Here is a 60,948-nt window from a genome sequence, read left to right as displayed (position 1 = left end):
GAATCAGTAATTTACACAATTTTGAACACATATATTCAGGGAAGTGAGAAGGGTCACAAAGATCAATCAATAGATACGGAGAGGTGTAACTTTTAAGAAGCAATAATACCTTTTGTTTGATGTCTTTTAAATTTAATTCCTGCACTGGACAGCATGCCATGGGCAGGGTATGTGTTACTGCACATGTGCCATGCTTTGCTTCTGGTGTGTCAGTGGTCAAACTCTTTCTCCCACTTCAGCAAGTCCTCTGTGCATTCATTTGCTTTCTCCACACACCTGTCATATACCCATAGGGCTTCAAGAGAACTGTTTTAATAATGTGAACAAGCAAGTTCACTGCAAGCTCAATTATTCTCCCTTTTGAGAAGAGGAAGGGAAGGAATCAGTCTGCAGAGCACGTTGCTGGCAAATGCTGTTATTCCTCTGCCTTAGCTCTTTATCTTCAAATACCTTCAAAACTTCAGTCCAGTAGGTCTGCCTCTCTTTCAGCAGATTTGCACTGCTACCTGCATCCATGGCTTCTCCTGGAAACAGGCGGAGCTCTTTGGAAAGCCTATTCATGTGCAGACAGTGGGAAGTAAAAGATACTACCTCACTGAAAAGCGAGAAACACTAGGGACAAATGCTACACTTAGAAGAGGCAAATAATGTTTATTCTGCACTGTGTTATACCATTTGCATAGGAAGTCATGGATAAAACACATCGCCTGTCCCCAATACCATAGTCGAGGCTAATGTGAAATGCAGCTTCGCGAACCAAACCCTAAAACTTTAAAGGCAGCTGATGTCTTTGAGCAGGATCTATTCAGACCCCGCAGCTGACTGACAGGAATACACTCTCCTCACCTCCAAGTCCCTCGCTCCCCGTCACCCTGCATTTCAAAGCGGGTAAGATGCTGGAAGACGGGTTTCCCTCCCGACGGGGCGGACAGCTCTCCGGTTTGCCGGGCAGCGCCTCTGCGGGGGCTGCTTGCGGAGGGCAGCGGCGGGGGCAGAGGCTCCCCCTCGCCCCCCCCCCCAAGCCGTCCCCATCGCGCTCAGGGGCTGGGACCCGGCGGCTCCGGGATGCGCGCCGATCCTCCGCGCCAGACCCCCCTCGGCGTCTCGGGGCTGGGGCGAGGGCACAAGCGCTCGCAGGCAGGAGGAGAGGCGGGGCGGCTCCTCCCAGCACCAGGTATAAACCGGGGCTGCGGAGTAAGGAGCGGGCTCTCTCGGCGCCTCGCCGCCGGCTCCGGCTCCGGCTCCGGCTCCGCCGCCCGCAGCCCCGGGCGAGCAGCACCGGCGCCGCTGGACAGCGCCGGCGGCCGCGCGGCAGCGCGGCCCCGGGCCCGCGGCGACCGCGGCGGGCAGGGGGGCGGCCGGACCGCGCCTCCGCGGCGGCGGCGGAGCCCCGAGGGCGGTCCCGGGGCCGAGGGCAGGCTGCCGTCCTGATGGCGGTCGCTGCCCACGGGGCTCCGGATCTCGCCCGCCTGCCCAGCCGGGAGAGGGCTCGTCCGAAGAGCCGAAAGGGAGCGGCGCGGGCTTTGCCTTGTCTCCCGCCCCGCGCTGCGCCGACGGGCCGCGCTTCCTCTGCATTTCTGAGGGGAGAGGACTCGGCAGAGCAAAAGGGGCAAGAAGGGGGGGAAAGTTGGTTGACTGGCAGAGGGGTGAAGCTTTCCAGCGGCCCCCACCGCGCTTCGCACTAGAGACCGTCAGTGTGCCCGAAGCCGGAGGATGGAGACCGAGCTGCCGCCCGAGCTCTCGGCGGTGCCCCTCGGCGGGAACGGGAGCGCCCACCCGGTGCCAGACACAGCCCCGCTGCCCTCGGGGCGGGGCACGGCCATGTTCACCGTCCGCTGCGTGATCCCTTCGCTTTACCTGCTCATCATCACTGTGGGCCTGCTGGGCAACATCACCCTCGTGAAGATCTTCATCTCCAACAGTGCCATGAGGAGTGTGCCCAACATCTTCATCTCCAGCCTCGCTGCCGGTGATCTGCTGCTGCTAGTGACCTGTGTGCCTGTGGATGCCTCCCGGTATTTCTCCGAGGAGTGGCTTTTCGGGGAGGTGGGCTGCAAGCTCATCCCTGCCATCCAGCTCACGTCCGTCGGTGTTTCTGTCTTCACCCTCACTGCCCTCAGTGCCGACAGGTAGGAAAGCTGGGCTGCCCCTTCTCGGCTCTCTGCAGCTCGGGCTAAGGCTAGCCGGAGCTGGCACGAAAGGTAAAGCACCTCTGTGATATGGTATCCCTGGTTTGCAATCCTCTCGTTCCAACTTGTGAGGTGCCTGTGCTTCTCCTTCCCTCACTGACTGATGGCACGTTGTGCTCACTTAAGTAAGAGGGTTTCTGGAAACGGGTGCGCCTGGGCCTCCAGCTTCCAGGGTGCTGGCTGCAAGAACTGGGTTTAGTCCTGTCTTCTGTACCTCTGGAATGGTCCTGTAACAGCCCATTTACTGAAGTCCTATTCATTAGAGGAAGGTTTTAGATGCTAAATATGATCCGTGCCAAGCCACAGTGGTATGTCAACAGGCAATGAGCAGCTTAAAGCAAGTCAAGCACAGAGGTATTTTTAATTGATTTGTTTCTTTCTGCCAAGAAAGTGTGTGTGTGTGTGTGTGTTCGTGCCTTAGTAGAAGAGCAGGTTACAAGAGGTGACTGTCAGAACTAGTTCAGCCTCTGGGAATTTGGAGGCACCAAACTGTTCTATTGTAATTGTCAGTTTTAAACTTTTGTTCAAACTATTCGTTTTGGCTTCTTCCGAACCTATAGAAAAGAAAAAAAAAAAAAAAAAAGGAAAAAATAGAAAATCCCCCAAACAAACTAGGAAGTAACAATTCCATCTCCATTACTTGTCAAATTAGGAAGAAACAAAGAGCTGGACCCCAAGTTTTTCCTCCCAATTACTATAAATGGGTGCTTAAGGGATTTATAGCAACTGGGTGGCTGTTGGACTGTGCTTCAGGCTCTGAAAGACAAAATCTTGCAGTGTAATTGGCAACCTTAAATTAAATGAAATTATCTTTCTTCCCTTATCTAAGCAATTTATTTTTTTTTTTATTTTTAGCCAGAAATGAATGTGTTTAATTCCTTCTCCATAGGAATTAGCCCATTGTCCTTTGCTGGAGTTTAAGCCAATCCAATGCATCACATCATTGGTGCATGATGTAAAGGCTTGAGTTTAGTAATGTATCTTCATACTTAGAGTAATGCTTCTTTAAAACTATTAATCTTTTTTTTATAGAGTATAAGTGTAATTTATTTCTTTTTTTTTTTTTTTTTAGGCAATTTAGTAAATAGTTTGATTCCACTTGAGGGTAGTCTTCAGCGGCCATCAGCTTCAGTGGTGTTTGAATCAGGACCTAAAATACATGTGTATAAAAACTTTGTAACTTATGAAAATGGATTATATTTTTGAAGAAGAGCTCACAAAGCATACCTTAAAGTGAACACCTCTAGCTCGCTGATTACCTCAGTTAAAAACTATGTCAAACCTGTCCTTGGAGAGCCAAGCAAACCTTGCAGTTTTCTTTCTGCTCTATTTCCACTGTTTAGAGGTATGATTGTGGTATCCTATTTGAAAAGGGAAGAAGTTATTTGCAGAGGAGGTCATGTCTCTAGTGAAATATAATGTGAGGGAATGCTGGTGGTTTAATGTTTAAGGATTCATTCATTTACTTTTTATATAGCTTTGGAGCATTCATTTTTTTCTTTTTCCATATAATTTTATATCCTTTTAATATCAGTAAAGATTCAAGAAGTAATAATGCTGAATCTGTTTACACTGAATGCATTTAGAATTACACATCCTAGAAAACAGCTACAGATGTTGTGCTGTGACCATATAAGCTTGTAAAAAATACATTCCTCCAGCATTTTGGAGTCCACAGTATATGCAAATATCAGAATGGTAATACTAAGAATTTAGCATCTCTGTTCCTTTAACCTCTGCAGATACATTTTCAGTAACTGAGAACAAACCCCATTTCTTTTTCAGTCAGAAGAGCAGCCACTGACTTCAGAGACCAGTGTCTTTTCTGCTAGGGTCCAAGTCATCTTTGGGTGAAGCTGGCTGGACTCTCAGTGGAGTCTGGGCTGGACTCAGGTCTACTCTTTTGTACGACACTTGTGTTGAACTAAAGGGGAGGCACTGGTGTGGAAGGGGTTTTGTCACACTAATTTGTAGCCAGATCCTAATGTGTATCATCTTAACTAGATCAGTTGTGGGTAATTATGTTGGCAGGTCAGGAGTGGTGGCAGCATCCTGCACCTAAGAGGTGCTGAGGAGGCGAGGCCTGGCTGAGGGAAGTGTTTACTCCAGGTAAGCAAATCCTGCATCGGCTGTTAGCAGTTTGGAAGCAGTGGTGTCACTAAAAAGGCTCCATTATAATCTGGTACGTATTTGGTCTGGTATACAATGTCTTTTCAGTGACCCCTTCTTTCACAGATAATGCTCAAAATACATTTTAATATATGATCATTAAAGCCTTTCCTGCTTTTTACTCCCTGTTAGCACAAGGCTGTATAGAACTCCAGACATTGATCACACTAAGGAACAGGTTTAGAAATATTTAGAGCTCTTTACAGTGTGCCTGTGTGAATTAGGATAAGGGAGGTCATCTTGGTTTCCGCAGTATAATTAGCACTTATATATGTGGAAATTCTGCATGGCAAATTACATGTATGTGATACACTTGACAACAACGGCTATAAAAGCAATAAACTCTGAATGATTATTACCTACAAACTGAAACTATAAGGAAGAAAAAGTAGTATTCATTGCATATGTATCTTTTCTAAAGTTGCTTTATTTCATAATGCTTTTTGTCACAGAAGTCCGTCTCAGCATCGCTAGTGCTTTCAGTCTGACAGACATGCACCTTCTATCTGCAAGCTCATTATTTAGTACTGAGATTATTTGTGGTTTGGAGTTTTTTTTTGGTTGGTTGGTTTTTTTGTTGGTTTTTTTGTTTGTTTGTTTTGTTTCGTTTTTTGTGTGTGTACAAATACGATGTGTAATTTGTAACAGTGCTTCCCAGACTTCCCTGGAGCACACTTGCAGATTGAAATTGGCAGCACACAGCAGATCTGCCCAAGGTTGCCTATCCCCATTCCAGGAGTAGCAGCTGGTCCCGCTAAATAGCCCTTCTCGCCCTTGGGCTCTGGCTGCCAGGTGTGGGTGGTGGTGCCCTGCTCCGGACCCACACGGTTTGGGCCAGAGGGGGGTGGGAGGTCAGCAACAGCGGTGGGGCTGGTGGCAGCAGAGGCAATGCGGTGGTGGCACTGGTGGTGCGGCATGTTGGCATCAGAGGAGGGTGCGATCTCCCGCTCCTCTGGGGTGCAGAAGGCAGCACAGGAGCAGCGCTGCTGAGGCAGCCATCCCCTCTCACTGCCATGCAGGAGGTGTGTGGGGACAGCACCCCTGCCCCTCATGGCCACTGCTCCTATTGATTTTCCTCTGTTGCAGAGGAACCAGATGACCTCTAGAAATTGTAATATTTCTCTGGTTTAAAAAAACCAAGAAAAAAACAGAGGGTGGATTACAGAAAGAGAAAACCTAATAATTACAGTGGGTGACAAATGAGAAAAGGAAGGGGTCTGAGGGATGAAATTGTACAAAACAAAAAAAAAAACAGAGGGAACTAAGGGGGCCATAGGGCAGAACAGCCCCAATAGCACTCGGCACACCCTGAAAGTGCCCACAGAGCTGGTAAGTAATGGCCAGGAGTGGCCACTTCCTAGAGGTGTAGTGGGACAAGGAATTAAAAATGGGTTCCCTGTTGAGCTTGCGTCTACAGGGGCCATGGACTACAGTTTTGGCCAGAGCTAATGGATGTCGATGAGAAAGTCCCAGGACTTGGTGTCGTCTTGGATAAAGGGGGTAAAAATAAAGAGGTGAGAGGAGAAGAGTTGCCAGAGGGACTGTGGCATGGCACACATGAAGAAAAGGTGTGCCCGCGTCTCCTCACTGCAAAAAGGACAGAAGCCAGGGATGAACCTGGCTTGAACTATGCCTGACTTGAACCATTCCATGAACTTGTTCACTGCTTCAGGGAGTGTTTTTCCAATTTATGTCCATGGTGGGCCATGCAGTTAGCTCAGAATGCAAACTGGGCCCACACAGCTCCTCACCCTCTTCTTAGGGTGAGACATCTTGCCATTTTGTGCCCGGGAAGCAATCTAGGGTAAGGAAGTGGAGCGCAAGTATGGAAAGGTGTTTCCAAGATGCTTTTCAGAGCTAGAGATCTGGATGATGCATAAACCTTGGTGTGGAGAGGTGGCTGGAAAAGCTCAGGGGGCAGCAGATTGAGTGCTACAGTGTGCATCTCTGGCCATCACTGCATTACTGTGTATGCTGATGAAAAGCAATTGTACCCACAAGATGCCAAGAGACCTGGGGTAAATAGACTTCAAAGGAATAAATATCAGCCCCTTAAAACAGCTATAGATTTGTCCCACGTAGTCTTTCCTTTTCTCTTTGGCTGTCATTTATGCCTCATTGTTTATGTGCTCTGTAAAAATAGGATTAAATTTAATTCCGCTACTTTTTCTACATTGAATTTTCTTTCTAATGAAGGGTTTAAATGTGTTAGCTCAAACACAGTCCTGCTGCACTCTAATGAAGACAGTGAAGCTGAACAGTGGAGCAACTCGCCCTACTGAAATTGAAATAGCATCTTCTTTGTATTCTTCCTAAAAAGTGTGACAGAAGGACACCTCTGATGAGACAAATACTTGATTAACCAGGTAACAGAGTTATTTTTCATCACTACCATGACTCCTTTCCTATATATTAGTAACAAAGGAGTTTGAAAATTTAAATTCATATTTAAATAACTAAATACTGTGCCTGACTGAGGTGCTTAAAATGCGTTCTATGGATTTGCATAGCTAAACTATTTGATCCTTTTTTTGTTTGTTTGTTTATGTCTTTATTTATTTGCTTTAAATTTGGAAGATTGCAATCTGTATTTTTAAAAGTGTAAAAAGACTCAAAAATGTTTTGTGCAAGTTTAATATCTCTGTGCTGACTTCTGACTACAACTGATAACAAGAACCATTCTGGCTCAGTTTGCACATCTACCATCTCCTACTTTTGGGGGGACTCAGGAAAACTTTTGAAGACTTTCACAAGTGTGAAAAGGTGCCCTAGTAACTACTTTAGGATTTTTCATTAGTAAAATCACCCTTAATAAATTTTTTTTTTTTTTTTTACTCTTCTTCAGAATTTATTTGGAGTTTCTTCTTTTGTTATGTCAGGTGCTGATTCAGGCTGAAATATAGTGATTGGAGACCTCTAAAATCCTCATTTCTTATTACATGTAGTGGAGCAGGTGAAGCAGGAAAGTGGACATGATTTCCTTTTGAGCTCTAATAGCTAATCTTCAGGGACTAGAGAGCCTTTACAAGGAAAGTAGTATTAAATAACATCTTGAAAATTACTTATAATTAACCAAAGAATAAAGAAAAAATAATCAAAGGTAAAACAAAACATTATCTGTATAAGAGAAAAACAATGCCTTGACTGTATATAGTAGATGGGAAAATAAAATCATATGGACCCAGTAGAACTATGAAATCTATAAGTATATATCTTAGAAAGCCTAAAACGTGAGGTAAATGTATTGAATGAATGACTTACTGAAGTACATTAAAAGAAATGATGGTCCAGATGTCTCCCTCACTGTAGGGTGTAGCAGTATGGCTATAATTATGCAATAACAGGCAAAGCAAAAAAATTTAAGAGAGGTTGGGCAAGCTTTGTCTCTCACATTTTTTTCAGCTCACCCTTTAGTTTATATGTGCAAACTTGACTCAAAATAAAGCTTGCCAGAACACCTTTGATGAAACTCTGATGTATTTTGTCAAGTTAAACAGTGAAGCCTGTCCTCACCTGTACCCACCCCAAAATGTTCTAGTTAATTTTTATCCATTCCATACAGCTAAAAGGAATATGATGGAAAATATTCCAGAAAGAAAAAAAGGATGGCAACCCTTCCCCTTCCCCTTCCTCTTCCCTTTCCCCTTCCCCTTCCCCTTCCCCTTCCCCTTCCCCTTCCCCTTCCCCTTCCCCTTCCCCCTTCCCCTTCCCCCTTCCCCCTTCCCTTCCCCTTCCCCTTCCTTCCCCCCCCCCAAAAAAAAAGCAGAGGGTATTTTATATCTGGAGTAGATTAAGGAGCTACCTACTCTGGCGTAAGTTTGTCCAAGTCAGGCAATTCAAATCAGCTGTTGAAAATGATTTCTCAGCAAATTATATTTTCCTCCCAAGTTAGGGAATTTTTTCCTCAAACTTCATGCAGACACATGCATCCGTTAAACTCCTACCTTTGTGCATGTCCTGTGTGTGCTCTTCGACTCATACAGAAACAGCTTAGTCCTGAGGATGGCAAAGTGAGAGACGACCGTGGTGTTTATCCGAGTCAGTGATCAATGCACCACCTGTGTTATGCATTGCACAATCAAAGGCGGCTTTGCTTTGATTAATGCAAATGCCAGGGTCTGATAACATTGTGTAGGCTGCAACCTAAAACTGGAGGAACTGTTACAAAACCATTCCTCCTGTTTCCTATTTCTTTGATCGGTTGGGTAAAAGCCTGTGCCTGTGACAGACAAAACAGCTGCTAAACAGCAGATCCAGCTGAACTCTTACCAAGCGGGCCTGAACATAAATCTCCATACATTTATTTTATTTGTTTGCCTCTCCCCATAACATGGTACACAATTCCCTTATATATTACATTGCAACAGGTTTATCCAAATTGGACTGTTGGAATCCTCAAGTCTGCATTTAGCAGGTCCTCAGAAATGATGTTAAAGATCAAATATGCTATACCAATGCTTTCTCTAGGGAAAAAATTTCACATGTTTTCTGTGATGATAAATTTGTTAGAGAATAAATAATAAATATCTTCTATATATGGGCAGAGTGATGAAACTCTCAAATATCCTTCCCGAAAGGGTTAACTTCATTGAATCCTCATTTTAAATAGTTTGATTATAGAAGAACTGGTGTATTTCTCATATGGGTTTTGCTGCAGAACCATTCTTCCAGACTATATATTCCTGGTGCTAAATTCTTTTTTTGTGTTTTTACATGTACTAATGAACAAAGCATATGCAGTCACAATCCCTAGGTCTAAACATGTACCTCCACTAGTAACTTCTAAATCCATGCTGAGATTCAACCCAATTTGACAATGTAATTACAAATAGCAAGTAAGTTGTTACAAGTTCACAAAATTTGTGGAAGGTAAGAGGAAACTTAATTTGGTGTCCATTGAAAAGAAGTGTGTTTTGGAATTAACTTGGCACAACTTCTCAGATATCAGACAAAATAACCAAGAGACAAACAATCCATACGAGCCTTGGCATAATTACATCTGCTGCATGTAGATTTAATCGTGTATTTCCAGCTTTGTATGAGCATATGTACAAACAAAATTGTGGTGTGTGTATGAACATGAGAGAAATGGATTATTCTGGTTTGTTGTCATTCTCTTTCATATGATTCTATTTTGTCCTTCATGTGACTATCCCAAATATTGTTTCATTTTTTTCCAACTACTTTTCACAATATTTTTTTAAACGTAGTGCCATGTTTGTGCTTTGGCTCCAAGTTGGTTTGATTTGTTATATTTTAAGGATTGCTACATTAAGTTTTTCCTCTGTGATTTTTTAATGTTCCTTTTTTTTTACCATGGTGTGTGTTTGTTTTTCCCATCTAGACTGATTTCAATGCAAACTAAGAACAGAAGTTGCAAATGAAATTGAACTGGAAACAAGTTTAAAAGTGATGGAGTGGAGCCTTCTAGGTGATAATACTGGAGCAAATAAATGAAGTTATGGGTTTTTGGATTTAGAAATTAGAGATTTGGGGTCTAGATTCTCAAATGGTAAAATCTAAGACTGTTCCAGATACATTGGTTATTTAATTCTTCCTGGTTTGTAACATTTCTAAAAATCATCTGACCATGTAATGTTCTCAGTAGTTATGTTATCTGCCATGGCATGTACTATTGCTAATTCATCAAGGAAATGGGAGGAATTGTTCTGCAACAGCTACAATTTTATAAAGGTAAACTGGCACTCAGCATATTTTACACTTGGGATTTCTGCTTCCAGGCACTTTAGTTCCTGTAACTGACATTTTTATTGACCTTCTGCTCCAGCACTGATGATTTTATGAGATCTTCTTCATTCAAGTATGTTTGGATATAATTGCTGGGAGATATGCAGTAAACATATGGTGGATATGCAGAGAAACACGCACCTCTGTCTCAGCGATCTAAGGGCAGGGATATCAACAGGATGCGGATCAAGCCCATTTGGGGAAATGTTTCTCTTTCCTCAAACTCCTTGGACCCTTCAAGATTCAGAATATAAACTTTGAAAGAATAGGATATGGTTAGGTGTGTTTTTCTAAGATTTTTTTTCTTACAACAGGATTGTAGTGAGGAAGAAGTAATATGACTAAATGGAGAGCCGAGCACTGGGGGACAAAGCCAAACAGTACATAAACTTGTCTAGGCTACACATCGCATTGCCTAACCTCTAACCTAGGTTAGACTTTCACTTTCTCCTTTCACCTTTCAACTTTCACCTTCTCCTTTCCATCTCTCCTGACCAGAATCCAAAATCCAGAATTCCAAATTAGTGTTGGAATGAGGGAAATTCTCCAGCAAGGCAATAAAAGCCAAAAGAATACACGTGCTCATCTCCCTTGTAATTCCCAGTGGGAGATGTTACACCCAGGGGTTTGTATGATGCAGCCTGCTAAGAATAAGGTTCTCTCCTCATTAATGAAATGTTAATTTTGAGCCACTGTCTAGCAGACCTGGGCCATGACTCCTGGACAACCTGGCTGAATGAATGCTCCGTTTTGTTCTTGGAGAAGCAGGTACTGGAGCTGCCTTTGCCTGGCTGTTTTGTGAAGGCTGATGACTTCAGTGTGCTCCAGCCATTACTTAAATACAACTTTGAGATCAGGCTCCTCAGCTTTGCTGTGCTTAGTTTCAGGGTCCTAATGAAGCTTAGATGCAAACTGAGTAGGTCTGATCAGGGGAGCTCCCAGCATGCACAGCGGGGGAAATAATACAGCTACTTGCTTAATTTAAAAGCCAGGAAAGAAGGGACACAGCAGGGTGAGGTAGGCCAGCCATTGCATGAGGCTTCTGGTGTTCTTGTGACCAGGCACCTGAAAGTGTGTGGTTTTTTTGCTATGTACATAATGTTCATATGCCCATATATATGTGTATATATTTTTTTAAAAAAATATATATATGTGCACAAAAACATATTAAACAGTGCCAAAACATAGGCCTGAGCACTGAAAGTCAACCACTTGTCAAACTGTTGTTAGAGCAGTCCATGGTGTGGTTTTGACCTGGGTCAATCAATATTCTCCTGAACAATTTCTAGGCATGATTCAGGGTTAAACAGAAGCCCAGGGGCCATTACCAACAGAAGTGTAAACTGCCTATTTTGTTTGGAAATGGTGGTCTTGTATTAGGACACGAAAGAGTTTAATGGAATGGTCATGGGTGTCTAGGCAATGCTACTTTGCCTCCAGGCTGAAGAATGGAATAGAGAAGTAGAACTTAAAAGCCAGATTGCAGGCAGTTAACTAGCATTGCAAGATTTGTATGAGCTTGTAGGAATTATAGTTAGCTAATGTGAGGTGAATGGTGAGAGAAAGAAGCAGCAAGAGAAGAAAAAATGAAGAGGAAAGAGAAAATTTCTTCTCTGAAACACTGGGTGTACAGGACAGGTAATGTATTTCATGCGGGGAAAAAAACATCCTGAGAAACTTATGTTTTGATTCTTTTTGTGGTGGAGAAATCATCATTCAAAAGACCAGATCAGACTTTTTTGTTGAAGCATTATTGATAGTTGTTGGCTCAATGGAGCATATTTCTATAGAGTGGAAAACTTTTTCCACTTAGGAGAATCTGAGGATTTTTCTCCCTGAGGAACACAGAACACATGCCATTGACATTCATTTTAATTGTGTTTACACATGGTCTGCTAGGCTTCATTTCAAATACTGTTCATTATGTTCAGCTATCAGACCTCTGAGACGCTCATTCCTGGTGAATGCAATTCTCCGCATGTAAGAGAGAAGAACAGCACAAAAATATTGGGACTAACTATTAAAAAAAAATCAAGAAATCTACTTTAAATTGCAAGAATTTATAAGAATGAAATAGAATAAATGTGAATTTCAGACTGTTTGTGTGTTGTGAAAGAAATTCCCGCAACACTGGACATCAGATAATTCCACATTGTTCTCAGCTAGATAAATTGTTCTTTTAATGATTCAACTGGAATTGAGTCAACAGAACTGCCCATACAAGGAAAAGGGATTTGGTCCCATCCAGAATGTCATTCTACTTTAGTAGAGTGGAACACAACTGGACATGATAATTAGTATTTTTAACAAATACTGACCATGTTTCCTATTCAGGTGTAGTTATATGCTATCTTTTTGTCTTTGAAATCTTCATGCAATGGCACAGTAAAATGCTAACATATAAATGTTTTTGATAAATGGCTCTAGTTTTCAGGAAATGCAGTGCTATGACACAGCAACATCACTTAAAACAGAAGCTTTATAATAAGGCCAATGATACCAATCCTTCCATCTCCAGGATTAAAATGCAAATTACATCAAAGTAGTATGGATCTGCCCTGCCTGAATTAGGTCTCTGCTTGGTTTATGACACTTCATTATTATATTTATTTATTTATTTGCATTATGATGGCATGCAGGAAACTAGGTGATAAATTAGGGTCCTATTTGTGGTAGATGCTATATGAGCTGGAACAAGAAGAAAGTCCTTGACCTGACGGGTTTTTAATAGAGACAACAGAAGACACAGAAACAAGAGGGCAGGGAGATATTGAGGCAATTCTGGTTAGAATGGTAGGCTGTAATCATAGTCCAGTGGCTGCCTAAGTATTGTCTTGTTGTTTTTGTTTTTCTTTTTAACTTGTTTTTGACGGTCATCACAACAAAGTACTCTTGAAAAAGAGGTAGCACTGCAATGGAGGGACAGCTTACGACTAATCATGGAGCAGCTTCTTTTGAAGTCAAGTGTGTGGGAGGGGAATAGCATTTTGGATGCAGCAGAGACAGGTATAGAGCTTTCCATTCTAATTGAGAGCTGAGAAACACCTTTACGAAGGCCTATGAAAACAAAGATGGCCAGAAGTAGAGAAACTATACTGGAGTTCAGAAGGTAGCAACATGTTATAACTCTGGAGGAAGAAGATATTCCTTTTTTTCATCATTTTTTTGGGTTGTGTAGAAGGGAAGAGATTGTTTTATAATGAAAATACACAAATAAACAAAACCAATCTGCAGAATGGACAAGTTTGTCCTTGTGTCTGTTGGCAGAAACCACAGCTCCAAAAAAAAAAGAAAACTTATAAACTATTTCCTGAGTTGGGGTGCCTTTGTCAGCAGTGATAATTACAGAGGATGTGGGAAGACAGAATTTACATGAAGACTTTTAATTAAGAGCAAATGCATATTTGTAATTATTTCCCGAACTTTTTTCATCCGTGAAGTAAAGGAAAAGATGGATTTGGCTTACTAATTTGACTAAATAATTTGCACCCTTCCTCTGATTTACCAGTGTTGTTTTATTGATAGAAAATATGCACTTTGTATTTTGAATGGCTGGGGGTATGTTTTAGCCTTACACTGGTTTTATAGAAAGGAAGAGGCTGGGTGTTCATTTTGGGAACACTTCTAATTTCACTCAGTTCACATTCGATTTTTTCTGTGACCTGTCTCTTTCTTCTCTATATCTTTTCAGAGATATAAACAAGATGACAGATTTCGTAAAGCACTTAGTGCCTTTTACTTCCCATTGACACTGAGTACCGTGCAGGGCTGAGTCCTAGGAAGAAGAGTGCCATCTTGTAGTCAGCTAAGGAGCAAGTAGAATTTTGATAGGATTAAAGAAGAAGTTTTCTTGGCTGAATCCAGCTGTTTTTGTGAAAAAAGGCATTCTGCTCCAGTGCCTTCCAAGTCAGTCATAGCTCAGGGGAAAGCATGGTATATGCCAAGGCACAAATATATGCCACATCTTCTGCTAATGTAAAGGCTTCTGAAAAGTTCTCCTATTTAGATATTAACCAGATGAAATGCTGCTAAAACAATTGATTGTGACATGGTCATTGTCTTAGGTAATAGGTCTGTGGTCAGAAGAGTTTGAAGCACTGCAATGTGAAAAGAGAGGGGAAAAAAATATCTGTAGTACAAAACATGATTTTTATCCAGTGTCATCCCTAACTCTCCTAGTCTCCAAACCAGCTCTTCCCCAGCAATGTAAAGTTTTAAAGAAATGAGCAGATGCAAGGACTTGATGTCACCTCAGTTGAATGAATGAAATAGGTCTGTCTTTATGTAATGAAATCAAGGCAGACAGCAATAAGAAGCAAATTATTGAATAATAAGCTCACAGTTTGTGCTGGGGAGCATTCACGCTTTGTGCAGAAGCTTCTATCCTTCCTATGGCAGTATAAAGGATTTCTTTACACCTTGGTGTCCAGGAATTTTCTCACTGTTTGTTAGAAGAAATGGTAAATATAAGTTAACAAAGAAAGTTTACCAAGTTTTATTTTCCACTCCATGATATGGGTGAAGACACAGTAAAAATCCACTCTCTGAATTCAGAGAAGATATGAACATAAATAGCCATTATTTTTAATTGTTTAGTGATAAGACAATTTATCACAGTCCTGAGAAAGAAGACTTCAAGGCACATTTTGACTCAAATATTCTCTGAAGGAAAACTTTGCTAGGGTACCAAGACAGTGCTCTGCTCCAGACATTTTCATGGCATAGCCAATTGCACTGTTGGTTGCCAGCAAACTCACAAGTTGCTGCATGGGGGTATAGCTTTTACCCGCAGTTCCTCAAACATCTGCTCAAGGTGTTGAGGCGCTCTGAAGTACCTGCCAGGACCTCCAAATCAGCCATAAAAGGTATTTGGGATTACAACTCCATTTCTCAGCATTCCCTTCAGCAGCTGTGTTATCTTTAGCCAAAACCTAGCCCTTGGTATGTATTTAGACACCTGTTCATACCCATACATGTTTATATTTGTATATGCATGTATATGTATCTACATGCATGGATCAGGAGTTTTATCAGCAAGTAGACATCTAGATTACAGTTCTTTTCACTCTCAGCTCATTGTATAGCTAACAGAGAAAAATAAGCACCTCAGAGGGTGATTTAATACACCTAAAAGCTGAATCACTCTTTGAAAGTACATTTCCACTGACCAGAAAGACCTTAAGATGAATAAAATTATGTACCTGGAGTATGACTCCTGACTTCCTTCTTCCTGTTAAACTTTTCTTTAGATATTAAACAAAAATAATTTTTCCATTTCTCAAAACTTGTGCAATTTCAGAAAAAAACCCCATCCCAAATCAAATCAAAACTAGAAACAAAAAAATTGAATCCACACAAAAGCCCCCAACCTTCCAAATTATCACAGCTTAGGCAAACTGAAATGCTTTGTTTAATGTTCAGTTTTTAATAAAAACATCAAAATACAATTTACTTACATTTTGAAAAAGACCCTTTTCAAAATAAGTTAAAAATCTAAACAAAACATTATGGTATCCTTGAAATATTTTTCTCAAAGTATATTTGGCCTTTTAAAACTGACCTTTTATTGTGGAAAGTTTCACTTTTTTTCACCTCCTGCAACATTTTTTTTTTTTAATAAAAGAATTCCTGACCAGAGTTTACATTTATTAATTTATTTTACTTTGCTGTAGTGTGATATTTGCATTCTCTGCAAGGCTTCCTGTTCTCATTGTAATGTTTATGAAATTATCAATTCTGCAAAGGTTTATATGTAATCATATATTATGAGACAGTTTCCCAAAACGCGGTATAGAGCAGCAGCTTCCAACTGTCGATGTGGAAATGTCTACTTTATTTAAGAGTTTAATACTTCTGCACAGGCCATTGGGAGACATTCCTGCCTGACTTAATGAAGATGTGTATATTCCAGGCGTTACAGTCGGGACAGTATAGCTGTGTGTGGAAAGGTGCTGGGGTGGAAAGGCAAGAGCCACCACAGCAGCGGTTGTTGCTGGTCTGGCAAGAGGTGGTTAATGCTGATTATTGCCCTGTGCTCCCGGGGGGGCTGGTGGAGTCTGAGACTGGGAAAGCCGTGGTGGTGGTGGGCAGGGGGGAGTCCTGGGCTGCGGGAGCCGAGGAAGGGAGCAAACTCTAGTGTGCACGAGTTGGTACGAGAGTGAGGTGGAAGTATGGAGGTAGGATGTGTATCTGGGGATTTGCTGCGGGGGTTTGGAGAAAGAAAGAGTAGAGCCACGGCTGCTTCTCTGCTTTCACCAGGCTGGCACCTACAGCCACAGGTTGTACCCAGGGCTCCTTTTGCCACCTCTAATGGCTATATATACAGATGAAGCTAGAGATTTAGAGAATAGAAGTTTAAGAAAGGTTACAAACCCCTTGACATTTCAAATAAGAACAAAATACGACATTATTTCAATCAAAGGTATGAAGTTGCCTTATGCATCCCATATTGAATTTGAAAAGATACCTTTTGATTTGCATCTGCATTTTGATCAATTTCAGGTACAAAGCAATTGTAAATCCCATGGACATCCAGACCTCCAGTGCAGTGTTATGGACCTGTCTTAAAGCCATTGCCATCTGGGTAATCTCCATGCTCCTAGCAGTTCCTGAAGCAGTGTTCTCTGAACTGGCCCACATCAATGACACGGATAATGCCACTTTCACAGCATGCATACCATACCCCATGACGGACGACATGCACCCGAAGATCCATTCTGTGCTGATTTTCCTTGTGTATTTCCTCATCCCTCTTGCCATCATTAGTATCTACTACTATCATATTGCAAAGAGCTTAATGAAAAGTGCTCACAACATACCTGGAGAATACAGTGAGCATTGCAAAAGGCAGGTAAGCAATTTGCTTTTTACATCCCAGTGAAAGATTTATGTGCAGTATACACTTATAAATCAAGGTACAGGGACTGTAAAGTCCAAATCGTTGGATTTCACAGAGGATTAGTTCAGTTTCCACATGCATGAACTAAGCCGAGGATTATCTGAAAAATCTCCTTGTTTTCACAATTACTCAGTATTAAGCCCAATATGTAAATGAATACGAGCAAGGAAAAATATAAATTCAATGCCATCAATGCGTATTCCTAACAAGAAATGGGATTGGTATATGTGTCTGTAAGTGTTGTTACTGTAACTGTTACTTGTGGTCTTACTGAGGAACAACATTTTTGTAGTTAATTCTAGTGGCATCACCTGTCCCCATAGGCAGCTATTTTGGGAAGAAATCTTACATGAACTTTTTGAGAATTCTCCCTGTTTTATTTGTGCTTGGAGATGAAAAATCTGACATAGGCAGGGAAATTTTTTCTTAGGGGATCCAAGGTTCTTCGCAGACCAAGAAGTGCTGAAAACATGAACTCAGAGAATTAACTGATTCTTTTTTGGCTTTCTCAGTAGATCTTTCTTGGATACAATCACGAACTCACACTTTTCTAATACCCTTTCTATTATAGATTCTATAAAACTTTTAGTATAGGTTCTGTATACCTTTGAGACAAAGCATTTTAAAATACTGGACAAAGCCATTTTCCCTGTAAAGGCACAGGAAGCAATAAGATAGCAACAGGCTGTTCATTAGCAGGAACATTTACATATACAAACAACAGCTTTTGCGGTGAAAGTGCCTCAACCCCTTTACGCAAGCATTAGTATTGATAGAGAAAAATACTTATGCTCATCAAAACAATTTGGAAGGGTTTTGTCTGCCAATATTTTAGAAAATGCTTTTATACTCACTGAAATATCCTTGCATAACTAGCATGTACATATTCTTTTAAAAAGAAAGACCACATTCCCTCATGTCCTTTTTACTCAGCATTTCGTTTCTAGTCTAGCCTGTTTCTTGTAAAAAATGCATACATATTAGCACTTCGTGTATTATTTTCCTGTGAAATATAGAGAGCCTTTTGGCTGAACCCTCAGGATGGAAACAATATTTAATTTATATCACATTTCTGAACCCACATGTATTTTCAAAGTAAGAACGGGTGGGTTTTTTTCATTCTACTTAGTTTTTTTCTTTTTGTTAATCTATGAGGCTCAGAAGAATGGAAAATTCCAGTGTACGTACATATCTCCCAGCAAGAGGAAGTATATTCAGACTATTGCTATCAGCTTACATTTCTTTAGGCCATAGCACAAAAGTGTAATATTCACACTATAGCTCTGCACCTTTTAGTCTGCCTTTGCAATCTGTCAGAGTGCAAATCCTACCAAATTGGAATGTTAGTTTTCCCATCTTTTGTGAATTCCCCACTGGTTTTGGTTTAGATAGAGCCAAGAAAACTACTTACAGATTTATTTCACAGATTTTGAAACCCTGTTAGAATCAATTCACTTGATTTTCTTCAGAAAATTGAGCAAAGCCAGACAACTTTCCTGCCTTTACAAAACTTTGGTACCTGACACACATAATAAATCTTTTGGGAGGAATATGTAGAACATTTGTGCCTCCCTTTGGCGCCTTCTACCTGGCCAGTTTCTCTCCCTCTCTCAGTTTGGAACCACTTTGTAGCCTCAGACTTTTCAGCCACTCTCAATATCTACATGGTAATCCATTATACTTTAGCACTGCAATTAAGGTACATTTCTTTCATGTCATTACTGAAGATTAACTGAACCTTTCACTTTAACCCTGGAATTAAGATGCTTCAGACCATGCAATGCAGTTTCAGTGGTTTGTCTAGGAGAGAGGCGTGCAAGCTGAGGCATTTTGGGCAAAATAACGGGGTGTAAGTACCATTGTATAGCTAACACCCTAGCAATGTCACTACATTTCACTCACAATGTCTCTAGATTTCAAAGTCAACAGTTTCTAAATAGCTTTCTAACTAAAGCTAAGTTTCAAGCCAAGCACTGAGATCTCATTAGGAAAGGCAATGTTTCATGACATCCTTTGGTGTGTGCTTTCAGGCTAAAAGCCAACATTTACTTGGGTCATGAATCAGTCTTGCTGCATATGTCACATAGAAAGAGCAACCCTCTGCAACTGCAAACAGCTAGGATCTTTCACTGAAAGTAAACTTAAAGTGGGAGAGGAAAGTAAATGAGATAGAAAAGGTAATTCAGCCCCTGAAGGAAGCATTTTTACTGGCCTTACTTACGACAGTTGTTAAAGCTAATGTAAAGCAAAATGCTATATGTTTTAATTAAATCTGTTATGTGGAGTAGTTCTGTTTGTTGTTGCTCATTTGGATTCTCTTCACCTTTTTAGATGGAAACTCGGAAACGTCTGGCAAAAATTGTTCTAGTTTTTGTTGGCTTCTTTGCTATCTGCTGGTTTCCTAACCACGTGCTATACATGTACCGATCTTTTAATTACAATGAGATTGATCCATCAACAGGACATATGGTTGTTACCTTAGTGGCCCGAGTGCTAAGCTTCTGCAACTCTTGTGTCAACCCATTTGCACTGTATTTTCTCAGTGAGAGTTTTAGAAGGCATTTCAACAACCAGCTACGCTGCAGGAGGAAAGCTCAGCAAGAGAGATCTGCCAGCTACTTGCGCAACTCTTCTGCCATTCAAATGACTTCCCTGAAAAGCAATACCAGGAACACAGTGACTAGCATGACACAACTGAATGGGCACAACTTGAAACAAGATGTGTCATTATGATTTAATAGGTGTAGGTTTTGACCATGGAACAAATTTGAACTTTTTCTTCGCAGTTTGTAACTCACTTTGGGCTCTCATATGCTTAGACCATCCGAGTCCCCAGAACAGAGGATCTGTTAAAGTCTGGCCAAGGTTATTTCACACCTAGTCGTTCTTTTAGATAGAAGTGAAGAGTACGTTTTATTGAGAAAACAAAACTGACGGACTTCATATTGTATTTTAAAGTAGCTGCTAATACATGCTTAACATATAAGAAAGCAAAACAATAGTGTGAATATTAGTATAGCTGATCTAATATTGCTTTAAAAAGTATAGATTTTCTGATCTGAAAAATATGTATTTTTAACTGAATATTGATCCAGGCTTATGTCTTACTCTAATAGATTTTGCATGGTTTTAGCTGTGCTGTTGTACAAGCATTGTTTATTAAGACTGGTGGGCATTTTTTGACCAATTAAGGAGCAATTGCAATGCATAGATTCTAGTTTCAGATAAAAAAATATTCAAGTATCGAGTGCCAAATCTTTACCCCATTTAAATCCGCCTTGGTTTTTCACTTTGGCAGACATACATGATGAGAATTTACTTTTTGGGGCTTCTGTCTGCTGTTGAGGTCAGAAGTTTATCTGCTACAATTACATCCTTTTTGTGATTAACGTCTCAAAAGAAAAATGTGTGCAACGTGCAGGTTTTCTAGAACTCAGTGTCTGAAAGTTTATTTCTCTGATTTGTTAAGTCTGTAACATCATTGGTTTAGAGTATCTACATGCTTTGTATTTGCTACTACTAACGGATCCTGCTGATAACCAGTACACAGCTAAGGACACTAAGTGTAATGGGACGGCTGAACATTCAAAGAGGGGAAGTTCTGAGTGTTTTTTTTCAGAGAGGGTCTGTGGCAAGGCTCCATACAGCTCAGAGCGGTCTCAGAGTGCAGAACCCAGGTTACTACTGACAAAACCAAACTGAAGGATGCCCTGCAGGAGCACACCTAACATACTCTGATCACTAATGATCATCCAGCCCATGGGACCAGACACGTTCTAGTCTGAAATAACCCCCAAGTGATGAAACATGGGTAGCTGGCATTGGTTGCTCAGTACCAGCTGTATGCTGTCTCGATCTACTCTTCTTGCACATACTGTTTACCAGTCTAAACAAAGCCTAAGTACTGTTGAAAATCTCAGGTTTAAAAGACAGTGTTTCTTTTCCTGAAGGCCCTTGTGCAGAAATAGTCAATGCACTTCTGAAAATCCTAGTTTGGCTGCCTAAAAGAAGGGTTTTCAAATGTTTTTTGTGAGTCACCCCAGTGCCATGAACAGTCCACAGGTCTTTGTCAGTATTCCAAGGAGGACATTTTCAACGTACATGGTCAGTGCAGAGCTAGGATTAAAAAAGCAGAGAATGGTGGGTGAGGCTGTAGTTACCAATTACCATCCTGCCCAGAATAAATTTGCTAGGAGGGCTTAGGGCTCTTACTTTTCATTCACACTCCTGGGGATACCTTCTTATGCAAGGCTTGCATTGCTGCCATTCAGACCACAAGAAAGCAAGCAGTTCAGCTTTCAAACACCTCTCTTTTTTGACTCTTTTTTTTTTCTTTTTTAAAAATCAGTTCACATGTCAACACAGGTAGTCAAATAGACACAATGACTGAAGCTTGTTGCTGCAAAAACCCATGCAAGGCTACCCATGTAAAAGTTTCTAACATGTCTCAGGGCTGCACCAGCTCTTGCTGAGAGAGCTGATGGGGCCAGAGCTGACTCCCCCCTTATATTGCTGCATGCTGTCAGACTAATAACCATTCCGCAAGCCAGGTGAGAGGTTAGCTGGGGCAGGGTCTTGTTTCAGGTCTGAGCTCCAGAGAGGAGATTCTCACAATGCCCTTGTTAGGAGAAAGGGCAGTAATGGCAGACAACGGCACCTTGTGGAAACAGTTTGTTATGGCCAGTTCATGAGACAAATGTAATTTTAAATAGCTTTTTCTTTCAAAGGGGGTGGAACTGCTCCAACACAGATCTGTCTCTGTCACAACACTGGAGGCTGCACTTCTGCAGAGAATTCTCTAAGGTGAAGAGTAGAAAGTACACTAGAAATTCAGATTGGATTTCAGAATTAGTTGCTAGTCTTATAATTTCAAAAGCTGAAGTGCTAATGCAGCGTAGCAGCTTACAGTTCTTTTTTTTCCTTATGAATGCACTTGCTGTTATATAGTTCTATTTGTAACTCTGTGGAACCAGCTGAAGTTCAAAATTTCTTTCCCAATTCCCCTACCTTCAAGGCTAGTTATACCTCTAACTCAATTTTTAAAGCAACAAGAAGGTATAGGTATATTGATGTAATCTGTAAATGATTTTAGCTAATTGCCTGAAAAAAAATCCCCAATTGTTAGCACTCAGCAGGGAAAGTAACAGATTGAAGGTCTGACTGTCACCCAGTGTGGTCCAGCTGGTGAGACCTATAGTATGTAATGTAGTTAAAGTCGTGTGCAGAATTCAAATGAGAAAACTTATGAAGTTCAGTGTAGACCAGCTCCATACTGCCTGCCCTAGCCATACTGCCTGCCCCATGGCTTCAGTGGCTCCTTGGAAGACTTTACATGAAGGAGCAGACTGACATGAACTTGTAAATCTGTCTGTAATAGTTTAGGAAATTGTCACCCATAGCCACCTAACACTGCCACATCCTCCTTTTTTCTCCATTTCACCTCTTCTGTCTCTCCATGCCTTAATTCTGTGTGAGCCCACATGTTCTCAGAACTCCTCTTTAATTTTATGCTAGTTATTCTTCCTGGATGCCAGCCAGAGTTTTGGATTCCTCTCTTCTGATCAGTCTTGAATCATTTTCACTCACAGATATTTTACACCCACAAAACACAAAAGCTTAAAGTCTTCCTTTCTCAATTCTCAATGGCGATCATTGACTGTGATCAAGTTTCCCTTTTATTTCTGCACTTTTTTTCTGGTTCCCTGCTTCTCATTTTGTTTGGCAATCTCTCTACACAGCATAACATTTCATAGGACTTCTAAATCCATTGTGTTTTTTATTTCCTGAAGGCATTTGTCTGATGTGGACATTACCAGATGATACAGGTACCCTACTGGAAAAATAATAATCTAATTTATAGTAGATTTGATGCTTGTTTTTGATTCATACTCTTCACTCAGTGTCTTAAATTGCTGTGTGTGGTATGGACAACACGAGTCTGCCTTCTGGCAGAACTGCAAGCTACAGCCTGTTCTTTTTTGCTGTGCTGGGAAGGTATTCCCAGGTAGACTGTAACTCCTTCTTGTCAGGAAATCAGCACAATTTTCGTTCATTATTTCCCAGGCCTAATACTCAAAGCCTGTTTTGAGTAAGTAACCTAAATTGTATATGCCTCCTCTCAAATTCTTGTAGCATGGTGTGTGTGGGGAATTAGTTAATCTGTCTGGAGCTTTACTAGGTGTATTGGTAACCCAATATGCACATTTTGGAAGTGTCTGTTGCTGTGTTTTAGTACACATTGTATACAAGTACATCTGTATGTATGATGCTATTTCCAGAAAACACTGCTTGCTAACAATTAAAAAAATGATCGTAGAATGGATTATATGAAGTATTTTCTTCTAACTGTAGTCAAAGAAACAAAGGAAATCTGTAAATGAGATCATGTCAGCTTTTTGGGTACTACATTGAGATCTATGCCAAAACAGTTGTTAAAATATAATCTGATTCTTTTTTTCTGTTATGAAAACTTTCTTATTTCAGAAACATTGGTTCTTTTCTATCTTCCTCTCCCGAGTATTGAATTGGTTTCTTTCAAAAATATTTTTGCAATGATTGAGAAAACTTTCATCCCTTCTTACAGTCTTTGAAAAATGAGAGAATAGAGGTAATTACTGTTTCCGCTATGTAAGATTTTTTTTTTTTTTTTCCTAGACTAGAGCTGGTACAAAATAAGTCTGATAGCATCTTGTCACACCACCCTGCCTATAATAGAAACATTACAATTCTGAATCCTGAAATGTCTGTATGGTTGAATTCTCAACAGGCCTGAGGTGCCTTATTTAGCATTACACTGTGAAGTGATAATTATCTTCAACAAAACCACTTTGGTTACAGTACAGAAAAATGTCTTTACTTTTTGCAACCCACCTGCCCCATAGATATTTTTCTCCCCTCAGTCAAAACAGATTAACAGAAATATAAGCCAGGAAGAGTCAATTTGGGAGTAGGAGAGAATAATGCTTTCTTATAATTTAAATGGACTCAATATGAAGTTGAAGATTTGCTGTGTTGATTCCCAGTACCATTTCTTTCTTCACATATTTCTAAAATAAGTGTCTGTTGCACGATAGTCAGCCTTTCAAGGACATCACAACTTAACCTCACAAAATCACTGGATGGCTTTGAAAATCCACCTACATGTTTGTAGTACTTGTAACAATCACAGGGCTCTACATAGATGCTCAGTGTTACCTGCTACTGGCTTCTTCCCTCTTTCTGGTATCGTGATAAGTCTTCTCATTCTCCTGCCTGCAAAAGGCTAGAGGGGCCCCATCTGCTGTGCCAAGAAGTGGGCATGGGAGGAGGAAGAATGAGAACGAGAGTTGACCAAAGAGGTATGTCTTCAAACGGTATTTGCTGGCTCAAAGATTACCAGCATGACTGCATTTTGGCAAGAACAGCCTGAAAGCATAAAACTTTTCATAGGTTAGGGGTCCCTTGGGATCTGGATGAGAGAGAAAGACATCTGAAAACGTGCATGCTATAGCTCAAGAACTGTAGCTTCCCAAAGAAATAGAAAGTTTTATACTTCAAGCTACAGAAATATACAGCTAAGGTAGAACGAAGTACAATTCACAAGTACCTTCAGATGCTACTGGGATTGGTCCTGGTCCAGTGGAGTGAAGGGGGAAGTCTGACTGAAGAACTTGACTTCCTGTTTTACTTTACAGCACATTTTGCAACCACTAAACTGGCAGGTTGGCACCAGAACTATATTGCTTATCCAGATCTGGTTTTGTCTAAATCAAATCTGATTTGATTTAGACAACTGTCTAATTCAGTTTTGACAAGTTGCCTTAATTTTTACTTGTTTCTGACTCACTCTTGGTGATTAGCAAGAATGCAAAAGAATTCTGTTTGCTTTCAATGAACATCTGTTAATGAGTTTTATGGCCTAAGTCAATAGGAAAATGGCAATATACTGGAGCCATTTTTTCTTTTCTTTTCTTTTTCTTTTAAGGGGTATAGTTGATGATGTTCAGTGTATAAGGTAAATTAAAGAAGTATTACAACATGTTACACTTAGTAAATTTCTATAGCATTGATTTTGAACAGAAGAAGTGTAATATGTGGCCATACTTCACTAATCTGGTGAGCTGTTTTTAATCTGTCAGGAGTGGGATTTTATTACTTCACTCTTTAAACAAGGGGAGTCATTCATGAGTCAGAAGCTCTGTGTCATTCCTGGCTCAATGCACTATGGATTCGCCTTGTAGTGCATTTTTGATTCAGAAAAGACATTTCTATCAAGTGAGCACAAAAAGATATTAATGCTCTCTCTCTCCCAAGAGGGATGGTACCACAGCTGAGCTGTTTTTAACCCTTCATGGCTCTGAGCTGCTCCATGAACCAGTGTGTATTGCTGCTGCCCAGTGCCTGTAGACTGCATTTCCCATGTATCTCCAACATTCTACCTCCAGCAGATGCACTGTGTGGAGATGGGCTGCAACTTTCTGCCTTAGTGCCCATAAAGCTGGAGGGTCCCATGTACATGGCATCTGAGACAAGATATCCTTGCTGACTTTAACAATTTTGCAAGACCTTGCTCTATAGCAGACAGCACCTCCAGCATATAGCAGACAGCCACTCCATACAGTACCATTAGTACTCACCTGCCTGTCACATAAGGTCTTTCTCATTTCAGTCCTCAGCATCTTCTCATTTCATGGGCAAGGCATGTAGCAGCCAGCTTCTCACACTGCCTGGGAATTGGAAAGGCAGAACAGGAAAAGGATGAAAGGGAGGCATTTCAGCTATATCCTATACCTGCTTGTCCCCTCCCTATATGCATAATGGGAAATCAGCTCCACCACAGGTGAACACCTTTGGAAAGCTAGGTGTGCTTGTTGTAGCTGACTGTTGTCCATCTGAACTACTAACAAAAATGCCATATATATTTTAGGCATAAAAGGTGAGTGCCTGAGAGCCCCTTGTGGCTTCTCTCCATGCATGGCGACTGTCACTCCTCTCACTGCAAACCTCAGACTTACATGAAACCTATAAGAACATCCCAAGATTTGTCTCCCATTGCTGAAACTCTGCAGCACCTGGCCTGGACAACTAGCTGTTGCCTGAGTGCCATGACTTTTGTTGTCAGAGCACCTCTATTCCCAGCGGCACGTACTGTCTCTTGGTCTTTTTGCAGCATTCTGCACAGCCCTTTGCCCCGGCTGAGCTGGGGAGTGCATTCCAGCCTTACGTTATGCATGGCCCTGGACTTTATATATTCTGAGATGTGAGACTCTGGAGTTATACTTAGAGCTAAGGGTAGATGATCTCAACAGTGAAATAAAATCAATACGATCTAAAAGCACTGCCAGTTCTAAAATGACAAAGTACCCATACCTTCGAGCATCCCAACGTCTGAAACTAAATGCTGCCAAGCCCCCATCAGCTTTGCCAGTCTAAGAGCAGAGTTACCTGATTTCTGTAATAGTGCACACATTTCAGAAAAGCACAGCAGATCTTTGGGTGGGCTCATGAGTCTACAGCAGCTTCTCCGATCTGATCCTGTAGCTGTGGAGAACAGAGCTGTCAGCAGCATGGGAAGTATCCATACAAGAGAATGCCAGCAACGGCAAATATTATAGCTTTTACTATGCACCAGCCTCAGTTAAATGCTTCTCCCATGTCTAGACACTGTTTGCTTTAATTTCCTCTCTGGACAAAGACAGATGTGTTCGCCGTGTTTCGCCATTAACACTTTACTACAGATTCAGCGAAGAAAACCCAGGGACTGTACCAGTGCTCCACTCAGCTGTTCTAAACCTCCTTCATACCCCCAGGAGCCCTATGGGTTCCTGGGCCTCAGTGTAACATTATATCCCCGGTTCTGCTAATGGCCTGGCTCAGCTGCTGGACCTGAGCGCTGACGAAGAAGAAAAAGCTAAAATCACTGGTGCCTCTCACTTGTCTTTTGAGTGAGACATCATTAAGGTTGTCTAGGACCACAAACTCTTCCACTCCCACAGGAATCCTCTTTATTCATTGCACGGGGCAGGAGCTAAAGGTAGCAAGGGTCACTATAAATCCAGCATTTCCTAATTTTGGAGATCTTTGCTTTGCTACTTCAATAATGACCTGTGACTATGATTTTCTTGAATGTTCATCATGTTTACAAAGCAAGAGTGGTTTTATGGACTTAGCCTTCATTGAAACAAAGTGGCTGCGTCACCCTGACAGCTTGTATCACAAGAAGTCAGGCTACATTTTCCAGCATATTGGCCAATACTAACAACAGACTCAAGAACACATTTCAATTGAACATCAAAGCTTCAAATCAGCTTATACCTGGGCAGGATGTAGCAGCATCTGACCAGAAAAGCTACTAACAAAGACTTATTTCTGAATAATATTATTAAAACCCGAGCAGGTGCAAGTTGATGGTTTGGCTCTTTTGCCCACAAAACCAGACAATACGTGTGGAGGAGAGGAAATGGTCCTTTTACACAGTATATACGGGAGGGCCAGCGTGCTGATGATCACACCCCATGAGATTCCCAAATAGGTAAGTACGTGCTCGGAAGTTAACCAAATTCTCAACTCCTTTTCAAAGAGGTAAAGAAGTTTTATGATGATTTTATAATGACAGTAGCAGCCTGAATTGGGTTAAAAAAAAAAGCCACATTGCTAGAGTTTTCAACCTTTCCACAGTGTGTAATCAAGCATTGGATGCTGCAGAGATCAATGATCATTTGTAGGGGAGGTGTGGAGTCCTGCCTCCTCTTTAGGAACACCCCTTAGCTTTCTGTGGCAGTGCTTGGATTGTGGATGCAAATGTGATGTGAAAAGTTGTGTGGTGATGTACAGTATCAGAATTCAGTGATATTATATGCCAACAAGCAGAACTGCTGGCATTTCCCATGGTGGTGTCAGATATGCAATCAGACTGTGTAAGTGGAGAAAACAGATAAAATAAAAGTATTTTTAAGCCTCCTGTATGTAAGAAAAGGGAAGGAAGTAAGGGGAGCTTTCCATTTCAAAAAAGAAAAGGTTTTTAGGTCTTAACAAAACACTTATTTAGTACACTAACTTGGTATCTTACTGCCATTTGACTAGCCTGCAAAACCTGATCATCATGCTGATCATACAGAAAATGGTTTTTTAAAATGTAGGTTGCTATCTTACAGGAACCATTTTGATCATACAAAATGATCTCTGGAGAAAATAACTTGAATTTAACAAGCTAGCCTAGGTCCACATCAAAATTATCTTCTAGGAAATGCTAATTGTGCAAGTGACTAATTACCATTTAACCATTAACATTTTCTGTTAGACATTAAAAGGTAAACAATTGCAGATATTTTTGACTTGAAATTTGACCACTTGACCAATTTCTGCAGACCAAATGTTTCTTCACTGTCTTTTACCCTGCTGATTCTCCATTGTCTTGTACCTTAGGTTGTCCCTTACACAGAGAGAGCATGAAGATGTTTTCTGCTCTAAGTTCTGGTCATGTAACTAGCTAGTAATCTCAGACACAAGTCCTTTAAAAGTGTCAGAAATTCCCTGAGAGAAAAATGATGGAGTGTAAGAAAATAGTCTGGCAAAATATCTCTGTTTTTTTGTTGGTTTTTTTTTTTTTTTAAATGCTTTTTAAATTTTTTTTTTTAAACTTCTATTTCATGGATCAACATATCACTTAGAGTTATTTGTTAGACTTCATTTCAAGTCTGGAATAACTAGAAATCATGAGTTCAGAAACATTAGTTTGGGCTCACATTGGTGTAAGTGGGTGCAAAATAGGAAACCTTACTCTGTGTTTTGTAGGAGACGTTTTCTGTACTAAAGAATTAAGGTGATACTGATGTTTCTGAAAGATTGACTTACTTTCCTTTTTATCTTTCCAACAGAAACTTTAAGGTCCTGAAATTTAACATGAATTTATGCATGTTTATTCTTGGCAGTGTAAAGCCATAGTAAATGTATAATAATATAGAGATTCTTACATAAGTTTATTTAAAAATTTTCTCAAATATATGCAAAGCAGCCATACAATTCTTATTGATTTTAATAGGAAATACATATGAATATAGAGAGGACAATAAGGTAGTTCTTCAACAAGCTTGTGGATTATAAATCAAACCATATGGAACCGAGTATTCATTGCACTACCTCAGCAGTTACTGCAATTTCAGTATAATTGGGTTCTAATTAAATTTTACTTTTAGAGAAAGGCTGCTAAAAAATTAAATCTTAAGAGCTTTATTTTTCAAGCTGAGAACATGTTGGCAAGTGTTCGTTGTAATAAGCCTGTTAAAAATCCATTTATTCATCTCATTTAGCCTCTATAATTCCCATGAAAGTACAAAAACAACAAAGAACAACTGAAAACCAAACTCAGGTGTCCTGAATGATGGTTTTCACTAGGATTATCTGAAAAATGGAAATTCTTTCCAAGAGAAGAAATTATACAAAAAGCTCAAGATTTTTTTCTTGAAGATGTCACATATTATGTGGAAAAAAGTAAATTTAAATCTATTAAGAAAAATGACAGTTCTGTTTGAATCTAAGCAAAAAGCAGAGAAAAATCAGATTTTATACTTAATGCCAGAGATTTTCTGGGTTTGAGGAGCAGAAGAACCAAAACCGCCCAATTCAAACTCTCTGGCATTAGTTTTAAATCTAGGGAACTGTTTGACAGTCCCCATGCAGAAGTGATATGTGCAAAAGATCAAGTTTTAAAGGATCTTTCCCATGTACAGAGAATTTTTACTAGAGAATCCCCTTTATATTTAGTTAAGTTACATATGACTTTTATTTCATGTGAAAGATATTGATACAAACAAGCACAACATAGTAATTCGACTGAAAGGCAGAAAGTAAAAATGGTTATTCCCTCAGTCTGTCAGGTGAAAATAAAGATATTTTCTGACAAAGTCTTATATCAGACACTGTGCAAGCGAAGCCATGGCACATCAGAACCCTTCAGCATGTTTCCAGAGCTTGCACAATGGCAGAACCAAGAGAAGGTTTTAATACAAAAGCAGTTTCTCTTCTTACTGAAGCAAAAATGTACACAGCAGATATAACCCTTGGGTACACCCTTGAGTCATGTCAAATAGATTAACATCTTTCCTTTTTTTGTAAATTGCCTTTATGATATCTTGTTGGATCAACAACTATGCACAATGCTCATAAAGAATAAGAGAAAGTGTCAACCCTGTGACTTTTTAACTCTCCTGTGTTTTCAAAAATATGACAAATAAAGTGTGACAAGTGAGCAGAAAATACTATGGGTGGTGTAAACAATGGGAGAATGCTGATTTTGCAGTGCCTCTGTTTTGCACTTTCTTTGCTAAGAGGCAAATCAGTTTAGAAAGATACAAAATCCTCCCAAGCCATAAATACACAGCAAAGAACCAGAATAATTCACATAGGTGATACTGCTGAGTAGACACTCCCATAGGCCTGCTGAGGGCTTCTGTACCCTTCAGAGAGTGTGTTGCCTTATGGTGTTGGTCAGAAGTGGGGACAGCTAACAGCACAGGACTCATCAGGAAAATGGACTTGACAAAACCACACACAACCAGACCAGCATCAGTCTTTAGATAAATCAATAAAGATATTAAATATTAATTTAATGCTAATAAAGTTAATGTAAATATTAACAGTGCACTTCATCCGGCTGCAAGTGTTCATCCAAATGTAGGTAAGACATGTCTTCCAGAACTGACGCTCATTTTAATTGCAATTTGCTCCTCCTCGCACAGATGCGTAATTCACCTTCTACAGAGTGTGTTGCACTGTAGATGTCTATGGCCTCGTCCAGAGTAATGCGCAGCCTGAATGCCTGGGTGTTTATACAGTCCTGCAACTAAAAAGAAGGTGTTTGCTGGGCAGTTACAAGTGAGGACACTCTGGTTTCTGTACACAGTCCTCCTTTCTCATCATAATCATCATAACTACTGCAAAACCAAAGGTGGAATCCTTCCTCATTTTCAAGACTCGATAACAGAAGAACCCCATAATCTGCAAATAATGTTGTTCTGCCAGAAGAGAAAGACATAGCCTCTGTAAGACCAGCGCTGGAAGAAGAAGTGGTTGAGTATCTTGGAGAACACTGTACCATGACCATAGTGCCTGCTTCATTGACTGCCCTAAACAATAGCTTTCTTCCACAGCTGGAAAAGACAGCTTGATCAGTCCTGCAGACTTTCCTGCACAATTCAATAGCTACTCAGCGTGCACAACAACTTGGGTATTACACATGCTCTTACCTGGGCGCTACAGTGGCATGCTCACCCAGAAGGAGGAGTTCCTCTGACATGGAATGGGCTTATAACAGTGAAGAAGACAACAAGGAGGTAACAGCGAAGGACCTTCTAAGGTTTCCCAAAACAGAAGGCATTACTCTGGAAACCTGACTTGGTTTCATCCTGGGACTTACTGTTTAGGGGGAAGTGGACATGTACTACAAGGACCTCATTGCATTTTCTCAGGGTATGGGGGACTAGAACAAGTCAATGCCATTTATGTATTCGTACATCTTCCTGGTAGGGGAGCCTTTTCTATAGGAAGATGTATGGGTATAGTGTGGCATGAACAAAGAGGAGGAATCTGGCAGTACATCTCTTGTTAGGGATTTTGGACAGAGATGGAACTTCTCTTGCTGCTTTTCAGTGGGCACTTCTGATTGTGTATTACAATGTCATGCACACACAAGGATTTTCCATTCTATCAGGTATTCTGATAGTTCGTACCATGAGAAACATCTGGACAATTTCATATGCTGCAGTTTGTGCTATAGCAGTTAAGAGAGATATTTTTTCTCTTCCTATTTAAATTCAGTGAGTTTTTCAGCTCCACAAGAGAAAGAAAAAACCCCCAAAGCCAGAAATTAATCTTTCATGTAGTAATAACATGATAGAAATGCCTTAAAAGAAAAAAGGAGGAATATGATATTCTCAGTCTGTTTTTACGCCCCCAGGCTACAGTGATAAATAACATTTTGTTTTCCTTCTCCTTCCCCATTCCTGTGGCAATGTTAGTGTTGTTCCTTCTGGAAAAACTCCATGGTGCAAATAACAAGATAAAACCACTTTCTCCATGGTGGGAGTTGAAGATGGAACATTAACTTGAAAAATCAATGGACCTCATAAGATTACAGTTTTATGGAGTGGGAAAAGGAGACATCTGAGACCAGCCTTTAAGTCTTAAGAGGTAATATATGAGACTTCACAGACTATGCAGTACTAACTTTACCTGCAGAAAGTTTATGGTGCTTAGGGAAGCAAATTACTTTAGCTGTCTACAGACTACTGTCTGTGACGTGCTGGGGGGTGTAGTGTGTGCCAGGGTCTTGTGCTGATATGAAACTGGAATATAGGTAGGGCATTCACTGAGCCCTGAAAATTGGAAAGTGTCTAGTAATACAGACATATCCTTACAGCACCAGTATGCCTTTCAGGAAGAAAGAAAACAGCATCATTGAGGTTGGTCTCTAAAACAATTTCCACATATATGGAGCTTTAGTAAAAAGAAAACTTCTCTTTTTTGTGATTATCTTAAAAAAAAAAGGTAGGTCTTCATGGTAGGACCCTTACTGTGATTTGGATTAGCACTTGATTAGAAGTACGGCAGAGAGAGAGGAAAGTATAGCTGAGAAGGTAGGTAAAAGGACCATAAAATACCATTATTTACTTTTAAAAGTAAATCCCAGCATCCTATATTGACAGAAGAGATCTTATATTTGTTTTAAAAGCCTTACTGAAATAGGACACTGCTACCTCACCCTGAGCAGATAAAGGAAATTTCAAGAGCAGGTCACATCTGGAATAATTCTCAAACTATTTCAGAGAGCAAAAGCTATCTCAATATCTTCTTTCCAGTCCTTACGTTAAAAACCTGCCCATTACAAAAGACTGAGAAGTGTCAGGTTCCTGGTGCATGCATGCGCCTTTTGTGCTGACCGAGCCAGCCTGACCTTGTTCCAAAAAAACCAGGCTTGGGAGCACTGGTAACCACGGTACGTGCCCCATCAGGGCCACCAGCTGAGCACTCTGGTGTGCTCAGGGCACTCAGGCACACAAGACGTGATGGCAGCAATGTCGTGCTGGTTCTCTGGGGCCTCCTGGGGCTGTGTGGGCAGGCTGAGTAGACCTTACACTCCCTACAAGCATCTTCTATATCTTGTCTTATGCACAGATTGGAAACTGCTGACGGATATGCTACACCTGCCTTAACTCCCTTATATACGTAACCTGACAGTCATGGGCTTCCTCTCCTATCTCTGGGTACAGCACAGGAAAACAGAATCATGGCCCGTGATAGCAGTCCAAACACACCCTTAACACATGCACGCACACACGCAAGTACTGATAAGAATTAATACTAAATGGATTGTCCTGGCGAAAATGATGATCAACAGTAAATCTAATAAGAGGTGTCAATTTAAAATATTTATGCGTTGGCTCTATGTGCTTGTGTAACTGCACTCTCCTAGTCACGTATCCACTCTCGGGCAGGTTTAGGTGTGTTATAGTGCAGGTCACTGCTAAGATGTTTCACTGGTCCAGCATGATGAACACGGACATGACAATTACAGTGGTGCAGTCTTTTCCTGGCCATGATGTGTTTTAAGATAGGTGGTCCTCCATTTCATTTCCTCTTCTTTCACTGTCTTATCTATTTATCCTGTAAATACGTGTATGTGCCGTACCTTTGAAGGCGCCCACTCTTTATTGGTGTTTTAAGCATTAGCATAATGAAACCAATGCTAATAAAAATAGTGTTATGTTATCTGTTTCTGATATTGTCAGACAAATGTTTTCATTAAATCCTACTCAAAATATCTACTTCATAACTCTTGTTCTCTGTGAATGGCGATGTATAAAATGCTTGTTTTTTGTAAACTCTGTGACCCTCAGCGGTTTACCATTCAGAACAATAACATGGTAAGGTTTAAGAGACTAAATTTTACCAGTCTTATGGTTTATTTCTAAAATAACATTTTATAAACTCAGACTTACTGTCTCCTGTACTGAGCAGACAAGTAGATGTATCATTAAATTATATAGACATTAATTTTCTTTTCTAGTATGAAATATGTTCCTTTTTTTCTTTTCCCTATCTCAGTATGATAAATACAATCTCACTTGAACAAAAAACGTTGGTCTGAACTGTGCATCTTAGCTTTCATTTGAAAGTATTTTTGATAAAACAGACAAAAAGTGTGTTGTTTGATTCCTTGTTCCCTCTCTCTAAAACTGTTTCATCCAGCTGTTAAAAAGGGTAAACCCAGTATGCACAAAGGTGGTTATTATGTGAAAAAGAAGGGGAAAACCCAGAAGCCTAATCACCAGTTTGCATATATTAGCCTTTGTCCAATACTATGCCTCTCCCCTAATGCCAATATTAAATATCTAGAACATATAATAAATAATTTATCTCAGGTGGACCTTGTATTTCCCAAATCTCTGAGCAGTTTCCTGGTTCCCAGACTTCATGTCCATTCAGCTGTCAGCATATCTGTAATGACTGCCAAGAAGAGGGTTGATCAGTACATACTGTGGTAGCTTTTCTAATTAAGGCTTTTCCCTCCAAGGGTGTGAATTTCACATTTTGGTTGTAAACCACAATGGATTAGACTCTTTGTTGACACAGCTGAATGGAATTTGAGGTTACTTAATCCCCTAACAACTGGCATCTCAAACTTTTGCCAGTTCACTTCCCCAGAACAGTATTTTATAATATGCAACATCAAACCTCAGAAGTTTTCAGAAGTTTTCAACACAGTACTTTTAAGCAGAGTTGTTACTTTGTACTAGTTCTTGGCAGATATTCTGGCTCCCCAGAAAATAGAAATCTGTTTTGATGCAGGATTTCCAAAGGATTCATGTGCTTGGAATTGATGAAATAGGTATTCAAATATACATATTTCTCCCAAGTAATTAATCCTCTAGCTATTTGCTTAAAGCCAACTTTTTTGTTATGCTGATGATATTTCATCAATATAAACAGAGAAGACTCAAACTTCTTGGGAGTTAAAAATGAAGCTGAAGAGTCAACCCTGCAAAAAGAGAAAAATTAACTTCCTTGAGCAAAGGGGTGCTCTTTTGGTGTGTCTACAGCAATGTCGCTGACTGTAAGTAGCAAAGCCTCAGTCCACCACTCATGAAGTGGCTGCAACTCTGCAAGCCACACACAAAAGAATGGTCTTACTTGAGAAGTATTCCCCAAGTGCCATACTTGGGCTTTTAAAAGTCAGGAAAGTGTCAGAACAGGTACTAATGAGGTAAGTAGACAAGGAGTTGAAACCTATGAGGTGAGTTTCAACATCTAAATCTTATTCACTAGTATACCCTACCAACCTACCACTTTCTCTGGGGATTCACAATGAGTTTAAGTCTGGTAATTCTCCAGTGAGACTTCTGATTAACATGCATAGGACATGCTCCCATCCTACCTTCCATCTGAGTCCCTTTTTTCCTAAGGTGTGTGTTCCACTAAGCCTGCCAGAGAAGCCAGTAATCCCAGTGTGGACCACCAGCAGTTTCCACACTGTACTGAATGGTGGGTCCTAAATCTGAAACAAGACTTATCCACTGGAACAAAGGTGACAATCTGCTCGTGACCATCTTGGCCTTTGAGTAGATGATGAGAGTGAATGGGAGGGGAAGGAGAGGGAGAAAGTGATTAATTTGCTTGCCAGCATTACCTAGAGTGGAGTAGGTGTTGGAAGATATACTAGTCGGGGAAAGTAGGGAGATGCCAAGAGACTGTCATATGGTAATGGGGATCTGAGAGGACAGACAGGAAAGTCTGGGGTAGGCAGATGGGATCAAGCAGTGACTTGGGATCGGTTAGCTTGGAGATAAAGCACCGCAGGAGGAGAAGGCAGCAGGGAACTGGGAGGCAGGGAGCTTGGCTAGGGAAAGCTGAAGCTACTCAGTATGTGTGTCAGTAGGCTGCTGTCACACATGCCTTTTGGCCATGCAGAAGCTCTCATAGCTTCAAGGAAGACAGCTGCACTAGGAGATGATGGCTCAGTGATAAAACTGGGCAGCACCTCTGGGACTTCTTCCGGCAGCTGCTGTAACAGCTTGATTTGTTTTCAATTTACTGTATATTTTTTTCTGTGTAAAGGTCTAGCTGGGAAGCAAGGAGGAAGGTTGCACATTTCTAGGTGATGCTGCCTGGCTCCTGCAGCACTCACTGGAGACTTCCTCTCCTGAAAGCAACTGGGTAACGCCAGGAAATCAAATCTTCTGCATGCCCACATGGGTCAGGCGAGCAGCCTGCAGTTAGAAAGTAACTCCTGGAAAGAGTGAGGGGAGCTTTTATGGTAGAAAGCAGGCACATAAGTGTCAAAGGGAAGGAAATTCAAGGGACCACAGGGAAATGATGGAAGTTGCTGGAGAAAAGATCTTGTCCTTAAGGAAAGAGTGGGAAGGGAGGAAACCTGCAGATTGTGCCCAGATCACATGATGCCTTACTTACCTTACCTTAAGGTAATTAAGAATGTTGATTCGAGCATGGGAGATACTGGCTTCTGTCCTGGTTTCAGCTGGGATAGAGTTAACTGTCTTCCTAGTAGCTGGTACAGTGCTATGTTTTGAGTTCAGCATGTGAAGAATGTTGATAACACTGATGTTTTCAGTTGTTGCTCAGTAGTGTTTAGACTAATGTCAAGGATTTTTCAGCTTCTCATGCCCGGCCAGCGAGAAAGCTGGAGGGGCACAAGAAGTTGGCACAGGACACAGCCAGGGCACCTGATCCAAAGTGGCCAATGGGGTATTCCATACCATGGGACGTCACATCTAGTATAGGAACTGGGAAGTGGAGGTGGGGAATCGCCGCTCAGGGACTAACTGGGTGTCGTTCAGCGGGTGGTGAGCAATCGCACTGCGCATCATTTGGACATTCCAATCCTTTTATTATTACTCTTGTAATTTTATTAGTGTTATCGTTATCATTATTAGTTTCTTCTTTTCTGTTCTATTAAACCGTTCTTATCTCAACCCACGGGTGTTGCTTCTTTTCCTGATTTTCTCCCCCATCCCACTGGGTGTGGGGGAGTGAGTGAGCGGCTGCGTGGTGCTTAGTTGCTGGCTGGGGTTAAACCACGACAGCTTCTCTCAGCACATGGCCAATGAAAGCCAGTCAGCACAAATGCTCCAGGAACCATGCTCCAGGGAACATGCAGGTATTTTCCACAATAGCTTTCATGGCACAGACAGAGGAAAGTACGCCTCAGAATACCTCTGGGAGAGGCAGGTTCACACAACGAATTGGACAGAAGCCTTGTGTGCCTTTGCCGAAAGCTCCAGATCCTGGTTTACTGGCTCACTATCACTGCAAGTTGCAAAGTCACTGGTTAGTTAGATAGAACAAATTGGTTGGCCTTGTACATATGTCTACCTAAAAAGCACCTGCCAGGCAGCTGGCTAATTGCTAGCTGATAATCTTCAGACAGTGTGTTGCAGGGTCTCTTTTGTATTTCAGCTCATTTTTTTGAGGCAGTACAAATTAGCAGAAAGCTGCTTCAAATAAAAAAATAGTTGAAAGCTGCTCTAGGTAGCGTCCCTGCCACTGCCAGTTGCAGTGAAGGAAGGGTCTGGCAGGCAGTGTAGTTGTGTCCTCCCAGTTCTTACCTGGTATAGCCTTAAGGCTGACTGAGATCAGCTTACAGCAGCAGGAAGCCATAAATGGTACCTTACAGTTTCTAGGCATCCTTCCCTGAATAAACACTTTTGTGGAAAGGAAAAATTTGTGCTAAACCTAAGTGTCAGGAAAAAATTATTACTAAAATATATAGCATGTACTAGCAACAACCCAGCACCAATTGTTTCCTGTTGCTTAAGCTGAATATGACAAAGATAGAATTATTTTTAAGGTTGAGCAAAATTCAGTTGACTACTTAAATATCAGGTTATACAAATGATGCTATAAATACTGTGATACTGTGATAATGAAATTTTGTAGCTACCAAGTTTCTAAGTGTCAATAGAAGATTGTTTTCTGTGTATCCACTGTGTTGAAATCATTCACTCCAAAGATGGTGGTGTCATCTGTGACCATGACAATCTCATAAAAATAATGCATGGGTACAAAATGATCTAACAAGTTACTTTAATTGTTAATGCATTGGTGCTGATATCTCAGACTTCATTATTTCAGTTTTGAAATTTTAACACTTCAGACAAAGGTTCAAATGAGGAAAGAAAAATCATGGTATCCAACCTTAGAGAACCAATCTGAAGAGAAGATAGGCAGCTGGTTCACAGAACTAAGTCCACTTATTTAGTTATCGCAGAGGTGTATTAATGATATTGCAAGGAAGTTTTTCTGCCTTCATGGGAGATGGACTTCATCTTCTGGTAACAGAGAGAGTACATTTTCTTGCTCTATTTCACTCTAGCTATTTTATTTATTTATTTATTTATTTACTGTGGTGGACACTTAGTTGTGACCTAAGGCAAAACCTCCAGTTGTTAATGATGGCCACTGAAAAGCATGGGATAACATATGTGTAATGTGAGTAGTTCTTACCAGGATATCAGCTCAGGGTATATGCTTGGTTTCCTGTCATTCTTTACTGAGGTCTGCTAACTGATATGACAGCTACAAGATTGCTTTTCCTTCACTAGGATTAGCTGCTGAATTTCAGCTGCCACACTGTGAAAATGCCTTTTTCAAGGCCCAAGGTACCAGGAACTCAAAGAAGAGAATTAAGGCATTCTTTCCTCATGGAATTGCTTGCAAATGATGATAGAAAGATGGGCAAACTCATTTTCAGTAATGTGATAAGAAAGAGCTAAATTAATGGATATGCAATTAGAGAGAAGAGGGGATGATTATAAATGAAATATCTTTCATTTAGATCTGAATATGTAGATCCGCTTTGATGAATTAACAAAATGTATTGCCTTTTCAGCACAATATTGGTTCTTAATAATGTTAAAGGCATTTGATTTCTTTGACTGGGAAGAAAGCCAATCCTAATCATAGGCACAGTAAATACTGGTCTAATCCCTTTCTCTGTTTTATATCTCCCACATATTAGTACAACAACATTTCTGCATGTGTAGTCATTTATATGCATTGCTAACACTACACAGACTTCTAGAAGGTATGTTATTTTATTCTACAAATGCTCAGAAACAGTCACTGCAATCACTTCCTTAATCACCTTATTCATCACATGGACACCATGTGGTTTTTGAAAGAGTGTGTGTTACTATTACTACAATTATTGTAGCCAAGAGTGAACAGAAAAAGAAGAAAGAAAGGGGAAGAATAGCGGGAAAAGGATAGAAAATAAAATAGAGGATCATCATAGTTAAAGGAAAATAAAATAATTTTTAAAAATCTGTTTTATCTGTTCATCATAGCTCCTTCACAGGTAATGGACTTGTATCATTTTATGGTGTATTGGGTCTGGCTGAGATGGAGTTAGTACTCCCTATAGCAGCCCTCATAGCTCTGTAGCTAGAAAGGTGTTGATAACACACCAGTGTTTTGGCTACTGCTGAGCAGCGCTGGCACAGCATCAAGGCTGTCTCTCCAACATTTTTGCCCTCCCCTCAATGGCAGGCTGGGGCAGGGCAAGATCTTGGGACGGGACATAACCAGGACATCTGACCTAAACTAACCAAACAGATATTCCATACCATATGACGTCAGCTCAGATATAAAAGCTAAGTGAAGGGAGACGGAGGTGGGGACATTTTTGTCTTCCGGAGCAAGCACTACGCGTACTGGAGCCCTGCTTCCCAGGAAGTGGCCAGACATCGCCTGCTGATGGGAAGTAGAGAGTAACATCATTTGTTTTTTTTCTTTGCTTTCGCGCGCAACCTTTGCTATCGTTTTATTAAACTGCCCTTATCTTGACCCACGAGCCTTTCGTTATATTTTTCTCTCCCCCGTCCAGCTGAGGAGGGGGAGTGATAGAGCGGCTTTGGTGGGCACCTGGTATCCAGCCAGGGTCAACCCACCACATATGGGAATTCAGGCATAAGGTTAAATCACAAGAAAGAATGATTTGCTTAAATACATTTAATGAACTTTGCTAACTTTCAGAATGATTTATATTGTCAGGAAATCTCAAATGCAGACTTTTCCCAGGCTCAAATAATACTGTTTCTCTCTCGGGGTGAAAGGAGAGATGCATAGGGGAAGCCTGAAATAACATGAATTGAAAAGAACTTAAAAGGCCTGCTCAGTCAGTTCTCTATAACAGCAAGTTTAACTACTGATATTTTGTCTCTGATAGAGATATGAAGTCTAGCTTGAAATAAAAGGAAAATTCCATTCATTTTGATTCCACCATCCACCTTGCCAATGAGTACCATTGACCTGATGTTTGATACGCTGGCATTATCGGGCTTTCCTTCTGATATTTAACCTGACTATTTCTTCTGTATATTAAGAGGACAGTAAATTATTTTCTCCTCTTAAGTCTAGAATAGCTAGTTCCTGTGCTAAAACACTGATTTACATGACCTTTGTCAGAATTTTCTCCCATTCCTTTTTTCTCTAATAAAGCATTAAGTCAGAGAAATGCCACTAAAAAACCCCCTATGATCCCTTTGTCACTCCTTAGGAAATTATTGCTAGCCTTCTGAATTACATTCATTAAATGCTGGCTTAGACTCCTCCTCTATATTCTTGAATTTAACTGAAAAAAAGAAGGCAATTCAGAGGAAATTAAAAAAATAAAAAATCTTATCATGATATAGTTTCATTTTCATACTGGCAGATCCCCAAGTGGTTTTCATTATTATTCCCTAGAAGTCACTCTTGTGAGTAGATGAAGTACCACTAGGAGCCCAGTCTAAGCCATTAAACATTTTTACATGCCATGGAAAGTGCGCCACCCTGTGCTGCTGCCTCATACAGGTCTCCCAGAGGAGATATAGCTTTTAAAAGAAAAAAAGTTTTAAACTGGAAACACCTTACTGTGCTGACAAAGGAGTGTCCTGTTAAATGTCTTTCCTTTCCCCATGGCTTCTTTCACTGTAGTTGCAGATACACCCTGTAAATCTTTCTACCCCTTGTACAAATCTCCTGCTGGCTATTTACACAATGGATACAAGACCATGAAATGGGATTCTAAGGAGCTGCGTGTTCAGGAGAAAAGAATCTTAAGTCACAGTAAGTTATCTGAATTAATCATTATTTTCTGTCTCTCGGACAGTAAAAGGGAAGTCATCATGAACCTAACACACCCTTGTCATCTTACATTAAACCTAAACAACATCTGTGAGGATCCAAACAGTAACCACCAGGGAAACACTGCATCCCATGGTGTTCATGATCCAGGCCAGCCAGTTTCCAGTTGGTTCCATGATGGCACATGTCTAACACCCCCTAAATAGAGGTGGGAAATGAAGGCAATTAAATTATATTAAAATAAATTATAAATATTCCTGCCTGCTTACCATAGGAAAGAGGGAGAATGATTTGTCATGTTTTTTAAAGGATATGGCTTATCTTCTCTTGTTCTCAAGTTTTGTTATCGTTTAAAAAGCAAGCTTTGCTCAAATGATCATGTAACTATGAAGACAGAACAAATGATTTGGGTGGTCTTTCTGCTCTGCTTTTAAAGCCTCTGACTTTCTGAGACACTTATGCTAGAATACGGCAGGGACAAAAAAGAAAATAGAATTACCCATAACTTTCCTTACTCCAATAGATTCAGCATTTGTGTTTGTCTCTATAATGAAAACAACTATGTTTTTTTGTCTCACTTGGAGTCAGTACCTCCAGCAGCAAAATACTTTCCAATATTTTTTAGAGAATATGTTTGTGTGGAGTTTGAGGAACTGAGCAAGTGGAGCTTCTTACAAAATAGAAGTGTGAATAATACCTATTGCCAACTCAGACTGCAAGTCTGAATGCTGGATTGCACTTAATTACATTAATCAATGCAGTTCTATTACTGTCTCCACTTACAACAAAATCTTGACTTATCTGCTTGAATAATTGCTGGCTGTGATCAGGCACCTGACTGAGCTTTTGAAGAAGAATGCCCTTTTACATGAAGCTAAAGTGGATGTTTGCTCTTATTAATGCTTGTGTAAAGTTCAGCTCATGAACATGTGCTCTCTGATTTTCTTTCCGAGAAGAGGATTGGTCTTAGGCACAAACACTCTAGCAATGCTTTCTAATACTGTAGGGCTTGCAGGTGTTATGAGTCTAAGTCTAGCATTGGAAATTAATTTCAATACTACCTCACATGGCCGGTTTAGTTATCAGCTTTTCTTATTTTGAGTCTGAAGATGGCATCATCTTCTGATGGCTAGGCCTGGAATAATAAGCAGCTTCACAAGCTACTAGGCAGATACTATAAAGAATTATTTTGAACATTTTGGAATGCACTATTATCTCCCAAATTAGGTTTAGATTTGGTTTATTTCTCCCTATTGTTAAAGAGTACCATTTAGTAATACAGCCCTTCCTTTTCTGGAGCTCCTTGTGATATCCTGTCAATTTTTTTCTGCATGATGGCCTGTAAGAAATAACTTGTCTCTCCCCTTTTGACAAAAGTTGCAGCTCCACATGCTAGCATTATGACCTGTTAACACCAGGAACAGTGCTAACATTTTGCCTTGTGACTACCTCGTCCTTGCTTCACTAGTCCAAGGGGAGGAAGGAGGAGGGAAGAGGAGTGCAGTGGAAGTGGGCTCTTGTCACTCCAAAGTCCACATTGCATCAAGGCAGGGAGTTTAAACTCTTCCTTTCGGCTTTGAAAAGCAAAAGGAAATAATTATCTCATGTTTTCTTCCTCCAGCTGTTACCCCATGGCTTTTAGGTGAACTAAGTATGTGCTACTGCATTTGAGGGATTGAAATGTGAATGGAAAATGTGTGGCTTGAAATCTGTAGTTGTAAAAATGTGCCTCATTTATGGGGCCAGTATTCTGGTCTAATACAGTTGTGGAGCTGTATACGTATGAAACATACCAACAAATTTTTCCCTACAGTGTTGTTTTTGACAAATATAATTCATTCTCTGAAAGTAACTTATTACAAACTAAACCTAGTATTTGCTAGAGTGCAGGCATACTAATTTGCACAGTCAAAACATGATTAAACATTAAAAAGTGAATGGAACTCCTTAGAGCGTGTCAGTCAATTCTTTCACTTCCATGTCTGAATATCTATACATCTATAGCTGCCTCCTGTCGTAGATGGCATAAAATGGAGAAGCTGTCCTTTTATTCAACATGTACACATAGCCACAGTTATTTCCTATGTATAAGTAAGTTCTTGTGTGCTGTAAAAGAACAAATAATAAAAGCCCTTGAAGTGAAAAAAGAACCACACAATCATTACTGCAAGTAAATAATGGTACATCCATTGATTTTTTTGGTAATAGTGAAATACAAAAATAAAAGCAACTAAAAAGTTTCTGTATTTCATGGCACCTATTCCAATACCTTAGTTCTTTTCTTCTTGATTCTGTCTGTAAAGAAAAAAAAAGGAGAAAACTAAGTTCGAGGTGTTCTTTTTAATGCAGCTTTATTATAAACTATTGTTAAGTACAATGTCCTGAGTTCTGTTTGATTCTTCTTGTTTTTGTTAACTTGATGAAATATTCTTTGTTACATTTCAACACAGCATTTTGATAAAGAATAGTATTTGTTTTAAGGATAACCACATGTATTTTTTGTTATTGTCACCTTATATAAAGCCATAATTCTCTGCAATTTTAAGACAACGCTCTCAGCAAGAGACTGAAATATCACAAAGAATAATCTCCTGGTGAGAAGAAGCAAAAGACAGATTTCCCTCAGCAAAATGCAAATTCTTTTCATGGGATTTTGCTCAGCATAACAAAGGGAACCATAGCAACATAAGTAAGCATATACATTCAAAATCTGTAATTGACTAATAGGGCTGAGACAAAATTAAAGACCAAAATCACTAGTGTTCAAAGTTTGCAAGCAAAGATGTGGTGATACTTCAAGTTTTGTGTTTGGATTCAGAGTTCATACAAATTCAGCAATAAAGGTCACAGATAAGTAAATCTGAAATCTCTGGGTTGCGTGTCTACCGATGTAAAAAATTTTAATAACTAGAAGGGTGCCTTGTGAAATGCAAGGCTTTGTGCGGTCTGTAGGATGTTTGGTGGTAACTTTCCCAGTTCCTGCATGTTCAATGGATTAGAAAGATAATCCGCCATGCTGGCTGTTATTGCTTATATTACACTGATCAACAATCCTGATCTTTTTATGTAGACAGCCTGTCATGACACCAGCATCAAATGCTGTTTTACTCCTTCTGCAGACCAGGCATTATTTTGCTTGGAGACTCATAGTCTATTTGGGAATAATAACAGAAATAATCAGACTGTATTCAATCCATAAAGAAGTGATGGGAGAGAATATTATAAATGGCAGCCACTGTAGCTTCCTGTGGGGGGAAAAACAACAGCAACCCCCCCGGCCCCCAAAGCTGAAAAAACCCCAGAGTATATCTGGTTTACAATATATAATATCATTTTGAATTGAGATAATGAGCTTGGCTGATAAAGGCTCTGTAAAACACAAAGCCTTTGGTAAGCAGTTTGATTTGTACTTGATGACCTTCAGATTGAAAACTGGCATTTATGCACAAGATAATTAGATAAGAGTTGACCTGGAGCTCTCAGACCTTGTCATTAATAAGAAATAACAGGTGAATGGAGTTTCTAGTGCTGGAGTTTCCACTGAGGATTTTCAAGGAGCGGTTTTCAGTGTAGCATGACATTCATCAGTTATCAAGAACCAGATTAAAAAATATAAATTAATACCAATGTGCACATTACACAGAGGTGACACTGAGTGGCAAATAGTGAAGGCCAGATAGTCATTCTTACAAGTTTTGTCAAATAATTTCCAAAGAAGAAGATGTATAAACATTGTGAGGCTCAAATACAGAAGTTGCTGCTACACTTCTGTAATGACAAAATGCATTTTCCAAAGAGTTAAGTAACTAAGAATAAAATCACAATGTTACATTGTAGCAAAACGTCTAGTGCTATTCTTATTTATAGAGGGAAGGAATTAGCAAATAGAAACATGGCTTTACCTCTGTAAATGTCTTTTTTCCTACAGAAGGAACATACTGAATCCCATGGCTATCCACATTTTTAGAAGGATGATGAAAAATTGCACATAAGGAAGTGCAAAGACTAGAAGTGATGAAAGGTCTGTAACACATGGCTTTCTTTTAAAGAACAGGAGGGTTCACTTTGTTTAATATATCACAAGGAAGAGTGAAACGTGATGTGATTCAGTTGTAAAAGTGTCTTCAGGAGGAGAAAAGACCAGGTTTGTTAAAATGTTTTTCAGCTCACTAAAAAATAAAATGTGATGAAAGTCAATGCTCTGGAATTAAAGCTCAATAATTTAGATGAGAAATTAAGTCAATTTTTACAAAACCCATAATTGCTCAATTATACAAACTACCAAGATAAGCAGTAAATATTAACAAGAACTTTTTTTAGTATCAGTTATTATTGATTAAAGCCTTCAAATGAAGTTTGACTTCTTTCTGGGAAAACATGTTGGCCAAATTCAAATTACTGTGGTTAATGTGAGAATAACTGAGAGAAATTCAAGATACACTAGAAGTCAAAGAAATTGCTAGTTCTTCCCAGCTTTTAGGTTTTGCATCAGCATTTCTGTGTCTATCTTTTAAACCCATATACTGTGTATATAGTAGTAATGCATGGAGCAGACATAAGGGATGTGTGTGTGGAAGGGAGTAGTGGTGGAAAGAGGAAATCTATTTCTGTACATCTCCTGTAATACTTTTCTCTCTTCTTTGCTCTCTTCTTTCCTCTCTTTCTCTGAAACACTCAGGGTGGTTTCCTAACAGTAACCATGCACAGAGAAGGATTTATCTTAGGAGGATAAGAAAGCTCTGTGGAGATAATACTTAGCAAAATGCTTTTATGTCTGAACTACCAATAGCACTTGCTAGTTCAACTGATAAATTCATAAAGCATATTGGAGGAGATGGGGCGAGGCTGTTTCACATATCCATTCAAAACCAGCTGTGGAATCTAATATAATCTGGAGAGTGCCAATAAACCCCACTGTTCCTAATTTCTGCTCTAAAATGCAGTAAAATGTAATTTTTAGAACCAAAACCTGAGCAGATGGACAGTCAGAACAACACTGTAGCAGACATTAGAACCTTGCTTATAGCACTAGAATTCTGTGACCGTGGCTTGCCAATCAAAATATTTGCAATGCAGAGTTAGCCTTTATTCCTTCAGATAATGCTTTTAGATCAGCCTTGGCATTTTTAATTTATTTTTTTTTTAAGCAAAATTGCAGCATTCTAAGGTGCTGATTTTCAAAACAACAACCCGTGATTAGAAAACAATCCTAGTCAAGCAAATATTACTTCATGCAGAAAGCTACCTAATTCCTTTAGTGACTGAAGGTTTTGTATGAGGAGCAGAGCAGTCATTTTGCAGTAGGTAAGTCTCAGCAGACTGGGACCAGTCAGGCATACCTGGCACGTTTGTGTGGCTGTGATGAAACCTCCTGATTAATTTAACATCTTCCGAAGCAGCAGATACCATGGAATATTAATGCTCAGGATGCCTGAGGGCATGCTTGCAGTGCAAGTAGAGATCAATGCAGAGAGTCCCTAATTTAACACTGGACGGTGCAGCAGAAATGCCTTGCAGGTGTAGCATGTCAGATCCACAGTCAACGGGTGCCGACTTTTGGCAGGACGTGTTAGCTTAGAGGCAGTGTAAACCGAATGCAGCTTCCAGGATTGGGTTTGCTGGATCAAGTAATGGTAGCAATAGTCAGAGGAGTCTGTTGGCATGAAAGTCTTCTGGAAAATTTTACCTCAGCAGTGTAGTATATTGAAGCATTAGTTTCAGTAACATATCACCTACAATCTTGATAATTATGCTGAAATTTCCCTCTTATATGCCCATGCATGTGAAATGGATTGTTTATTATGCAGCTTTTACATGAGAATGCCTTGTCTTTATCACATGCTGTGTAATATATATGTTTTTTCTTTTTAGATCAGTATCAACATTATTTTTGTAAGCTAATTTTCCTTGCTCGCCTCATATTTCCTCCGTGTTTATCCATAATAGAGCCAATCCCAAGCTGTTTGAAGTCAGCAGAAAGACTACTGCAGACTTCAAAGGAACCTAAATGTGTTTTCAAGAACATTTCAGAATGAGCCTTCTCCTGCACTGAAAGATCATTTAACCAAGGGGATGTGAAGTGCAAGCAGAGACAGCACCAGGCTGTCATATCCCATAGAAAAAGATAGTTCTTCCAAGCAGAGCAGCTCATTTGTGCAGATTACTTGTCATGTTTGGGGAGGTATGTTTAGGATGGTATTGGGTAGTCTAAGAAGACAGAAACCATTTTCATTTGTGACTAGTGACAAGGCAAGAACAGTTTATCAAATTAAAAACCTGCTGGTGGAAATGGCTATACATCTTGTCCCTAACATATCTTTGCACTGAAAATGTATCCTGAATTAAATCCGATTTGATCCGATTTCAGAGAATCTGCTAGTGTTAATTTGCCTATTCCAGAGTTGCACACTTCCCCCCATACAGCCTGATTGATTTTAAAGCAGTCATAATATATTTCTCTTTACCACCAACCTATTTTGTAAGCCAACTTGACATAGTCATGATGTCTTAAACGATGTGAAGTCTTTACTAAGCAGAGGTGCTGATTGCCACATCTGGAATGGAAAGGATCACTGCCAAACCAGGTTTATTTTTTTATTTTTTAAATAATTTACCGTACCAAGAATAATGGCTACTTGCGTCTGCTTGCTTTATGTTTTCCTAGAGTATCCAGATATATCGGCTGTTTTTTTCTTGTGCAAGGGAAAACACTCTATCAGTCTGCTTTACAAAACACATCTAGATTAATCCTCCCTGCAAGGCTAAAATTCATGAACTTAGTGGCTTTGGTTGATTGTCAACAGAACCAACTAAATGTATTCACATTTTTCTGTGCTTATTGTCCTATCAGTTATGACTGATATAATTAGTTTTGCACTTTTTGAATTGAAACTGCCTTATCACTTGCCATTTATCCTGTCTTACGCTGTAGAATACATTTGCTGCTTAGATTTACAAATGGTTTATGAAACAAGACCCCATTAAACCTGTGTGCATATTGGTTTCCTTTTTTCATTCTTATCACACCTCCATCTTATGATAAAAGGACACAGACACTGCTGAGGGGATGACCGTTGCCATTACAGATACCTGAAGATAAATAACCCCCTTTTCTTTATCCACATGGGAGAAAATTCCCTCTTTTAAGCATGCATAGGAACTTGTGCTGAAAGGATACCTTAGGCCAAGTTAGTGGTTATTTATGTTGTGAACAGAATTAGGATCTAAATGATACATACAGAAGCACAACAATTTGCTTGAGCAATTAGCCTGAGGCTAATGTGTTTCCCTGACTGGCGATGTGACCCTGCAAGCTCTGTGTTTTAAATAATATTATCCATATAATTAATATAGATTGAGGAGATGTTCAGAATTATAATGAATATGCTAACTCTCAAGCTAAACAGATAATTATATCAGGAGGAAAGAATTAGCCAAATTGTGTTGGGTTTTGGCAGACACTAACATTGGATAACTATATTCAGCTTCATTTGTCCCCAGTTGATACAGGCAATCCAGTCTCCAGAGATAAACAGATGTACATAGTTCACTCTGTGACCTGGTTCACCATCTTCTCATGTGTTGTGTTCTCTCTATGGCAACAAGCTGCTACTGGTAGAAATTTGGCACAGACTTGGGAGGGAAGCATTATGCATCTATCTGAACACACAGAAAGCTTTTGAATTATTGCAATATTTTTAAAAGTCCCCTTTTCCCCCTTACTTTATGTGCATTTTAATAAATCAAATGTCTCTGAGGCCAAAGCATTAAGGTTCAGTGGAAGCTCATTATTCTGGATTCAGCTACTATAATTTTAGCCTCCTGGAAACAGTTAAAATTACTGTAAGTGCTCTTAATTTGGAAACCTTTTAATGCCAATGGTCTTCATGGTGTCTTTCACTTTGGTCTTGGCAGTTTCAAAGTACACACCAGTGTAGTCCTTGCTTGTGTGCCAAGTAACTAAAGATTAGCACCAGTGATAATGTTATTTAAAATTATCCTTTGAAACTATGCCAGAAATATTCCTCATCTGGCAAAGACCATGTGCATACATGTTATGAAAATATAAAGGTTTCTCCCAACAGTATAAAATCCCCAGAAATAAGGATTCTATACAGAAGCAAGTCTTTTCCAAAGAAAAGTCTTCGGTCAAAATTTCATAGATGCTCAAACCAAAATGAAGGCCAAGATATCAAAAGTTGTAAATGCAGGACATATATATATATACATGACTGTCTGTCTGTCTCTCTCTTATTATCTCTCTCTCTCTTATATGCATATGTGTATAAAAATATGTGCAAGTTTGTGTATATGTGTAGACTTTACGTATAAAAATGTATGTGTAGTATATACATATATAAATATACCCGAATATAATATTATGAACAAAGCAATGTTCAATATTATGAACAAACTAGGCCCTGAATATTTTTAAGATGTCCTAAGTTTATTGACTGCTTCCTTGTTACCTCTATTGTTTCCTAATTTTATTCAGAGTCACCTATGAAGCTGCTTTTTCTTCCAAACCTAATGAAAATCTATTCTATTCTCATTACTGCCACTGCATGACCTCTTCAGGTACTTGTGTGTTTCAAAAAAGATGTTGCTTGTGGGGTGCAAATATAGGCTTGGAAAAAATATTTGTGTTCTATTTACCTTAGTTTTCTCCTGTTTCTACTTTCACACCTTGTTTGGTAAATTGAAGGACAACTTTCATAGTGTTAATTTTCCTGTAACCACTTTTGTATTTTCCCTTGTAATGACTCACATCTTTGTTTGTAGTGTGAGATGAAGTATCCTACAACCTCCTCACTCCAGGGAACTGCTTTTTTTTTTGTGGATTCATAGCACTCATAGCACTACTGTGCCTAACCAAAAAGTATAGAGATGACTGAAAATAAAAATAAAATGAAATAATTTTGCATTTGGTGTGTGCAAAGAGTCATTCACCCTTGGGAGTTGTTAGTAGCAACCGTATAATATAGACCTTAAACATGAGCCTCCATTGTGGCATCCTCTGTTTTTATCAGGTTTCTATAAGATTGTATATTTACTTTCTGTAGGAGAAACAATGTGAACTCTACTTTTTCTTGAAGAGCCTTCATCTTATTAAAGTTATGCAAAAAGAAAAAGAGACAGTTTTCAGTTTTTTCATACTCAAGGAATATTAGGAGTTATCAATCAGAACAATAAATGAAGTCTTATTAAACTTTTTTTCCCAATTAAAATTGCTTCATCAAGTTATGAAACCTTTCTGTGTTTAATACTGTTCTGACATCTCTCACCTTTTTTTTCTCACTGTAACACTGGAGCTAAGGGAGAGTCGTGATTTAAACTACCAAGTAGACCAGAGTACTCTCTTTCAGTAAAGTACCACAGGCCTCATATTGAGTGTTAATGCTACTGAACAAATTGTGTCTTAGAGATTTAAATTCTGTGCTTTCAGAAAATCTATGTGATCCAAGTAAACAACAGGTTCAATTTTGCTTTTTAAATGTAAAGCACCTGTGTATAAATTATTGCCCACAAGTTATAATTCAGTAGTTAAGAATTTTGTGCAAAATGAATGTAGATAATACTGTGAAGACACAGATTGGTAATTTAATTTTTATTTTCCATTTTATTACATGGTTAAGATATTATACAACATTAACCACACAAAACAGATTTATAAGAATCATTCCTCAAATTAGTAGAACAAAATACTTTTATCTAATCCTTACTGGCCAAAAGAAGAATCTTTTTTTTACATCACAAACTTTAAAATGAAGTCTTGTAAATTATACTTACTTTTCTCATATGAGTAACTTTTCTATTGGTAAAAAATGGTCACTTTTCTGTTTACAGTAACCATATAGTCAATATAAAGAAGCAGATGTCAAGTCCAGACTGAATATACATTTATGAAAACTTGTAAAGCAGTTGTATATGTCTTCAGATTTAACCTATATACTTAGATGATGTAAGAAGTCCAGTTTTCTTTGTACAGAACAATATTTAATAAGTAACAGTTATAATTTTTTAATGAATTTTCACCAGGCATAGCATATTGAAGTGCACATTTGAAGTTTCACGTCTGATATTCAGCTAAAAATTTACAGCACAAAAATGATTAAAAAGAAATCCTTGGACTGATGACAATTCTTCAGCATTTCCAGGCATTATGAGCACAGCTTAACTATACAGCTAAAGTGAGTCTGCATCATCAATAGATCATAACTGAGCATGTGTAGATAGAATTTAATCCTTAGTGAGTCTCTGTCTATTAAAAAAGACATTAACCTTAACCAAAATGTTGTAATACTGAGTTCAGACACACCCATCAAGACACTGTTTTTTGCAGTCTTTAGAAACATACTTAGCATGAAAAGAGGGAGAAACAGAAGGTTTCTAAAAAAAATTTGTGCAACAGAGATCGTGTCTGCACAGGACTGAAAACTAGTTTGATTGTTTCCAAAACATACTTTTTCAAATTTAAGAATGAAAGATCTAAAAGTTATGCATTTAAAACTAAAGGCAGGAATGGGGTTGAACATTGTGATTCAAGTTCTCAATCCTACAAAAATATTTGATTGAACACACCAGAGAGATCAGAAGATTTGTAACACTCATATTTCTAGTAACGTGCTTTATGTCCCGAAACCTGAACACATTTGGATTAAAGACTAGCTCTAGTGTCTTTCAGCAGCTCGTGGCATGGTGGGGGCCACCACGCTAACTCCCTTTTGACTTCCCTCCTAGATGGCACTGACTCTCCCACCGAACAGGGAAGTTGGGGAATTCAAAAAATTGCATATATTTGGTAGTTTCGTATCCAAACCCAGTTAACCTTCATACTGTCACTTGGTCTTAAACCATGACACCTATGAAAACTTTCTACTGATTTTAGTGACCTTTGAATCAAACCCCTGTTGTTCTACTGGCTTTGAATTTGATTAACTACCACTGGTTCAGAGCATTTTCAGCAAACAAAACCAAACCCCCAAACACACAGGAAAATCCCAGTAAGGTTCTCCATTAGGAGATGAAATTGATATATAGTCTACTAGTTTAACTACTCTATGACTCATGGAATGACATGCATGATGACTTTATAAAATTAAACTTGTAGCAAAGAGGCCAAATGGGAGGTTTAATTAGTAAGCCAAATAATTGTAATCTCTACACATCATTCTGTTTGTGCAAAGTATTTGTATCATCTTTCCATTACATAATTATGCTAAATAGAATTATTAGCTTCATGAACCCCTGAAGTATCTCCGTGACTTCTGATAGCTTTCACCACTGATGATGTTCAAACACCCTCAGAGCCAGTAGATAAATAAATAGTGCAAAAACCTAGATACTTTTTGCAGTTACATCAGTGAAATCTTTAGTGGCTAAGGTATTCTACATAAAAGCACTAATGCTTGAACTCCTTACTTTGCTATTTTTAGGAAGTAAACTCAGGCAGCTGCTGGGACTGAGTGGTGGTTTAGCTTAAAATCTGCAATATTCTTTGGGACAGATTGTTTGGTCCTATTATGAACTTCTTGTAGTATTACATGCATGTTAAGACTAAAGTACTCCATACAGGGAGAGTCTAGGGCCAACATGTCCTTTGAAGATGAGGGCTCAATGTAATTAGAGTGTAATCAGAATAAGGGATAGATAATATCCCTTATATTCCAAGCAAAGCAAAAACTGTCATCTATATGTTCTTTATTTCTATGTTATTTATTCCTTTTAAACAGAAATTATTTTCAATTTCTTTTTAAAAAGAAAATCTACAATAGACAAAAATTCAGTATTACATCAATCTGTGTAATCAAGTAGAAAAATTTCATCCTCTCCTCCTCTTTTCTTGCATACATGTTGCAATCACATCACATCCTTCCCTCATTTTCATGTCAAAATACTAGGGGAAATGAAGCAGAAGGAACTCATGTCTTGGTTGTCAAGCATGACGAGTAGGAGGTTCTATAGTCTATACGAATTATCTGCCATTTTGCTCTGGTGAGGAAATTAATTTGCAACTGCTTTTAAAATTTTTAGTGTTCATCAATAAAAGTTAACATTCAGAAGTACTGAAGTACAATGAAATAGAAAAAGCAATCCTACACCTCCTATCCTCTTATTCATTAGTTGCAGTCTTATCTCTGGTACAGTGCTAGTAAGAAGGAGAAATATTGATTTTAGCTGATACTGACCCAGAGCTCAGTTCTTGAATATGAAGCTTGGACCATGTTCTGTCAGTTTTCTGTTGGTGCTAGAGAATCAAAATCTGAAACCTGAGCAAATTATCTGCCTTGAGTCTCTGTCCCACTGACCAAAATCTCTGTCCATTACACTGTGCTGGCCATTTACTGTGACCCTAAAATCAAAGCCAAGAACTGTAAGACATATGTTCTTCATGGGTTCTGCAGAGCATGCCTGGAGGTTCCTTTGGTCATCAAGGCAGTCACTGATATCAGATTTGTTAGCCTGTGCTTGGTTCAGCTGCTCCCAAAACTGAGAACTTGTACTGCTTGGCAATCTTTAGAGACCAAAATCTCATTGGTAATGAGAACAAGCTGCAGGAGGTTAAAGGGCCACAGATCAGCTGTCTTGCACCATATCACTCAGTTGCCCTAAATCATGTCTACAGCTGCTTTACTTGGTGTCTGTTAATGGGAAAAGGGAGTGTTTCATTCCAAACCCTCACTTGATGTAAATCCGCATCACTGATGTGAGTAGAGCTGTAGCAGTATATGCTGGCCCGTGACGTGTTCTGCTCCTTGGAGTGTATTTTCCTCTACATTAAATTTTAGGGACTCTCACCCCGCCAAAGTGTTGCTATACTCTACATTACCAAAAGCATGTTTTATTCATGTGTTAATAATGTCCTAGATATAATGTATCCTTAACTTGTTATTTAATGCAAATAACATAACTATCATAAAGAGACACACATAATTTTATGCAAAGAGCATTCTAGCTGTCTATTCTTAGCATCCACATGAAAAGCTGTTACTATGATATATGTTCTGGGCTAAATGTTGTTATACATATCACAGCCACTTAATTGTATAAAAAAAGAACAAGGAAATACATTTGCTAAATTTAGCCCAATCACAAAGCTTTTTCTCAAAATGGTTTCTTCCAGAACACATGGAGAATTTGTGCTCTCTGGTATTTCAAGAAGAAAGAATGGTCTCTAGAAACTTTTGCTCCCTTTGTTGTTTTCATTTGTAAACCTATTGTGTATCTTGAAAACATTGTTCTGGTTGTACAGGAAATTATTAATTTCCTCTGTCTGTTTCCATTTTTCATATGCTTAGTCTGTGATTTTCAGGCTCTGTTGCTTTCTTTTAGTTGCTCTACCATTTTTGCAGGGTAGAGGGAAAAAAGCTGCCTCTTTTTATTATCTACTACTTTTTCATTATCTCTGCCCTGCTACATTTGTGCAACTACTGTCTCACTTGTTTCATGCTATTTTCTCTCAGAATTTCCTTGTTATTAATTCTAAGAGAGCCTTTTAAATTTATTTTTCTTAAAACAGATTCATTGCATTGTAATAATTTTACTAGTGAAGTAACAGATTTGACAAACAGGATCTAGTCTTCAAACATATTTTCTAATGAAAGGATTAGACTGAGGGCAACATCCTCTGTGGAAAGCTGTAATGTTGACCTGCACTTGCATCTCACTACCATTACTATTGCAAAAGAATGGGAACAGGAGGGATAGTTTAATGTATTTCCACTTACTTACCCATTCCTGGTTTCTGCTACAGAGCTTCCCTGTAGCTGTTCTTCAGAAAAGCGATGGGAATGGGGGATAAATTAAGTCAGGAATCCTGACTGAAGGTACCAATGTGCAGAGCAGTGGGTGACACTTAGCAGATGTGGAAAGATCTTGTACCAGACCTCCAGTTGCATTTTAAATACCTACACGTGGGAAAATGTGTCAAGCCATCAAGGATGAGGTCAGAGTATCTGGTTTCAGTTCAACCATGTCAACAGCATTTGATAATGCCAACAATCCTATGTAACTGTGAGTGGTTTGTGTATTGCTCTATGTTGCAGTTATGTGAACTACAATGCTTTATTTATCGAGAAACCTTTTCAAGAAGCAGTAAGAAATTACCTGTACTGAATTTGACTGATAAGGCAAATGTTTCACTTAGTATCTGTTAACAGAGAAAAAATTCTGAGTACACTCAGGAAGATTTGCTTTGCTGGGTGTTGCAAGGCAAGAGGCATATTAGGGATACTGACTCAAAGGAGCTGTCTCTGAAACATCCACATCCCAAGAGAAACTGAGAATCAGTTGTAGTTTCAGAGAAGTACAAAAGGACATTTAAATATAGATAATTAGAGAAAGTGTGTTAACACTGACCTCATATAGAGGACTAAAGAAGGAATAAATAAGTAACATTTGCAAATGTTACACTCCAAAATTTTCAGGAAACAAAAAACCCTCAAAATCTGTTCCAACTCTGCTTTCAAAGGTCAGAAATCACAAATGAAAAGTAATTCCTGTAGGTTTTCTTCACGTGTTGAGGGATATTTCACTCTGGGGCGTGGGTAATGTCAGAGGTGTGCCTCTTAATTTGGGCATGTTGAGGTCCACCCCCACAAAGAGCTTTATACCCTTTGGTCACATCTTTCTGAATGTTTCCCTCCTGGCCCTGCCAGCCCTCAGCCAGTCCACTATATATTTAAAGATGGTCCAGTACTGAGATTGTTTCTTATCATGCCTGGACTGTCTGGCCAATTACATTTATATTCACCAAAGACATCATAAAATTTAGTGGGAATGATGAAAAATTGATAGCTACAGGAAATAGTAATGTATCATAAACTATGAGAAGATAGCACAAAGTGTCGAAGCTAGCCAAAAATTAATCCTTCAGGAAAAACTTCTGTTTAGTTCACATAATGCCTCTTCTGAAACATTTCTTAGTTTGGGGAGGGTGGGGTTGTTGTTTGTTTGTTTGTTTGTTTTCAATATTCCCTCTGCTTTACCATCCTCTCTTTGTAATGGACTTGTGGGAATGTCTGCATGCTACAGATTTGCCCTTTTTTTTGCCACAGGAGATATTGTTCAGGTATGGTGAGATACGAATGTCCTCATCTGTAGTGGTAACAGCTTATCTTGTAAGGATGTAGGTTCAGGGTCAAGGCTGGTTTGTAATATAAGAGTTTAAATTATTGCAGTTATCCAAACCATCACAGCTGTGTTTCTTTCACCTAAAACAATCTCTTGCGAAAAAACTGGGGGCTTGGGCAGTAGTTAGGTGGCAAAGTGAAAAAAAGTCAGAAAGTTTCAGTTTACAACTAACTAAACCCCAACTTTAATGCTCAATCTTAAGAAGGACAGAGCTATTTCTGAATGCACTGATTACGGTAGTTGCTAGAGCCGGTAGCAAGCAGTGGTACTCCACATCAGTGTCACACTCTGACCACAGCACTTTGCCACAGCAGCGGTCGTTAGTGGGCACGGCTGATGGTTGTATTCGATCTTGAAGGTCTAAATGATTCTATGTCCAATCTAAATGATTCTATGGTTTTGTGATTACTCCAACAGGTGCAAATATTGAGTCATCTGGATATTTCCTAACACATTTCCAGAACCATCATCAGACTGGTCAAACCTATGCATGTGCTTGCTTTCTTCCAGTGGGTCTCCCATCAGCTCTTGTCACACCTGCACTTGCATGGCACCAGAGAGCTGCGAGTATCAGGAGTGAGATAGTTCCATCTTCTTGTACCAAGGATGAACATTTCTTACGCTGTCCTGTATATGTGGAGCTGGAAGATGCAGTAACATTACAGATCTCCCTGTCTTCTCATCAAAATGCACTCTTTTGTTGTACAACTTGTACTAAGATTAATAAGTGTTTGACTATTAGGAACAGTCAAGATTTGTAACATGTATAAGCAATCATTAAACCCACTATGCTTCCTAAATCCATTTGTAACTCACACATTTATCTTGGCTTCCTTGTAATTGCGATGAAATAGAGTTTCAGATTATTATTTACCTGCTGTGTTACAATTAGCATGTTCCTAATAACTTCAAAATGGAAAACTAAAGCTGAACATCTGAGCCTAATTAACAGTTCATGTCACACATTACAGGAACTGATACTTGTTGCTTTTGGCTGAGTTAAAAGCCAATAGAATAGCATGCATAATGGTCACATTAGGGTGCCAAGCTTAAAAATGTAATTAGTAAAATATGAATGTAATTTTATTTCTGGAGAGACTGCTATCTGAGGAAGAGGGGGATGTTACTTTATGTTTGGGAGACTGATGCAAAGGAGTGAAAATGAGCTTGTATTCTTCACAGTGCAAATTCAAACCCAGTAGAAACCTGACTAATTTTCATCATCATTATTAAGTATAAAGAACACACAGAATATATATCAAGGGAGCATGAAAAATCTATCATTTGGATTTCTGCAGCTATAATCTCTCATAGTCTCTCATCATTTGCATAGGGAATGATGGTATGGATGTCCCCTACATAAAGTACTTTGGCAATGGCAAGTGGCTTCCAGTTAGCATTGTCAGTCAGGCATGAAAATCCTGATTCTTACTTCTCCCAGGACTTCCTTGAAGGGTTAATTAAACAATATCACTGAAGATCATCTGAATCTCTGTCTGGGAATTGTCAGCTGTGTTCTGATTAAATAGGAGCCTTGGAAGAGTATTTGTCTTGAAATTTATTACAAAGAGTGAATTCTTCATTCCTTTTCAGAAATAGGTGTTCTTGCCCCTGGCAGGAATACTTCCTTCCTGGACTTCCTCTGGTAAAAGACCTATGGTTCTTCACATAAACTTGCCTGTTTCTGATGTTTGTATTAACCTTCAGTCCTGCTCTTTCCATTTTCCCTCCTGAATGCATTTTTTTAAAATGTTTTCTTTTATTTCATACTTTCCGTATGGTATCCTTGGATTCTGGTCTCTGCCTGCTTCACTGACTTTTTCTTGGGCGGGGGGGGGAGGGGACAGGGGACTAACTAGTATTTTCTTTTTTACCTTACTATCACATTTTTTCATATCACTCTTAGGAGAAATGTTGTTTCAAGGTTCGTATTTAATTAGATACAGGCTGACTATTCCCAGACAGAGATTCAGGTGAACTTCAGTGATATTCTCTTGCTCCTAAAGACAGACAATGAAAGTGTTAAAGAATGATCAGATGGTTTAAGTATCAGGAATATGAAGGAGGGTTTGGTGTTTAGAACTGGAGTATGTTCAGAGTAGGAACTACCCTAGGTAGATGAACACTGGGTGAGTGCTGGAACAAGAGCCTTTTAGATCTGACATGATTATAGGTGAGTTCTACTAAAGCAAGAATTTGGGAACTTATGTTGATACCTGAGAAGAGGAAAATCAGGTATACAAGAAACAGTAATGCATGAAAGAGTAACAACAGCAGCAAAACAAACTGGAAAAAGTGCAAATCTTCATGAGAGTAACAGAAAACTGGATAATAGAGTTCTTTACATGACTTTTTCCTGGGGATTACAAAAAGGGATAATGATGAATAAAATACAACTGCAATGCTTCTAAACTTATTTTATAAAACAAGACACTAAATTAGAGTAATCTGAAATATTGCTGCAAAATAGAGTAACTGGATATTGTGGGACTTGCAAAACCACCAGTCTACATGTCACTGAAGACAACAGATGCTTTGTATGTATTAGCCAGTGAGTTTATGTTGTAAAACAGCAGAAGGTTTCTAATTGCCAAAGAAGTCAACCTTCATTTTGGTATAGAGGAGCAAAATCTCTGAATGTTTTAAGATGGAACTCAGTCCATTCTGCTTGCAACAAGAACTGTCTGGGCCTGGTTCTATTTTTGTTGTTGTTTCCCACAAATGTGCACCAAGTCCACAGTCATTAAAATTAACAATTGGAAACTCACCAGAATTTTCAGTTATGTGCCCAGAAAACTCCAGGTTTATCACTTAACACATATTTGATCTTGGTCTCAAGTCTAGACTCTCTAGTCATTCACACATTTACACATAAGCAATGGTCTGGCACAAACTTCAGTAGAGATTTTTTTCTGTGAATACAAGTGAGCTTGGCTTGCCACAGGCCAGCTATCTGGCACTTACCTCTTCATGAACACAGTGTGAACATTTTAATCCTGACCTAGAGAGACGTCTTTAGCATGAAAAACAGGATGCTTGAGGAAGGAGGTCCACTCTTGACCTGACAGCTCTAGACAGCCTCTTTCCCTCCAGACTTATTTTGACCTTCAACTGCTGTTCCAGACTCTCTGTCTCCATTTCATACACTTGGCCCTCTGTTCACTCGATGTATGCTTCCACTTTTGCAGCTTGGCAAATCCAGAAATCCACATGGCTTATCTCTGACATACCACGCAGATTACTGCACTGGCCTGCCCATTCATCATGCTTACTATTTTAAGGAGCCCCAATTGCTCCATCTCCTGAGCCAGAAGCCCAATTCTGATGTGTTCATTGGGTTGAGTTTCTAATGGTCATAGATCCAAGCTATCCTTGGATCGCAGTCATTAGCAGCTTTCAGTATAGTAGTATTTGTAGAAAAGTGTCCTTTCTCCCACTTTTTTTCTTAAGAAACCAGCTAGTTAGGATTTCTAAAAAAAAAAAAAAACAAAACAAAAAAACCTTTAAAAACAGTCTAAACATCCATTGTTACTTAATTTGTACACTAACTTGTTTTTAATTCTTCCACAACTGTTATGACAAACTGTAAAGATTGAATTCCTTCTTCTGAATTGCACTTGCAAAACTTCTTAGTAGACCTGCTTTATCAAAAAATAGAGATTTAATATCAGTGGCAATTTATCTCTATGATTAACAGGCTTTATCTTCTACCAAAGCAACCACGGCAACCTCTTGCAAAATTACTACTAACCAGTAACAGCAACTAAACGAAAGATGATAGGTCAGTAGCTATAATGTGGATGCCATTAAACAGGGCTGTTTTGGTACTGGACATGAAATACTTAGAGGCAATCGAGAGTGGAGGGAATGCCTTGTAGTTCAGTTATAAATGGCACCGAGATGGGATTTGATCCAGTCATTGCAGAACTGTACCAAGTAGCTGACTGCTGGAGGGCTGCACCTCCAGCCATCTCCAGTGGGAGACCCACACTGAGACTGCAGAGACACTGCTCTGGCTTTCTCTCCCTGCACAGATTCAGACTGGCACAGTAAGGTGGCTTCATCTGTAAACATCTGTAAACCAGTGTGCCATTCACTGCCTATGCACTTAGCATAGTCTGTTTGTAAGGCTTATGTGATTTCCCCCCTTACATTAATTCACTTCTCAGTGGTGTTTTCTAGCCCGGTGACCAATCTCGCGATCCCTTCACCAGAAGTTGCACAAGAAGTATGCAGAAGTATTCTGAAGCATGAGAAGTAAAATCTGTTGTTTCTGTACTCTTTTTCAGGATTAAAGGGCTCCTGTGTTCAGTATGGTTTTCCTAACTGTCCCAAACTGGTTTTAAAACATCCATGACATGACACATTTCCATGGTTTCTGAATCATGCTGTTATAACACACAGTTGTTTCATAGCAAAACCAAGTTATTCTCTGGGCGAAAGAAAGGCAGCATTGTAAGACTGTCAGAGAAGAGCCTGGGGTAGAGCCAGAGCATCCCAGTGCTGTGCCAAGGTGAGGCAGACTTATCTTCACACCTTGCCACAGTTAAAGGCACACTTGCACTGTTAGTGAGAGGGAAGGGTAGGAGAGACAAGCTGTTTTTATGAAACAATAAAAAAAGGTCTCTGTATTTCTATTTTCCCCCATTTTCTTTATCATTACGTTGCTGAATCTCCCCTCTGAGTTCTTTCTCT

The 60,948-nt window shown here is 39.5% G+C and overlaps 1 protein-coding gene across 2 annotated transcripts; it reads left to right on the top strand.

The window, feature by feature from the left end:
• Positions 1-1,593: 1,593 nt before the first annotated feature.
• NMBR (neuromedin B receptor) lies at positions 1,594-19,737 on the top strand. 2 transcript variants are annotated; one of them, XM_049800185.1, is made up of 3 exons: positions 1,594-2,129; positions 16,608-16,956; positions 19,336-19,737. In XM_049800185.1, the coding sequence occupies exons 1-3, from the start codon at positions 1,714-1,716 to the stop codon at positions 19,735-19,737; spliced, it is 1,167 nt and encodes a 388-aa protein (XP_049656142.1). In that variant the 5' UTR covers positions 1,594-1,713. The 2 variants fall into 2 exon arrangements, with proteins under 2 accessions (XP_049656142.1, XP_049656143.1); XM_049800186.1 differs by lacking the exon at positions 1,594-2,129 and adding an exon at positions 13,016-13,112.
• Positions 19,738-60,948: the final 41,211 nt, after the last annotated feature.

Source organism: Accipiter gentilis, chromosome 5 (genome assembly GCF_929443795.1).
Source record: "Accipiter gentilis chromosome 5, bAccGen1.1, whole genome shotgun sequence".
Classification (NCBI taxonomy): Eukaryota; Metazoa; Chordata; class Aves; order Accipitriformes; family Accipitridae; genus Astur; species Astur gentilis.
Note: the sequence above shows the minus strand (reverse complement) of the source record. Positions and strands in the feature narration are given on the sequence as shown.

Coding starts and splice junctions, on each gene's coding strand:
- NMBR (XM_049800185.1), top strand. CDS start 1,714: ATGGAGACCGAGCTGCCGCCCGAGCTCTCGGCGGTGCCCCTCGGCGGG. Junction 2,130..16,607: donor ACTGCCCTCAGTGCCGACAG/GTAGGAAAGCTG, acceptor GATCAATTTCAG/GTACAAAGCAATTGTAAATC. Junction 16,957..19,335: donor GTGAGCATTGCAAAAGGCAG/GTAAGCAATTTG, acceptor TCACCTTTTTAG/ATGGAAACTCGGAAACGTCT.